Source organism: Lygodium microphyllum, chromosome 28 (assembly GCF_053477565.2).
Source record: "Lygodium microphyllum isolate KBCC chromosome 28, Lygodium_microphyllum_v1.1.10, whole genome shotgun sequence".
NCBI classification, from domain to species: Eukaryota; Viridiplantae; Streptophyta; class Polypodiopsida; order Schizaeales; family Lygodiaceae; genus Lygodium; species Lygodium microphyllum.
In genome coordinates, this window is record NC_141162.1 from 16,092,087 (window position 1) to 16,164,175 (window position 72,089).

Consider the following 72,089-nt stretch of genomic DNA (forward strand, 5'->3'; position numbering starts at 1 on the left):
GCCACATGTCGTTCAAACTAGTTTATGGTGAGGAGTGTGTTTTACCCTTAGAAATTGAGTTACCGACCATTAGATTCGCAATAAACCATTCTTTGGGTAGTGAAGACGTCCTATTGGAGCGATTTACAACCTTAGCACACCTAGATGAAATTTAGTTGCAAAGCCTATTACACCAAGAGGTGGCTAAACATCGCATGAAACAGTTGCATGACCTAAAAGCGAAGAAGTATACCTTTAAGAAAGGACACCTGGTTTTGTATTATGATATGCATAGGGAGCTTTTCCCAGGAAAATTGGAGCCTAAATGGGATGGCCCCTACAAGATTGTGAGGTTAGGGAAAAATAGGTCTATGGCCCTATTAGCTAATCTACAGGGAGTATAGTTTAAAAATAAGGTTAATCTTAATAAGATTAAACCTTATTACTTCTAAGCCTGCTAATACAAAGAAATGCATTGCAGGTCCATGATAGGAATGATTGAGCACCCATATCTGGAGCAAAGATACCATCAAGGGAAACTCCCTTATTTGGAGCACCCATATCTGGAGCACCCATATCCCTTATTTGGAGCACCCATATCCCTTATTTGGAGCACCCATATCCCTTATCTGGAGCATCCATATCCCTTATCTGGAGCACCCATATCCCTTATCTGGAGCACCCATATCCCTTATTTGGAGCACCCATATCTGGAGCAAAGATACCATCAGGGGAAACTCATCTGGTGGAGCAAAGGATACAAAGTGATTGAGCAAGAGGAAGGAACCTTTGCGTGGGAGATCAAAGTCTTCTACCATCACTGTTTACGATTGTTGACGAGTATCCCTGTTGAGTTCAATGAAGAAGGTGGGATGGAGCCGTCAGTTCATCCTCTCAACATGCTAAACTTTGATTACAATAATTACGAATAGAGGAGTTTGTGATGGCCAGCTGTGTAAACCCATTGTGGATGTATACATTATATTTTGACGGAGCATCCAGGGGCCCTAATAAAAAAGGGAGTGTTGGAGTAGTAATCCGAGATCCCCCGACGTAGAGTTACGATGAAGTTAGCTGCTTATCTCGGGGTAGGATTCACTAATAACATGGCAGAGTATAAAGCCTTGATTATGGGACTATATATTGCCAAACAAGGTGGTATTCGTCGGTTTTAGTAAAAGGGGATTCCCAGTTGATCCTGAATCAGCTAGATGGGACATACACAGTGCGGAATCCCATTCTTTGTATGTATCATCGGACTGCGATGACCCTACTTGAGGAGTTTGAGAAAGTGTCTTTTCAGCTAATTCCACGTTACTGGAATTAGTTTGCAGATTCACTGGCAAATCTCGCTTATGAAGAAGACCTCTTCTTTAATTGTGGTCCTAGTCTGGATATTGTGATCAATGATGAAACAGGACCCGGTCGCTTGTGGGGTATGTTATCAGAACATGCAATATATGGCAGACGATGGTTGATATGGGTGATGCAAAGAGTAGCCGAGACCAATCTACCGTTATTATCTGGGACCCATAGGTTAATTAGACAACATGTTATGCGTACGCCTCTTGCTATTTATGCAGGAGGGATGGGTCGTAACCTCATGCATTTAGTTTAGGGCTACGAGCCTGTTTTTCCTCCTTGGGAGGGAGCCTATTATTGTATATCTGTGCTCTTCCGGGGAGAGAAGTGTAGATGCTATTTGGTTTTATTTCGTTAGGCCAAGAGGGCCAGTTTTGCGAGGTTTTGAATGTTTTATTTCATTAGGCCAAGAGGGCCGATCAAGTTTTGTAGTGAAGTGCTTTATTTCATTAGGCCAAGAGGGCCAGTTGTCTGTTTAGTGCAGGTGCGGTTAATGGTTTCTTGTTTGAGTTCTGTGCTAGACAGGTTCGGAAGAAGAGCTTGGAAGGAGCCTTTTGTTACATGGAAGCTTCTTGTAGCCCTATCCAGGTGATATCTATCATTTATGAGTACTGTGGTTTTTATGTTATATGTGGTTGTGTACTTGTTAAGGGGAGTTTGTTGTTTCTTGTTGGGGACCGGTGTCCAAGGCATGAAGTCTCGAGGTTTCGGTTTAGTATGTTTGAGGGAAGTCTAAGTAGTTGTTGCCTCCTGTAAAGCCATTGTCAAGCATCAGAAGACCTGTTTTAGTAGGGAGTCCTAGTGACCCTGTTCTGCTAGCCTGCTAGGCAGCCGTTCTAGGAGTTCTTGTTAGTTGTGAGGCAGCTAGAGAAGCCTACCAGAAGGAAAATAATGATGATGAAAAGAAACCCTGAATATCTTAAAGCTAATAAATAAAGATACTAAGGTGTGTAAAAAGGGCTTCCAACCCCTATAAAAATCGAAAAGAAAAGAAATGAAAATGACTAAGCAGTTGATCATTGCCTTGTGAGGGTTTGGTAGGTTCCTGGGGATGAGTCAGACCTAGGGCCGATGCCTTGTCTTCCTAGGGGTGGCATCATGCTGGAAAAAGAAGAATTAAGGAAGGTTGGAGCGAAAATAAAAGTGAGAGTTAGAAAAAGACTAAGTGTCGCCTTGCGAGGGCTTGGTAGGTCCTTGGGTACCGAGACAGGACCTGAGGCCAATGCCTTGTTCTCCTTGGGTCAGTACGCTCAGCTCCCTCCTTTTTACATACCCGAGTATGAAACATAAAATCCCTAAAAGAAGAAATGTGCTGAAAGAAAATACTTCTTGATTAGGCTATAGGAGTCCTCACCTAGTAGGAGCTCCTAGTCGTGTTGTCCTTAGTTAGGTAGGCAGTTCAGACCACCACTTAGGGCAACCTCTTTAATGGGTCTTTTTAGTTTGGCTGTGTTGGAGTACTTGGATAGTGACTAGCTTCGGACCTTTTATCAGATTATGCTAGGCCTACTCCTTGTGGATGTCATGCCTTGGTTCTGTCAAGGGGTAGGGTGAGCATTGTGCTGCGTTTTATTGCATATTTGTTTTGTATCAGCTTGATGCTTTCTTTGGCTGTTTATGTACAGATCTATTGTGGGATTCGACGGGCTGAGTCGCCCTATCCTGTGGTCCCCAATGAGAGCAGAATTTTGGTGCCGAGAAGTGCTTAAAAATAGCTAAAATTTATGAATATCAAGGGAAAAATATTCAACGTCGAAGGCGACGGCTCGATCTAGGACGATTTTAAGCGCCAAAGTGCTTTAAAGGTGCCCGAGCGACACTTATTGATTTTTCATAATTTTTCAGACTGTTGTGCGGGTTGACAAGAGTTACTAGCCAATGCGGGATGCCAAGCCGAACGCCCAAGTTTTTTCAGAGCTCAATTCAGAATCCGGACGGGGAAATGGCCAAGAAACCGGTCAAGATGCGAAGAGGTGGACATTAGAGTGGTCAAATGGGTGATGCCTTTTGGGAGCCCAACATTTTATGCCACTTAACAAGAAGAGCATGAAAAAAAAACGTGATTGAGAAGGAGGAGGGCGTGAGCAGAAAGGCGCCGAAAAATGCGCTATGTTGATGGAGGAGGCATCATGGCTGCTGCAAACAACCTATGCAAATGATCATTGGCCTTGTCTACCTTCTCCCTACTGATATATCGCCGCCTCTCGCCCGAGAAATGGTGGTTTTTGTGAAGAATTCTGATTTCAGTATTTCTCTCTCCTCCCTCTCTCTCTGTAAGGGCAGATTCATGTGGTGAAGAAGAAGAAGAAGAATGGATGACGGAGGCTTGTCCAATGAAGATCGGATTGCTCCGTGGTTCAAAAGGAAGGAAGATTGCTGATTGTGGACTATCATGAGCATTAATGGTGGCTGGAAATCAGTCCCGAGATATAGCAAATAAAAACCCGCAACTCACAAAGAACGGTAATCTCATTTTTACAAAGGAAATTGATGTTTTATGCAAGTTGCTTCATGAATACTTGTTCCCATGGGATAATTATGCATTATAATGTTGTTTGCAATGTCTTCCAACTGTTTGAAATCAAAAAATCAGAAAATCATAAGTGTTGTGGATGAAATTAATAGTGTAAAACCCGTAAAACACATGAAATATAAGGAAATTGGGTGTTTTTGATATATCAATGGAAAATATAATAAGACACACCAACTAAATTTGTGTTTTTTCTGCAAATGAACCTAAGGGCCATAGCCCACAACTCATTTTGTATTTTTAGCCATTTAATATTGTAAAAAATACAAGAAAAATAGGGAAAATGGAAAAAATTAGGGAAAAAATAGATTTTGAGTGTTGAAAATTAAAGAAAAATAAGAACCATGTTTGTGGATGTATGGGGGGTCTGAAGTATGAGGTTTAGCCTCAGTTCAGCCCTACCTTTATGTTTTAGTGAGTTTCTATTGCTTTTCATACAATAAAAATGTGGAAAATGAACCCTAAACCAATCAACGATGCACAACCTAAATGGGTGAGGGGGTAGAGTGTCTGAAAGGTGTTTAAATGCTGAATGAAATGATGAAAAGCTTGCTGGTTTTTATGCATATCATATAGATCGGTCGATAATTAAAAATTAAGGACCTAGAAGCACGAGGGTTTCTCGGTGCTAGGTTCATGCAACGCCGCATACGAGCAATAGTCGAAATCATTGAAAGAAATGTTTTCCACATGTGCACAAATGCTGATTTTCTTAACTGTTTGAGCACGTGGACATTGACAATTTGCATGAAGCATGAAATGATAAAAGGTATCAGACAATACCTCCTGGATGCATGGCAATTGCTTTGTAGAGGAACATGACCAACGCTGAGTGAGTAAGGTTGTCCAAGCTGCAGGCTAGGCGTTGGGTCTAAGGGAAAGTAAAGTGAGGAAGCATGGTATATCTCCTAGAAATACGTGAATGGGGTTTAGCTTTTATAGCTCGTGAAGGCGATTAGGTCAGCATGATCGACCTACCATATGAGCCTCTACTAGTCAGCCAAGGAATATTCCCTTTACCATCGGGCTGGGGGGCACTGCCCTCGGACCCCCGCCACCAGGGGGGCGCTGGCCCCCCTAGGACCCCCCAGCTAGGGGCTGCTTTCGCAGCCCCCAGACCCCAAAATAGGGGCCCCTTTTAACTCCCTTACCCCGGAACTCGATGCAATGTGCCTTGAGTTGCTACCAGCTTAACTACTCAGTCCAACCCAAAGATTAGACGCACAATGGTCACCTTTTTTCCATCCAGTCACATAGACCTCATCTGATATACAAGTCATGACTCAACCAATATCCGGGCTCACATTTGGCTTCTCCTCATAATGGGGGCCTTTACAACTTTGAGCACCATGGATCATTGGTGGCACCTTATGAGGGTGGGGCATTGAGCATATCTAACAATCCATTCAGTAAGATTCTGGTTCATCCAAATCCAAGATTTTTCTTCCATCTCTTCAATTATATTCATAAGAAAATGATTAAAAGAGACTCATAATATTGACACAAACTAGTAGGGATAAGAATATTGAGGATGAACCTCAAGCTAATAGAATAGGAAGTGAAAAGTTTCACCTTGATCTTGGCACTTGAAAATAGAATATATTTGTTATACTTTGTTGTAATGCCAACTTTTTATCAAACACTATTGGATAAGACAAGTGTAACATATTATGATTAGAAGAAACACAATACTTTGATTTCTGGTAGATAGAAATATTGATTCGAACAATCCCACTACTATTGGTAAACCTTCTCCATTTTTAATTGTTCATTGTTCAATTTTAGACAATTAGAATATAAAAAAAGATCAACCTAGCAATAGATAAAAGTGTTAGTGACATTATGCATCATATCCACTTTAGAATTGAGAAGATCTCATGTGTGCAGAGGATGCTTCAGAGAATATTTAAGATACAACATTTTACTTGATATTAGTATAGATTGGGGACATGTGGATATTATTTTGGTGGTATGAGTTACTCTCTCTAGTTATAAAAGTTTTAGGATTGAAAGCATCACTATACTATTGATGCCTTATCCTTGTATATCTTTCTTGAAATGTAGCATATCCCATATTTCACAAAAAAATATATATCAAAATAATCCTTGAGGTGATAAATATTATTTACTTTATAACATTCATAATCTTATTTACTTTTTGAAAGTAGTCTAAAAAGTATTGTAGGATGTCATACAAAATTTTCTATATGAAATAGCATAAAGCTTTGGCAAGTCAATGGAGTCGAATAAATGAGTTGTTAGTAGTCAAATTCTTACCATAATATAAGAAACCCATGATAATAGATAAATTATTCAACATCTCTTTAATCTTTCTCTAGTTAAAAGGATATAGTATATTATCTAGCAAATATACATTATATTCAATAACTTTTCAAAAAGATGGTCTCTCTTAAATAAAAATTATGTAACAAACCTATAGAATAATTAACAAAGAAATAGAGAAAATAATATATTATCGCAAAAATATATAAGTATTCAACGCCTCTTTTATTTTGCAACTAAAGAAGATAACTAATGCAATACCTCTTGAAAAAGATAGTTTCTTTTGGATCCAAATTGTGTAATGATATGTAAAATAAATAGCAAAGGACTAGGCACAAAATTTCCAAGCCTTATTATGCTTAAGATACTCCAAACTACCTATAATGGTATTTCCATTTATAAGTGACACTTCAAAGTAGATGTAATTTTTTAATATCAAACCATATTAATCAAGAGTATGTGAAAAAACAATGAAGAATGAGAAATATCTATTACAATGTAAATATAGGATTCTAGCCATCGCTAGAACCCCCTATTCGCATCCCTATTCGCATAGTATCAAATACAAAGCACAATATATTTATGGATATATAATTTTTAAAATTTGGACAAGTGTAAGGGCTCCTTTTTTTAAAAAAATTATAGAATTATCACATTATTACATCTAATCATGACCATTATTCTCAAGCTAAAAAATATTAGAAAAATTAAAAATATTTATAAATAAAAATTTTTGAGAAAACTATGAAAAAGAAAAAAAATATTCAATATTGTGCGAAGAGGGGGTTTAAGCATGTCTAGAACTCCCTATTTGCATGATTGCATTAGATATGATAAGAAGGTTAAAGAAGAACTTGAAATAGAGCAAGAGATTTACAAAAACAAGATCAAGGCACTTGCCATTTCTTGTGCATGTATTCAACCCTTCTATAGATCTTATATTTGATGAATATTGAATGGATGTAGAAACACCATCAGAGATTATAAAGTTTTTCAAGTGATATGATAGCCTAGCAAACTACCATATATTTTGTCTTTATGATAGCCTTCTTTATATTCGTATTTGCCCTTGAGAAGTTACTTAAGTTTATGAAAACTTTAATTTGAATGCATGGCCATGCTAAAATATATTGCATGCATCCTTTTGTTGCAGTTTTTATCTTGTAAATATTCATTTACTACTTTTGCTAATATCCAAGAAATACATTCCAATGATAGATTATTATTTTATATATTTATATGTGTACACTCACATCTTGTAAATCATGATATAATAAAATACTTTGGCTATATAAATCAATCATATTTTTGTTTGTAGAATCATTTTGAAGTATACAAAGTTTTTTCCAAATGTTTTTTCATTAGAAGTGCTAATGAGCAAGACCGAATTCTCAATTTTTTATATATTTTTTGTTCAAAAAATACAATAGTGAGAGATATATAACTTATACAAGGCAAATGATATTCCACTTTTTTTAAAATGGTCTACATCATTGAGCTCGAATGTATCTCCAAAAGTGATATTGTCATATCAAAAACTTATAATGTTTTTACACTAGAGCATCTATTGTATCATTTTGTATATTTATCCCAACAATTCACCTATGAAGTGTAAATTATTATTTGGTACTTCTATATATATATACCAACATTTTTGTAAGTCAAATACTGGAATGAAGTTATTTTGAGTATGTCATTTGAATACTTTGTTGTTTATGAAATCACATTGGAAAGTGAAAATTTCTAAAAAAATGTTTTTCCACAACAATGCTAATGAGAAAGAACAAATTTTCACTTGTTTCTATGCTTGGTTCAAAAATTACAACACTGAGTTATATACAAATTCCATAAGGCGAAGTGCATTTAGCTCTTTTTTTTAGTGGTCTACATTATTGAACTTGAACCTATATCTTTGTTTTGTTTCATTTTGTGAGTTGCGTGTTCACAACCAAGTTTTTCAAGTGTTATCACAAACCAAGTTATACAAGCACTATTCTCTAAACTTGATTTGTTTTAACATCTCTCAAGTAGTTTTGGTTATGTCTAATGGCTATAGTCCAAGCTAGTGCTAGGGAGATAGGCCTAAGAAAGGCTTGGTCCCAAATATATTGGACTGAATTTCTAACATGTAGGTTTATAAATAGCCTTGGATTAGTATGGAACCACCATCCAGCTTAACTACCTGTGAGATCGATTAGAAGAAATCAATTTTATATAGGAAAATGACCTAATAATACAATATTCTTAATTAACTTACACTTATCATTAACAAAGGTTGCTAACGTCCCTATTGAAAGGTAAAATCTATCTAATCTAGTTTTCCTAAGGAAGCAATAAAATTTATGATTAGATTAGGTGAACCCAATTTCATCACTAATGTCCACAACCATCCCATGGAAAGATTTGGCATTAAACCACCTGTCTTTTTGAACTTTTATTTTTAAAGTCAGAATCTCCCTAAGGCTTGAGTTTTGGATAGTCCCTCTAATGAAGTGCCATGTTTTAAAGCATTTAAAGCATGCATCTAGGAGATCTTTGTAAATGATAGGTTTGTCGCTTATAAAATCTCCCATTGTATCAAAGATTGCCAAGGTTTCTGTTAGCATTCGGCCTTTTCCTAATTCTAGTGCCTTCAAGAAAAACTCTCGACTCACCAAGTCCACCCATCTGACTGATATCCAGGAGTTGCATTACTGTCAGCCCCATAGTTTCTTAGATTCCCTCCCTGTGGTTGATGGAGCTTCCACCACCACCTTTGCCAGTTGTTTTCCAGGGCTTCCCATGTTGATTACCCATTGTTCTCCTCCTCCTCGAGCTCATGGATGCCTTTCCCTCCTCCCCAAATACTAGGGGGTCCATAGCTAACATATCGAGCAGAAAACCAAATGTTCAATGGCGGGTTACCAACGCTATTACCATAGGCTCTATTCGGAGAGCCAATCATCCCCAAGTCATGATGGTAGGATGTAGAGGGAGTTGTCTGCATGATGGGGGTTGATACACTTCCAAACTGGGGGAGGATAGGAGGAAGTTTCTGAGGCAAACTTCTTCGATGGGAAGGGATGACCGACATGCTTGAGTGGTTTTCCATTCGTGCAGGTAGCAGCGCTTCCCCTTCCATCCTAAGGGTGATGCTTAAGTCTCTTTCAAAATGGCAACATTCAAGGGCAATAGGTCCCCCAAGCCTCAAGGGGTTGCATTGAGGAGGGTGCATAGGGAACGGGATGGAACTAAAAGGTTCCCATTGGAACTCTCAATTCCTCCCATTACACACTCTACTCTTATTGTTTTAATAGATCACACTCGCCCTTAGTAGTAGTCCCTTAATAATTTTTGGGAGGAATACCACCTCTTGGTTGTTTCTTGAAAAACTAGTGGTTTCTTGGCAAAACTAAGAACCTCCCCATCCCAAAAAGGTTCCTTGTTTTCCCATCCACCAAAAAAAAAGCCCAACAACAAAAACACCATGTGCTCTACTACATGAACACCATGTTGTGCCACCTCCTCCATTAGTTTGGTAGAATCTACTTTAGGGAAGCCAAGCTCCATCTCTTGAACTATCTAGATTGGAGGTTAGCAAGGCTTTTCCCTCCAACCCATAACCTTGTGCAGTCCCAATACTTGGTTCACACAAACATTCACTAGTTGGTGTCATTCTCTCAACATGTTGCATCTAGTTTGGCCTTAATTTATAATGCTATAGTAGTAGCCCTATCATTGTCATACGTACTTTTTAAACTTCCATTTGCTATGACTTTCCACTTGCAGGTGTAGCTTTGACCTAGAAACTTGATAATGCACCTTTAACCTTGGTACTTTTGCAAATATGTTTCAACCTAAACACTTAAAAGTGTAGCTTCAAATTGTAACCCAAACTTCACAATATTTTGTCCTCTTCCTAGCCTTTGCTTTGGTCCGATATCTCACCCTGTCAAACTCACAACCAACAAAGCAGAGAGCATGGCTTAAGCACTCTTTAGCATTCCCTCAATACACGAAGGATGGACACACTACATATCCAACCTATACTGGATTGTAGGCATAACCATGTGTCAAGATATACATACCAATTATGTCATACCTAGCAACTAGATATCCACATGCAACACAAGCATCCGGTATATCTACTATAAGGCCGCACATATGAGGCCTAGTTCATTACCATGGTAGAGAATATCATGAAGTGCAAAGTGAATATTCGAGAATCTTTGTTTGACCATGGCTTCCTTGATAACCATGGGGAAATCTTGTGTTCATGGTTCTTCAACTCATTTCACCATTGCTTTTGCCACATGTTAATCATTCAATGGTTACAAGTTGTGAACAATATTTAAGTAGGAACAATAGTAGAATTTAGGAAAGGAGAAGAAAAGGCTAGGGATGGAGTCAAACCAAGTACTTGTCAATGCACATATTCAGATACTCTTTAAAAAAATGAATCCTAGAAGATAGGTTCACAAATATTTCTCATTAAAGTTGGTCATTTGCCTTGGTAGTCGCTTCTTAGCATACTATCACATTTTTCATGACTCTCTCACTTTGTGCTAAGCACCATACCAAACTCCTCACAATTAGCTTTTGGTTTTGTAGCAGCTATGTAGGTGTTTTTTAGAAATCATTTTGGGGTAGGGTAGAGGAGCCACTCAAAAAACGGGTACCAATCGGGTGACATTTTCCAGGATCTTGCCAAGACCCATAACGCGACAAATGTGTTTGGCAAGTGGTTTACATGGTTGAAATATAGCCATGTTATTGATTGGTGCAAGTTTAAAGTGATTTTATATTCCATCATTATCTTCACATGCAAAAACATCGTGGTGCAAATTTCTTTTCCCTCAGGAGGGGCAATACATCAGCGATTATTATGAGCCAAATAAGGTCTATTTTTTTGTTTAGTTCCCTGCTCAATTTGCAATTCAAAATATCTTTTTTTATAATTCATTGTGTGTAATAGAAAGCTAGAGATTGCAGCATGTCCCATTGCTGTCACTATCTAGTGGTGAATGGTTGATTGTTGGTAGCTTGGAGTTGTCAGAACATGTAAGTCCAATATAAAATCTGACATCAATAGTGCTATGAAACCCACCACAGGCTCCAAAGATGTGCATATAAGTTTGTTTATTCCATTCTCATTGTTTGCACATTTATTTGGTTCATGTGATGTTCTGAAGAAAATAAAGATTACTTATCAATGCAAGTGTCCATCCGAGGAATGGATGAGTTAGCTATTAGGTGAGTCTTGGCAAGTCAAAAGAACACATTTTGATGAGACGATTGAGTGCACAGTCAACCAATCTGATCTCACATTCAGGTAAATCTTTTTTACTACTTTGCATGCTTGATTTAATTGACATAAGTCTTGCTTGGATGAATTATTGCATTAGTAACATTTACTTACCATTATTTTTTTTTTTATTACAAGTATTTCATCGCTAGAAAAACTATGTGCATTCACTTTCAATATAGAAGATGGTGACTTTTGCGAGGGGAGTGGATCAGCTTGGATCAAGATACCTGAGATGAGACATGTATAGCCTCTCATAGATGTTATCTTGTGGAATGGTCATACTCCTTTTGTGGTCAGCGTAGAGAGCCATTGGCCCATTTCTTTTCTGAGACAAGAAATCCAATTAATGTCCAATGAGCCCCTCTGCAACTTCTATTTCAAGTTAGATAATAGAAAAGTCAAGATTCGTCGTAAGCAATCCATGACATGTAAACAATGTGCTTCTCCACATATCCTTGAGATAGTGAAATCCTTGTAACTTTTTTAAATAAAGAATGAATACAAACTTTTTTTAAAATTTTGAGTACTTTTAATTTTGATAATCTTAGTTTACTATGATCCAAGCATGCGATAATACATACTATAATTAGTCGATTGTACTGGTTAAAATCATTTGCATAATGATATATTGTAGCTAATCTCTTCTACTCATTTCTTAAATTTAAATATTAAATTAGATCCAAAGAGATTTTGAAGGTCTTTTAGATTTTTTTTCTGGCCTGGTAATAGTCATATAAATCAAACTTCCTACTATGCGTCTGTACATAGTAGGGTCTTCCAGAAGCTCACCTAAAAAATTTATATATTTTCTCTAGTTGGTCTTGAATATACTCAACGATCCAAGTATATTCGATAATATAATAATGTAAAATGAAGTGTTTATCTGTATGAGTAATTTTAATAGTGACTTTAAAGTGTTTAAATAAAGAAACTAAGGTAAGAGTTTTAATTTGAAACTTTAGGGTTAAAAAAGAACATTTATTTAAAACCCTAGATACATAAAAGCTATAACTCCAAACTCATTTTCACTTTCATTCTCTACTTCCCTACACTTGTACTCTCCTTCCTTCTCTCTTTGTGTGCCATGGCTACCACTCCCACCTTCACTGCATGGATTAGCTCCACATGCTATGCATACATAGGAAACCAGATATACCCTAGGTTTTGCGTGACCTTGAGTCTAAAGAGCTCGCTTTCTACCATAGACCCTAGCTCTAGTATAGTGGCATTGTTTGGTGATGCGGGAAACCCTCTTACTTTCTCTATTCCAATCTCTGCTCTCATATGGGTCCCCATAGATTTCTTATATACTTTAAGTGCCGAATTCGAGCCATAAAAAGGTGATAAATCGAGCCCTGGTGAATGTGGGACAACATCTCCACAACCAGAGCAGTGCCCACCTCGTCCAAGGACCATGCCACGATGGATCTCATCAAGCAATGTGCAGTATTTGCCATATATGTTTTGTGCAGTGACGTGCAAGAGGACAGTGAGACGAAGACATTGACGCACCCTCTCGGCCCATAACTAGAGTATTTTGAGAGGAAGCCTGAGAAGATCACACTTGATCCGAGCGTAGAGGTAGCATAGAGCTTAGCCATTGTGCACCCACTTCTCTACCCTGATGAGACACCGACAAGCAATGAGCCACCCCTCACTTCTCTCCATGCTATCACCATCGAGGGGGTGGAATATCTACTCATGCATGATATATTAGAAATTTTGGAGCTAAAAGAAGAAGAACTATACTCTATTATGGTGTGTGATGCACCTGATGATTTTATAGATTTTGATATGTAGGTTTCCCAGCACATGTTGATGAGGTGGCTCAATATGATGGCACAAGTGTTGATAACATCTCTACAATTGTGAATATCCAAGAGCAGATTGAGGATGCAGCACCATAGTATGAGATCTCAGATGAGGAGTTCGAGCGGTTGCAAGAAAGCCTTTTTGGTCCTTGACTTGACTACACAATACCTTCCTAGGAGAGAGATGAGGGTGGCCCAGTTGCAGGATCAGACCTGGATGCTCCATTACAGTAGCAAATAGATTATGCAGAGAAGGTAATGTTATCGGATTTCGCATAAATTCACCAGTAGGGTCTCTGGGTCATTGGGACCCTTGGGATAAATTTTTATCAGGATCGGGTCCCCCAGAGCAGCCCTAGCTAATCTAGACCCCTAGATGTGAGCCTATGGCTAGGGCTGCTCTGGGGGCCCGATCCCGACAAAAATTTACCCCCTATGTATATTCAAGCCCCCAGACGTAAGCCTCCAGCTAGAGCGTCCGGGCAAGGTTGCTCTGGGGGCCCAATCATCCGGGTAAAAATTTACCCCCAGGGTCCCGATACCCTAGAGGCCCTACTGGTGAATTTGCATGCAAATCTGATGTATATATCTTTAGCACACTCCATGCATAGTGAGTCTCACACATTGAGTCTAACACTGAACTTGTGTGATGCAAGGCATTGTCTATATAGATGAATTTTCATGTAGGCAAGGTGACCGATCTAGTAGCCAAGGAAGGATACCGGACTCGGCATTAAAGGAGTACATCGGTCAGCTTGTTTACATGGTGGCCCATGGCATGGTTGCTGGTGTTCAAGACCTCAATGTCATTAGGCAATAACTACTAGGGCAAAATGTGTTATTGCCTATGATCTGACCATGGGGAGTGTAGCTCAAAGAAGCCTAGGAGAGAGTAGATGTACTTATTGCCAAATGATATCTCATCACCAATGTAATGCACTTTGTAGTATTCTCTTTGTAGTATTCTCTTGAAGTAATGAAAACCGATATTCAAAAAATGCAGGATACTGCAGTTGGGGCTAAAGTTCTAGTCACTTCCAAGCTAGGTTATAACTCATCTCATGATGCTCCTGCATCCAACGAGGCTAGCCCTTGGCCCAAACCAATACAAAGGAGAACACTGATCTTCAACAGTCTCAAGAGTCTGCTTCTACTGCAAAAGATAGAAGGTCAACAAAACCAGGCAACGATAGTCTGTCCAACAAAGAAGCACAAAGTGATGAAAGCGTTAATTAGCAAAAATCCCATTTTTGAAAAGTGTAGGAGACTACTATTGGGGCTAAAGATTCAGTTGTATCCAAGCTGATTACTATAACAGCACCACTGGTAGAGACTTACCTCGATGTACATATACTAATTTGAGCCAACAAGAGTCTTCTGTCATTGGTCCTACTAGATTCCATCCAGATGAAGAGGATACAACATTGTCTCAGTTGATAGTTGAGAAGATGAGCAATAGTGCTGCAACTGTGAAAGACACCATACGGAGGCCTTTCAGCTTTAAGTCCCCAACCATCATCACCCACAACAACACCACAAACCTCTGATTTTGCATCTACAGGTGGTCTTGAAGGTCATACTGGTGACGAGGGGAAGCCACTTGACATTATTAGTCAAATGATTGGAAATTTCAACTCTTTACTAGGCTCTTCAAAAGAAGTCGTCTAATCCTAGTGGTGTAGCATGTTTAGTTGTAACAAATAGTGGCAGTGAAAGTGGAGCCACAACTATTTTCTTTGGGACTCTTGGAGTATTTTCCAAAACCTTGTTCGATGCTCTCAATGAGCGACCTAGAGGGGTTCAAGCTGGGGTAGCCAGAGTGATATAAAATTTCAGGGATTTTTCTGCTAGCATGTTGGTGATGCTCGGAATGAAGGTAAGCACAGTCGATGAGGGTTTTGCCCCAACTGCTCCGACCTTGGCATTTCCTTTCCATTCCTTGCCTTCATCTTCTATTTCTATGATTTGTACTGTGGACTTGGGCACCTCTGTCTCCGCTTGGGATAAGCGAATCTAGATCCACTTGTTTGACCACTGTACAAGGACAAAGAAACTTTTCTAATATATGAAAACCGATGTTTGTTGGATTTGTGTGCAATGTAGTTTGTCATACGTGGCGTTTATTATTGTTTTTTACTTGAATGTTACATTTATTTGTCGGGTTTATACGCAACACGATTCGTATCCTAAATTTAATATGCAGTGCTTCATCGAGTTCGTGCGCAACATGTATTCATTCGAACGCATGTAATGATAACTCAAAGACATAAATAAAACAAATAACAAGCAAATAAACAAAAATAATATGTGCTAAAAATTTGTATTCATATTCATAACATTTTACATGGGATCCATTACAACCAAGGTTTTACAAAATCTCTTTGGAAGCTACATTCTGTATATGCTCTAGTAGTACACCCCTATCGTTTGTTGATCTCCATGAGGACTATCCTTCCATCGCCGAGGAAGAACCTCACTATCTGCCGCTTGGTGACGGTGACTCTCCTTGAATACAAGCACTACTGCATAGACTGAGTCTTCAAACCCGTCGATGAGGTAAGCTTTTTGTAGTGCAAAGAGGGCTTGGGCAGTCCAGCGATCGGGTTGTTGCAAGCATGATCCATCTAGGAAGTGCATCCTGTTGTTCTTAATCAGTATGCCATCAATAATCTCCCACGCCAACTTCTAGAATGGAGCCTTTGATATCAAGAGGTGTGTGGTCTTCTAGTAATGGCAAATCTCGCAAAGAGCCAATGTGCCTAACCTCCATCAACTCTTGCGATGCTGGTGTGGTGGTGGTGGTGGTGGTGAATCTGGGAGAGGTGGCCTATGCATGGGATTTTTAGGGGGGTATCTCCGGGCCACTTTCTTGGTGCATGCCATGTCTTCTAGGAGAGAAAACTCAAAACTCAAAAGTGAAATGTGTAAAATGAGATGAAACTTTAAACTTATAGCCAAACTTTTTAAAAACCCTTAAACTTAAATTAATGTATCCAGGCTTTCGAAAAATATGACCAATGATTCGATTGACGTGAAATTTTACCTTGAACTCCTATAGGACACATCAACTATCCAAAAAAAAAGACCCCATCAGAAGCCTTTGGGACACCTATCTGGAGGCTCATGTCTAGGGCCCTAAATCCCCAAGACAAGTGTCCCTAGGGCTTTTGATGGGGATAATTTTTAAATATCGATGAGTTTTTATGATGCCCGGTATGTCGATGAAGTTTTACCAAATTTTGATTTATAAAATTGACGATTCAATCATTTTTTGAAAAATGCGTTAACTAAATTATACTTCACTGATAACAGAAAAACTCACCACTGAGTGTGGGTAACTGCATATTAAATGTGTTGTCAACCAAACTACATGAAACATTGGAAACTTAAAAATTCACAAAAAATAAGTTATGGGTCAAATGGAATATCGCATATCGGATATAGTGTTACCAAACCGCTAAATACAATAAAGATATAGTGCATTGGCTCATGTACAACTGAGCACTAACATGTACATGATTATGCATTGAATTTATCCTCAACAAAACTACTTTCAAAATTGAAAACTTGAAAATATGCACAATGCAAATCATGGTCAAAATAGAATATCACATATCTGATTTGGCATTACGAAACCATGAAATACACGGTCGATGGTGCATCGTACCAAGTACAACTAGAGCTAGGCAAAATTTAGCTCTATTTTGCAGGCCACTGCTATCAAATACTTAAAGGTCTATTGGAAAGATAACCCAAAACTAGGCTCCTTACAATCTACAAGCAAACTTGGGCTAAAAACATAGTTCCAATTACAAGGTAGCTTCTCAAAGCATATCGTTGACATTGAGATTAAATACATCCTTGTTGTTATACAGATCCTACAAACAAGAACCATATCTATGGGCTTAATAGTGATATGTCGAGCATGAATGGCTAAAAGTTGACAATCACTCATTAGATCAATCAACTTTTAGTTGCTTCTTGGAGAAGAGCAGCTGCTTGGGGCATGAATGGCTAAAAGTTGACAATCACTCATTAGATCAATCAAGTAACTTTCAGCTGCTTCTTGGGGGAGAGCAAGCAAGGCTTGGCTTGACCATTGCCCCACATTCCTTGCATGGTTCCTTGAAAAGAACTTGTAGTGATGCCCTAAATGTAGATCTTGCAGTATTTCTCGCACCAACCTAGAGAATGGTACCTTAGGAATAATCAAGTTTGCACTCTTTTGGAATTTCCTTATCTCACGTAGCGCAAATATGCATGGTCTCCATCTTCGCTTCATGTGTATTACTAGCTGGAGCACTAGAGGGAAGTAGAGGAATTGGAGTATGTGGACCACCATTTCAGAACAATGGCGATGCATCATTATTGACCACACTAGAGCCACCATTTTTGGCCATAGTAGCGCCACCATTGTTGGCCACATTAGCGCCACCATTATTAGCTGCAGTAGGGCCACCGTTGTCGGCCACCAAGGAACCTTTGTCACTCACAATATGCTCACTAGATTCAGAAGAGTGTTGAGCTCTTGCTCTTGCAGGTGCCTTCTTGATACGAAGCTTGGAACGTGCCATGGTTGTGGTGATGAAGGATAGAAAGGTGGAGGGTAGAGTGAAGAGTAATGGGAAAAAATGAAAGGAGAGACTTGACTTAAATACGAAACCTTTAAACTTATTGTGGTGTAAATGAACTTTAAATTTATCATTTCATTTCATTTCTCTATCCCATCCCTGCCTCTCTCTGTCCCGTACTACCCTTCTCATGCCCCTCTCTCTCTAGGCCAGTAAATGTTCCAAGGTTTGGAATTTTCATATCTTTGTCTTAGGATTTCAAAATTGACTTTTTATAATTAAAAAACGTAGTTCGAAATCAACTTTGAAAAACATAGTGACAAACCTTCAAAATGTTAAACAAAATTTGCAAGACATCTCATGTTAAAGATAGGAGTATTGATGTGTCATATCCTTAATACTTGTGCTCTCTCGTGGACTCTAAATGCATCAAAATTATTATATTTATCTAGGTCTCCATTTATTGCCATCTCTCTCTTGGGTTGCCAACCATTCTACATGGCATTGTCTAGTTGTGCTATTTTCATATCTTGCTTTCTCACTTCATATATTGCCCTACTTATAAATTTTGCTTGAGAGGTTTTGAACTTCTTTTCTTTTTTCTCGTATCGTATCGCTAATTTCCTATACCACCATTGTAATAATTGCCTCATAGAATCAGAATCATTGATGCCACCTCCATGATCAATTGCCTTTTGAAAAGCATAGCGAGCTTGCCAGTGAGATTTTTCCATGCCTTGAGTTAACCATACTGTCAAAATTCCTTGATCTGCAAAGTATGGACCATGTGCTTCAAGTATATGATGCACAAGAAGAGAGATTAGAAACACAAACTAATTCAAAATGATGATTTTTTTTGTAGTGTTGACAATATTGACCATATAGTGTGTTATGCTATTTGTAGTCCATGCCTCCACCATGGACTTATGAAATTTAGCAGCTCTCTCTTTAAATGTATTAGCATTACCATTCCTAACCTTAACTTTTATAAGAGAGCTGCTAATCTATCTAGGTGTATCCATACTTCTGCCTTCACAATCCTCGTTCATCCTCCATTGCTCCAATCTAGAATAGCAAGGAGCAACTTTTTCCATGCTAAATACTTCTCTGGTTGTTTTAGAAGTATATTGCCTTCCTCATCTCGAGGTGGAGATATAAACTTCCTAGCCTTGGGTCCGCCAAAGCATGGTTTACAAGGGATATTTTCACTCTTGCTCGATTTTTTCTCGTCTTTTTTTTATTTCTACTTGGCCCTCGTGCAATCCAACTTCAAAGAGGACTTGTTCCACCTTCTTGCATGTAGCATTAGCTTTTGACACAGGCTGCATCTTTTATACAAAGCATATATATTCATATATTAGCTTCTCAATTATTGCAACCAAACAATGTAATGTACAAAAGTGAACCCTTATTAGTGGTATTTCCAATATAGGGTGCTAATTTGGATCCACTAGAACTAGCATTCAATTTCTCATGACTTTTTGATCACATGTTGGAGTACCTTGTTGTCCTGCCGTGGCAAGCCATTCTTTCTTTCCATCTTTTTCTTTCTTCCTAGTTTGAATGCAATATATGCACGAAAATTTTGCATTCGTTGCATTTGATAAACCAAACATACACTTCAATGTTTTTAAATCACCTGCAAGATATCATTCAACTTGATAGTCCCCAAACCCCTCGATGTGTAAAATTACTCCATTATTTTTCTATTGAATAACACTGGGTATATTAGTAAGGTTTAAAAAAACTTTAAGTACTTCATGGTCCTTCTTTGTGGTACTTCAAATGCTGCAAGCCATCATATTTCATTCTCTAATTGTACATTGAAGTATAAAGTATGGTTATCATCGATATTGGGATCCAATGCTCGATTCATGAATGTTATACTCACACGGTTGAGTTTTTGTCCCTTAATAATCTCACTCTCATCAAGTTTGACTACAAACTTAAGCTTGCCTCTACATTCTTCCATAGACATATTGTAGAACTTGACCATAGCAATCTGAATTCTACATATATCCAATACAAAGTTGTTGGATGTATTCAATACAAATGCAACTTCTTTGAAACCATACTTCAATATGTGTATGTTTTCCAGATGCAATGGCTCACCAATTAGTTCTAAAACTTTCTCATTTAGTTGTTTTCTAGCCTTCTTCATGTGAAATGATTTTGGCAAAGGTATTATTCGCTTAGTTTTGAAGACTTGCTTAAAACTTGTATCCAACTGTTTATAGAGCATATTGTATGACTCAGAACTCATTCCCACCTTGTCACAAAATCCTTGAGCATCTATAGTAGTAAACAAGTTGCTCACATCCGTAAGATTTTCACTTGCGACATCATCTACAATGTCCCTAGATTTACGATGAGAGCAGAATTTTGGTGCCGAGAAGTACTTAAAAATAGCTAAAACTTATGAATATCAAGGGAAAAATATTCAACGTCGAAGGCGGCGGCTCGATCTAGGACGATTTTAAGCGCCAAAGTGCTTTAAAGGCGCCCGAGTGACACTTGTTGATTTTTCAGACTGTTGTGCAGGTTGACAAGAGTTACCGGCCAATGCGGGATGCTGAGCCGGACGCCCAAGATTTTTCAGAGCTCAATTCGGAGTCCGGACGGAAAAATGGCCACAAAATGGTCAAGATATGAAAAGGTGGACACTTGGGAGGCCAAAATTGAGCATGCCTTTTGAGTTTGGACCCCCTTCCTCTCCCCTCCCCCCCCCCAAAATTTTATACAACTTATGAAGCAAAAAACGTGGAGAGAGAATGAGGGATGAAAAAAGTGGAGGAAGATGGCGCCCGAAATTTGCACTTCATGGCATGGAGAGGGTGATGGCTGGCTGTGAATAACCCCCCCAATCGATTATGGGGCTTGAATCCCTCCTGGATGCTGACTCTATCGCCGTGCTTCGCTCCTCCAATGGCGGTCTCTATGAAGAATTCTGATTTCAGTCTTTCTCTCTCCTCCCTCTCTCTCCCCTAAAGGCAGATTCAAGTGGTGAAGAAGAAGAAGAAGAATGGATGATGGATGCTTGTCCAATGAAGACCGGATTGCTCCGTGGTGTAAGAGGAAGGAAGATTGCTGATTGTGAACTGTCATGAGCATTAATGGCTGCTGGAAATCAGTCCCGAGATATGGCAAATAAAAACCTGCAACCCGCAAAGAACGGTAATCTCATTTTTACAAAGGAAAATGGTGTTTTTATGCAAGTTGCTTCATGAACATTTGTTCCCATGGGATGATTATGCAGTATAATGTTGTTTGCAATGTCTTCCAACTGTTTAAAATCAGAAAATCAAAAAATCATAAGTGTTGTGGATGAAATTAGTAGTGTAAAATCCGTAAAACATGCAAAATAGGAAAAAATTGGGTGTTTTTGAGATATTAATGGAAAATATAATAAGACACACCAACTGAATTTGTCTTTTTACTGCAAATGAACCTAAGGGCCACAGCCCATAACTCACTTTGTATTTTCAGTCATTAAATATTGCAAAAAATACAAGAAAAATAGAAAAAATGGAGAAAAATAGGGAAAAAAATGGTCTTTGAGTGCCGAAAATTAAGGAAAAATAAGACTCATGTTTGTGGATGTATGGGGGGTCTAAAGTATGAGTTTTAGCCTCAGTTGAGCCCTACCTTTATGTTCCAGTGAGTTTTTATGGTTTTTTATACAATAAAAATGTGAAAAATAAACCCTAAACCGATCAACCTAAACGGGTGAGGGGGTAGAGTGTATGAAAGGTGATTAAATGCTGAATGAAATGATGAAAAGTTTGTTGGTTTTTATGCATACCATTTAGGTTAGTCTATAATTAAATATTAAGGATCTAGTAGCACGAGGGTTTCTCGATGCTAGGTTCATGCAACGCCGCATACGAGCAATAGTCAAAATCATTGAAAAAATGTTTTCCACATGTGCACCAATGCTGATTTTCTTTTTTGATTGAGCATATGGACATTCACAATTTGCATGAATCATAAAGAAATTTAAAAAGTATCAGACAATACCTACTGGATGCATGGCAATTGCTTTTTAGAGACATGACCAACGTTGAGTGAGTAAGGTTATCCAAGCTGTAGGCCAGGAGTTGGGTCCTAAGGGAAAGAAAGTGAGGAAAATGGTACATTCCTAGATACGAAATAATTGGTACCTTGAGTGAAAATATGTGCGATATAGTGTTATATATGTTTAGCGACGCATCGAGGGGCCAATCCCCAAGGTGTAGGAGAGTCGCAGTGAGGTAGTGGCAGTCAGCCGTGGGAGGACCTCCTATGTTTGTACTTCGTGCTATTTGGCAATGTGTTGGAACTCCTTCTGAGGAGTGTTAATTGGGTTAGGTTTGAACTACGAAACGTAATACAAACGCAAGATGTTTAGGAAGATGATGTATGTGTCATCCACGCTCCTGGCCGTGAGGCCGTGGGGTTGTTGAGCGCATGATAGAGGTCCGGCTAGTGCATGAGCCAATGCCGGCCCGGTTTAGGTCCCATCATACGATTTTCCAATACATTATTTATCATATCCTTGCTTAGGACTTTGGCAATAGTATCATTCTCTACATGAGAGAATATATTTCTCATTGTAGCAGATTGGGCATATATCAGTCTATGATATTATCAACTTCCTTTGGTTAATTGGTGAATTTGTTTAACTAATCAGATGCACCGACGTGCTTCTTTGGTTTTTTAAGTGGGCCTAATCTCCAAAGTTTTTGTGAGCTTCCTCTTTATGTTTCGATTCTCCTTCTCCAAGTCCATAACTTTAGACTGTAACTCTATATTATGCACGTGTGTAGCATGCATAGCATCTTGAATGACAAACATTGCTTGTTGTAGGCTCTGGTTCTCCCTATCCTTCACAACCAATAATCTATCATTTTCCATCAAAGATTACACATTCCCTTGTAATCTTGTCTACATATTTTTCAAGGCTTGATGAACCCCCACTAATCCTTATGTGACAAGTCTGCATGTGTATCCATATAATCCTTCATTGTCTTCACGAGCAAACTTTACAAATGATGTAAGTCCTTCAAATTGTAGTGGCCTTTGAGTGATTGGATCAAGTAGATGAATACACCCATCAACCCAAAGGTCCACATTTTTTTTCCTTACATTTTTTTATTGTTGCATCTTGTATCTTATTGCATCATTCATTTCCACAGTTCTTTTGAAAATTGGTGCATATTCATCCTCCAATTGAAAGTGAATATCTGTGTCTCTTGGCACGTTCTACACCTGCATTTTGCAAAGAAAAATATATGCTAATTTTAACTTGGATTAACATTTAAATCACACAATTACACCCTTTTGATTCACTATATCTATGTTCTTTTTTATCCAATTGAATCTTGTCTCTTTATCTTGATTTCAGTCATGATAGACCCTAATCAATCCCTAATAAGCTTGTAATCTTAGCTTTTAATCTACCTCTAATTAGTATAAAATATTATCTTCTATTCTATCCAAAATATTCACACACACATGCACACACACACACTCTCTCTCTCTCTCTCTCTCTCTCTCTCTCTCTCTCTCTCTCTCTCTCACAACAAGAATTGATCAAAGATATTTGAACACATTTATACAGAAGCTTGGCTACTAGTGGAGAACAATAACATCATCTTATCTTCTACTCTAATTTACTCACTGTCACTCTATCACTTATTTTCTTAGTTCATCTCACACAGTCCTCTCTCTGTCTATCTATCTATATATATATATATATATATATGAATTGATGCTTAAGGACTAAACAACTATGAAGAATAACATCACAAAGATTTGAAAAATAAAGATACCTCCATTATCACTTGATTGCTTGTAGTATAGACTGTTGAAAAGGAAGATATCTTATAGCATAGTACTAAAGAGAGAGATTGCTTATAGTCAGGTAGAGAGTCTTATAGATGGAGATTATTTATTTTCAGCAAATGATATTAAAACCACTCTGAGATTGCTTGTAGCAGGGTAAAGAGTGTTGTAGATAGTACTGAGTGCTGCTTCAAAAGAATTCATATACAAAAAAACCATATTCTTAAGGGAAGAAGAATAGTACATAAAATTTAGGACAAAACTAGAGTTTTGAAAAGGAATGAAAAAATGCCCAAAAATAGATATATACTTGTCTAAAAAAGATAAAAATTAACAAGAAAACTCTCGAGTCAAAAAGATGTCTCTGGATAAAAAATAATCTTAAAATATGATGTGTACATCATTTTATATCGTTTTTAAACTTTCGTCCTTTTAAGAAACGAGAATGAGAATGATTCTAATACATTTTAATGTCGAAAAGTCATGAGGACATTAAAGAGTCTTATATTAATGATTGGCTCCGTTTTTAGAGAAAATAGCATTGTATTTTTTTAATTATGAGGATTTTGAGAAAAAGTGACATTATCATGCAGTTTGGGAATAAAATAATAGGTGAAATCTATTGAAAATATAAATACGAGATTTGCTTGATTGTAGAAGATATCTTATTATAATATTATTTTGGAATCTCTTTTTAGAGAGACAAAGGTGAGAGAAACCCCTTAAGGGGCAAAAAAGAGAGTCCATATATCTCCTAATGTTTTACTGGCTCCTCTATCCTAATGCGATTGGTTTATTAAAATACCAAGACTCCCATGCGGGTGAGGTAAATTACGACTGAGCCATGGCTAGGAATGAAACTCGGCTTAAAAATGCACACTTGGTTGGCCCAAAGCACCTGGCCCTTCATGTCATTGGCAGCAGCCATGTAGTTGTCGGTAGCTTGGTAATAACCCAACTCGTGGCACTTTAAACACAATACTTGGGTTGTGTAGTGACTAGATGTGGTAGATCTTGTACCTATCTCTATGGTCCTACTTGGACTGCCCAGTGACTAGACTTGGCAGATCTTGTACCTATCTCGATGGCAAGGTGATGCAAGGGGGAGGTGACCATGCAGGAGAGTAGCAGCAGGCAGCAGGGCGATGCCAGGGAAGGTGCAGGCCGAGGAGGAATTTATGCTACTTCATGTTGATTCTTTACATCATAGATCGTGCATGTAATCTAAAGACCTTTGTCAACCTCTGGTAGATAGATGCAGGTCATATATACAGACACACAAAATGGTAACCCTACATAAGAATCTACGGTTCTGCTCTTTGAGTTGCTTAAAAGCACAACATCTAGTTTGATGCTACCACCAATCAGCTCCAAATAATTTGGTTCCAACATTTTCACAAAGTTAGACACCTGAATAGTGTTACAAGATAGCTGTAGTTACAATCAGGTATAAATGGGTGGTAAAGAGCTGGAACCATTATTTTGCATCCAGTAACATGTCATATTTTGTCAGTGTTTTAGTTTGAGCTCTCTCTCTCTCTCTCTCTCTCTTAATCACTTGCTTCTAAGCCTGAATTCCAGTAATCTGCTGTCTTGATATCATCTTGCTGCATTCGTTTGCTGTTTTCAATATGATTGTAGGGCAAGTTATTCTTCCCTCCAAAAGCTGGATCCAGTTTATCTGTGTCAAAGAGCTCTTCCATAAGTTCTAAACTTGCAGAGTTTTTTGGATACACAAACTTCACTTTCTGGTAAGTCTTTGGATCTAGGAAATGTTTCACAACCTGCTTCCAAATCAAACAAGAGTAAGATGCTGTTTTGTGTTTGCAGATGTTCACCTGACATCAACTGACAAGAAGATATTTAGTACCTTCCAGAAAGCTTCAAAGATCCAAGGTGGGTTGTACAGGATTGCAAGTGCAAGCCTCTCTGGATAATGACTTTGCAATACATGCACAGTTTCCCGTGTTGTTTTCACTGGTACTGCAGTGGCAAATGACCACCCTGTGAAATCTATCAGCCATACCATTTGCTCTTGATCAGTTGGTAGATTCAGCAGGGCGTTTTCCATCAAGTAGACCAGGTGCCGTATTTGACCATCGCAAGATGCTGTATTCTGCAAGCACAAGAACAACATATACAGAGCATATCTCGTTCTCCAAATCAAGCAGAAAATGTTACGCTATCACTTTCAGCCAAACTTGAATTGCATGCACAATTATAAATATTAAAATCAGCCTGATTTGCATGGACAAATGACTAGAGATGACCTGATTTGCAGGCACAAGTACAAGAACAGTCCTCCCTCCCTTGTCAGAAAAATCAGCTCGATAAACTTTCCCCGTTTCACCTTCTTTTTCAACATCTGCCTGCACTCATGCGGAGGGATATAGAAGCTTTTCAAACTGACAAAGGCGCACCAGATAAAGAAAAGAACATTTGAATGGAACCTTTTGGATTTGGGTCGGGGCCTGCAATAGCCCCCAATTCAACTTCCCTCTACTCTTCTTCTAAAGGCAAAATGTGCAAAGGCCACCATTGATTGCCTTTTTCCTCTTGAGCACGGCACAACACCATCTTCCAGAACTTACCCATCGTATATCTTCTGGCTTGAAGGATGCTCTCCACTTCAGTGTCTCTTCTAGCAATTTCTTGGACTTCTGTACATCCCAACTTCTAGCTTCAAGGTAACGTCTCAAACATGCCTCTGAACAGAACTTTTTGGCTCGACCAGACAAGGGGCTCAAAGACTTCCTCAGTTCCTCGACCTACAATGTACATAGGGATGACAATGACAAAATATTAGATGCATGAATGTATGGAAGCAAACACTTATGCAACTTTGGCAGTCATACCTTTAATCTTTCTTCATCAAGTTTATCAGTTTCATGAACGCCATCAACTCCTAAGGTTCCCTGTACCATCTTATCTACCTGCCAACCCCAAGGACGGAGGCCTTTATATTCAGAGGAAGTTACCCTGCTTGACTGATCAAGATGTGTACAATCTTTTCAGCTGCTAGCCTTGTCACTGCAATAAGAATGACAAGCATTATACCTTAATTGCTGATTTGAAGAGAACCACCTCATTGTAGATAACAAAGATAACTTTTACCCACCTTAGTCTGTTATTAGGAGACACTGACAACTTAATGATCTTTCCCGACTCATTTCTGCATTATGTTTGAATGGTAATACAAAACCCAAAGCTAAAATCTATCAAGCACAATAGTTTGTGAGCTACTGAAGCCAAGCCTCTCCGTGTAGCTTGCTGCTGCCACCAACCTTACCTGCGCTTTCTGGCACCAGCACTGTGGCCCTGCCCAAACCTGGCCTCACCTTCTCTCTATCCCTGCACGTGCCTCTGCAATTCTGCCAGCCTCACCCCTCTTCTTGCCTTAGCCCACCAGCCGCCAACAACTCCACTCTGCTAGTCCCCACCCAGCTGACACTATTGCTGCCACAACCAAAAACCCCATTTCAGTCCCCCCTCCCAGTGGCTGCTGTAGCTCAGCACCTGCTGTATTAGTCTGCCCTGTTCCTTTGTAAAATATTACACGGCGCAGCGAACAGAATCTGAGAAAGAGATAGAGAGTACACAACAGATAAGAGGAGAATCAGTAAAATTCTTTAACTCCAAACAACTGATACAAAGATGGCTCTGTCCACCCGTGCGCTTCCAATGAATGAAGCTTAGATGGCGATCTAGACAGAAGATAGGTGAAGAGCTTAAGGCTAGCTGGAACAACAACTCTGACTGGGTGAAAGATGAGTGTAAGATGGCTGCGAAGGGGTTTAGCTTTTATAGCCCGCGAAGGTCGTTAGGTCGGCCTGCTGACCGACCTACCATATGAGCCTCCACTAGTCGGCCAGGGAATATTCCAGGGAATATTCCCTTTACCATCGGGCCGGGGGCGCTGCCCCCGGACCCCCGCCAGGGGGGCCGCTGGCCCCCCTGGGACCCCCCAGCCAGGGGCCGCTTCCGCGGCCCCCGGACCCCACAATAGGGGCCCCTTTTAACTCCCTTACCACGCAACTCAATGCAATGTGCCTCGAGTTGCTACCAGCTTAACCACTCCGTCTAACCCAAAGATTAGACCCACAACAGTCACCTTTTTGCCATCCGGTCACATAGACCTCATCTGATATACAAGTCAGGACTCAACCAATGTCCGGGCTCACATTTGGCTTCTCCTCATAATGGGGGCCTTACAACTTTGAGCACCATGGATCATTGGTAGCACCTAATGAGGGTGGGGCATTGATCATATCTAACACCCCCCCTCAATGTCCACCCATAGGTGAACTATCTCCTCGGCCCAATGCCGAGTCTCTGAAGATGAACTTGAAGCAGATCCTTCGTAAGTGCTTTGGTGAAGATATCTGCTCCATTCTCCTCTGTTGGACAGTAGACCAATTCCACTATCCCATCCTCCATCAAATCACGCACATAGTGATACTGGATCTCTATATGTTTGGTGCGTGCATGAAACACTGGATTTTTGGCAATGGCGATGCAACTCTGATTGTCACATCTCAGCACAGTTGGTTCTTCATCCTGCACTCCCATATGCCATAGAATCCTTCTCAACCATACGGCCTCACATGCAGCAAAACAAGCTGCCTTGTACTCTGCTTCGGTAGAAGACAATGCCACTGTTGGTTGCTTCTTACTAATCCAAGAGAAAATTCCTGAACCCAAAGAGAAACAATAACCAGAAACTGACTTCCTGGAATCAATGTCTCCTGCCCAATCTGAGTCACAGTTCCCCACAAGAGAAGTTCCGAAACTGTATGTGATACCATAGTCAAGAGTTTTCTTCAAGTATCTGAGCACCCGCATCCCAGCATTCCAATGACTCTCATGAGGTTTGTTTGAGAACCTGCTCAAAACACCAACAGCAAAACTGATATCTGGTCTGGTGTTACACAAGTAGATTAGACTGCCGACCAACCTCCTATACCTCCCAATGTCTGCTAGTGCTGATGTATCCTCAACGGATAACTTTACATTCACCTCCATAGGTGTAGCTATCTCCTTGCACTCGGTCATGCCAAATGCCTTCAAGATCTCCCATGCATACTTCTTCTGAGAGATGAAGATCTTTCCTGGCTCTTGCCAGACTTCAATCCCCAAACAATAGTGCAGCAAGCCCAAGTCTGTCATTTCAAACTCAAAACTCAAAGCCTTTCGAGTTTGGTTGATCATATCTTCATAGTCACCTGTAATAAGAAGGTCGTCCACATATAGGACAATCACTACAGACTTTTTACCATCCCTGTAAACATACAAGTTAGCATCTGAGGCACATCTTTTGAAGTTTAGGTTTAAAAAGAACCTATCTATCCGCTGGTACCATGCTCTGGGGGCTTGTTTCAGCCCATACAATGCCTTCTTTAGTTTACACACTTTGTTCTCAGAATGGGGGGCCTCAAACCCTGGTGGCTGAGCCACGTACACCTCCTCCTTGAGGTCACCATTTAAGAACGCTGACTTAACATCCATTTGGTACACTGGCCACTTCTTGTAGGCAGCCACTGCAAGTACCGTGCGAATAGTGGTCATTCTGGCAGTTGGGGCAAATGACTCTTGAAAATCAAACCCTTCAACTTGTGAAAATCCTTGGGCAACCAGTCTAGCTTTGTACTTTTCTAAGGTACCATCAGCCTTGTACTTTACCTTCCAGATCCACTTGGTGCCAATAATCTTCCGCTTTGCTGGCCGATCCACTAGCTCCCAAGTGTCATTCTTCATTATGCTGTCATACTCCGCCTGCATAGCAGCCTTCCATGATGGATCTGCAAGTGCTTCTTCTAAGTCAGTTGGCTCCTTTACTTCTCTCATAATCTCAACCATCAAGGCCATGTTGACTATGTGAGCAGAAGCCCTCCTTTGCTCCTCTATTCTCTGAGACCTCCTTGGTCCGTCTGCCTTCTCCTCAACAGATGCAGGCATAGGATTATTGTGGTCATAGAGCTGCTTCACCCAGCGCGGCAATGGCTTTTCCGGTGGGGTGATGTCAGGTTGGTGAACTTTTTCCTCATCATCTGAAGATGATGCTTCCTCCTCCTTAAGGATAGGGATAGCTCTCGGGACAGGTTCATAGTGGACTACTTCTTCGCTTGATGATAAAGTGGAAGACCTTGCCTTCTCCTCCTCCACTGTATGCGGCTCCTCCTTGAACACCACATCACGGCTCGCGATGATCTTCTTTGCCTCTTGGTCATATAACTTGTAAGCCTTCTGCTCATCACTATAACCCAAGAAGATACATTTTCTGCTTTTTGGTTGTAACTTGTTTCTCTTCTCATCTGGAACATGTGCATAACATTCACATCCAAAAATTCTGAAATGTGAAACAGATGGTTTCTTACCAGTGTAAGCCTCATGAGGTGTTTTTCCCTTGAGAGCCTTTGTGTAGCTCCGATTTAGAATGTAGACTGCAGTATTAACAGCTTCAGCCCAAAAATGGTTAGGCAATCCCTTGCCCTTTAGCATGCATCTTGCCATCTCCACAATGGTACGATTCCTGCGTTCCACAACACCATTCTGCTGAGGTGTGTGAGGCGTCGTCAATTGACGCTTGATCCCTTTGCTCTTGCAAAAGCCTTCAAACTCCTTTGAGTTGAACTCACCACCACCATCTGTTCTAAATTTCTTCACACTTTTCCCTGTTTCATTCTCAACAAGTATTAGCCATTCTTTAAACTTACCAAAAGCTTGAGCCTTATCACGAAGGAAGTACACCCACATCTTCCTACTGTAGTCGTCGACAATCAACATAAAATAAGAAGATCCCCCCAAGGCCTGTGTAGGCATCTTACCACACAAGTCAGCATGCACCAACTCTAGAGGAGCATGTGCTCTATTCTTGCTTTCTTGTGGAAATGCCTTTCTCTGTTGCTTGCCCATCATACAAGCTTCACATGGTTCCTTCAATTCAGTTATTGTAGGTAGGTGAGCAACCATACCTTGCTTTTGCATCTCCTTCAATACTGCAAATCCGATGTGTCCAAACCTTTCATGCCAAAGCTTACTTGTGCCCACTCCAGCGGTGGCTGTAAGAGCACTTAGCTCATACAGGTTGTTCCTTCTTTCTCCTTTGCCAACAATTGTGCCAGCACTATCAATAATTTCTGCACCTGTCTTCTTGAACCTCACTTCATGACCAAGATCAGTTATGGCAGCAACTGATAAGAGATTTCTCCTGATTTCGGGAACATACAACACATTTGAAAGCTTTTTGACTTCACCATTTGCAGCAACAAAAGAAATAGTACCTGTGCCCGCAGCAGGGCATTTAGCATCATTTCCAACCGTCACAGTGATGGATTCTTGTAGAGGCTGCATAGAACTGTATAGACCTTTCTTGTTGGTCATGTGACGGGAGGCCCCACTATCCAACACCCAAGAGTCAGTGGTAGATTCTTCTTGCGCCGAGGAGCACACTTCCTCAATGGTCGCCATGAATAATTCCAACTCTGCTTCAGCCGTATTGGCTGTCTCTTTCCCTTTAGTTTTAAGGGTACCATTCTTTTCATCTGCCTTCTTGACACGACAATCTGCAATTGCATGTCCTTTCTTCTTACAGTAGAAGCACTCTCCTTGAAACTTCTTCTTGCCGCCCTTTTTCTTTTTGTCACCATCATTTTTGGTGGAGGAAACACCTTTGCCTTTTGCATTGGCAGAGAATGCAGCATCTCCATTGTTGCTTCCTTCTCGGGCTTTCAGCCTCAACTCCTCCTCCATTAATAATGCACAAAACTCCTCAAAAGTCAAAGCTTGAGGTCTCACCTGAGTATTAAGGGCAGTTACTAGTCCATCAAACTTTTGTGGACAAATCCGAAGACACCTCCGAGCTAGCTCTTCGCTAGTCTTTTGTATCCCAGCGCCAGCCATCTGGTCGCGCAGATTCTTAATCCGAGTGATGAATGCTTCAACCGTCTCTCCTTCAGCAAACTTCTCCGCTGCTAGTTGATTCTCCAAGTTTTGAATCCTTGTTTGGTTTCGTGTTTCATACTGACTCCTTAGTACATTCCAAGCCTCTGACGCTTTGGTTGTATGCTGAATCAGAGTCAAAACACTGTCAGAACAGCTTGTAACTAAGGCACACAATGCATCTGCATTCCTTCGTTTCCAAGCTCGTAGAAGATCTGCATTCGGAGGAATCATCACACTAGGATTTGATGGGTCGGGGGTAGGCTGTGGTTCTGCGTCAGTCCCCAGCACAGTCTCCAGAAGCTCATAAGAATCAAGGATAGTAGTAATTTTGAACTTCCACAAGGTGTAGTTTGTACCATCTAACTTGCCTTCGCTGAAGGTTGGTGGACGAATCCTCAGTGTTTGAATAGCCGGTACAGCAGCACCACCTCCTGCACCGCTTCCTGATGCGCCAGAACTGCTTCCCGGAGTCGACATCGTTTCTCTTTGCTGTTGAAGCCTTTGCCTCTTGCACGCTCTCCGATCTCTAGAGCCCCCTGGGCTCTGATACCATGTAAAATATTACACGGCGCAGCGAACAGAATCTGAGAAAGAGATAGAGAGTACACAACAGATAAGAGGAGAATCAGTAAAATTCTTTAACTCCAAACAACTGATACAAAGATGGCTCTGTCCACCCGTGCGCTTCCAATGAATGAAGCTTAGATGGCGATCTAGACAGAAGATAGGTGAAGAGCTTAAGGCTAGCTGGAACAACAACTCTGACTGGGTGAAAGATGAGTGTAAGATGGCTGCGAAGGGGTTTAGCTTTTATAGCCCGCGAAGGTCGTTAGGTCGGCCTGCTGACCGACCTACCATATGAGCCTCCACTAGTCGGCCAGGGAATATTCCAGGGAATATTCCCTTTACCATCGGGCCGGGGGCGCTGCCCCCGGACCCCCGCCAGGGGGGCCGCTGGCCCCCCTGGGACCCCCCAGCCAGGGGCCGCTTCCGCGGCCCCCGGACCCCACAATAGGGGCCCCTTTTAACTCCCTTACCACGCAACTCAATGCAATGTGCCTCGAGTTGCTACCAGCTTAACCACTCCGTCTAACCCAAAGATTAGACCCACAACAGTCACCTTTTTGCCATCCGGTCACATAGACCTCATCTGATATACAAGTCAGGACTCAACCAATGTCCGGGCTCACATTTGGCTTCTCCTCATAATGGGGGCCTTACAACTTTGAGCACCATGGATCATTGGTAGCACCTAATGAGGGTGGGGCATTGATCATATCTAACACCTTTGCACCCCCAGAAGTTCTGCTGCTCTCTCCATCGCAGCTTTCCCCTTGTTTCGGTCAGTTGGCCAGCAGCTCACTCAGGAGGTCCTTGGAAAAACATATGCAATAGCAACCTCTGGTCATCCTCCTTGCATGTGGTTCTCTTCAAGGAACAGCACCAAATGGTCTATGCCACAAAGGAGTTGGAGGAGAGCGCGGTCTCTGGACACCAGGCCACGGGTCACTCCCCTTCCTAGGCACAGCTCCAATATTGGCCCCATTCTACCTTGTGCATTGGCACATTGCACATCACAGAGGCAATGATGATGGGATAAGGTATCTTTATGGTTCATCTCACCTCAATGAATGCACACAGGAGCTCATCAACAACTCTACTATGGTGTCCATGAAGGGGATACATGGTATCACAGCCGGTGCTCTTCTAAAGAGTTTCTCCTTCATTAGAGGCCTTGAGGAGGCATTATGGCCTCAACAGGGAGGACAACACATCTTCTTCCACAGACATAGAGCAGATGTTGGATGCAGAATTCACAAAGTACTTGCAGAAATATTGGCCTAACTACACTCCTCTTTCAGATCTCGACACTCCAATGAGCATTGCGCATCAGTCAAGATCAAGTGATGAGGCTGGTCACCTCTCCACTAAACAGAGGACATACCACTTTCAGCCCTGGATTCAGCCCTTCTTTGTTACTCCTGGTGGTGTGTGAGATCCGGATCTAAGTCACCATGGAGTTCATGACAAGTATGCGTATGTTAATGCCCATTCAGGAGGATCTGGGGTCAAACATACATCTACAGATATTTCTGTCAACTTATCTTATGTTTCATATGGGCATCCTGTCAGTGTTAACCAATCACAATCCCCTCCTATCCATCCATAAGGCCCCAACCAAGGGATTTTCATCCTCTCCCTATAGTGTGCTATCATTCTCATTCAGCTACTCATACAGTCCTATGCCTAGTCAGCCCACACACACATGGATCCACTCTATGCACGTCTCAAATGCATGGTGGGCACTTTGGGGCCAATCCCTATGTGTATTCCAATGCCCCACCCTACACACCACTTGGTATAAACACTCCAATTGCTGTCATCAAGAATCCCTTGATGACAATCATTTTAATGGGTCAAATTTTGCAACTTGGTCTAACCTTATGCAACAAGTGCTGGAGTCTTAGGGTCTTTGGGGCCTAGTAGTTAGTCTCGAGGCTATGCTGATTGGCCCACCCTGATCATATCCATCAATAAAGAGCTTGCAATACTACCACAAAGATCAAGTTGATGTAGGGATTGCTCCTCAAGTTTCACTCACAGTTACAACACTTTCCCCTAGTATCTAGTTGTTGAAGTCATCTCATTGACCACTATGTGGCAAGAGATTGAACTTGACATATCAACCTCGATCATAAGCTGCAAGAGTTGGGGATTATCTGAAAGTCAAGATGGCTGAGTATAGGCAGTTATGTGAGGGTGTGCAATAGAAGAGGAATACAAACACAGGGAGAGAAGGGAAGAAAAGGACTACAATAAAAGAAGAGAATGGAAGTAACAAATCTGCATTGAACTCGAAAGCTGAACACAATGTGGAAAGGATTGACAAGTCCCTGCGTGCAGCCCAATGTGTCGATGAGGGTACAAATCAGGCTAATGACAAATGCCAGAACCAAATGATGGAGGAGAGTCTCAAATCTTGGAGTGTGTTCAAGATCTACACAAGAATGATGACCAGCCAAGTGATTGATGGCTATATATAGCCAAATCTGAAAAAACTGGCCAACTGCTAATCAAACATGTAGTCAATTGGCCAACTGCATTAATGCAGTCACCATCAGAAACACTGGTTGCCTCATCAATGTGGTATAAATACACCCTTCATCACCCACTAAAAAGGAAATGCAAGGCTGGAAATAAACCTCAGCCAATGTGAGCACACTAAAAACTGATCGAAAAAGAAACACTATAATGCAAGCTCTAGAAAGAGTTGCCTCCTCCTTCAAAACACATGAAATGACAAATAGACGGAATGTTAGAGCTCCTAGATTTGACTTAGACTAAGGCTCATAGAGTGCAAGACACATATGACTACTAAGTTATAATAGGTTATTCACAGAGTTCACCACCATTGGCTCCCCAAAGTCAAATGACAATCAAGTCACATTATCATTTAATAAGCTACCTCCTAAATACTTTCCACTTTATGCAAGTCATTTCTTTACCCCTACTACCAACCTTCAATGATTTCAAATTTTAACTTTTGCATTATGAATGGCTCCATGATCAGGTCCACAAAAAGATCTTTCTTGAGCTAAAAATGCATTACAATCTGATTAGCTCTTTAAAACAGCCCCAAAACATGTAAATTGCCAAAAGTGTCACTAAACAGGGAGCGGTTTCTAGAGAGTTTCTATATCCCACATGCAAAACCCTAATTTGGGAGGATCCTTTTGCATCTATAAATAGACAAGCTGCCCACCATTCAGAATCCTTGTGTGCAGGTTTCTTATCTCACATGCAGATTTCAGCCATCAGCTCCAATCGACCGCCGGCTGTCCAACCCCTGCCGATTGCAGCCCTTCGATCTTCAGGACTTGGTGACCTATCTTTAGCTACCACCTTGCTATTTGGACTCCTCAGCTTGTTGTGTTTGCTGTCTACCTACCATCCCAGCCGCCAACAGTCCATGTCATCATTAGCACCTTCCTTGCTTGCGTTTAAACCTCCAGGAGCTAGGCGACAAGCTGCCATCATCAAGCAACTACTATAACATTTGTGTTTTTCTGTCCAACAAGCCACCTTCATCATTTCACACCTTCTTTGTTAAAATCTAACAGCTTTCAACTTTGGGTGATTTCACACCTTTGTTAAAGAGTATCCTGTGGTATGGTGGAGGCTTGGTTTTGTGCGAGATACACAGACGACACATAACCATTTCACAATGTCTCAGAATCCTTGGGATCCCATGGTGTCGTTTCAGGCTTCTCCATCATTGGAGGTCCTAAGGAGGTATTATGGACCTGACGAGGAAGATAACACTTCACCTTTATATTCATTTTCTTCTCCTTTTCCTAGCTTCATGATAGATGAGGAGTTTGAAGAATTCATGCGCAATGAGTATGGTCCAACTTCACTCCCTCCTACCAGCTTTTCTACTACATCCAAACCGGTTGGTGAGGTTGGCCACGTTTTCAATTAGGGAGGACATACAGCATTTGGAACAACTAGCAAACCACTTTTATATCTTAGCCAGGCCTAGTGTTAGGTTTATATGACCCTTTCGAGTCATATAAATCAAAATCCACCCCTATTTCTCCTTTTGATATGCAAGATACGTATAATTTTTAGTATGTTAATTTTAATCGAGGAGGCTCCAAACGCAAATATATATCTACAGGTATACTTGGGACAGTATCTTCTATCTCTTCTGAGCATGGAGTTGGCACTTTTCTTTCACACTTCCCTCCTGTCCCACCCACATCTCCTAAATCTCTTTCTTTTGCATTCAATAATTTAGGATTGCACTTTGCTTCTAAATCCAGTATACTCTGAGTTGGGTCTTCCATCTCTACTCCTATTTCCTTCTCTTGCTCTACACCCACTGTCACCTATCCTCAGCTAAATGCCACTTTGTACCCTAGTACATCATTAGGGGGAATGGCACCCTTTAATACTATGCCTTACCCACACCCACAAGTGAGCACATCAGTTTACCTTGGGACACGGGTGATAGGTATATCCCCCTCACTTCCCTTCAACACTCAGCTCCTCATCTCTCGGCCTCTTAAACATAGGGATTTCTATTCTTTGCTTATGGTGCGCCATCACACACTCCATGGGTCACTCCCACAAAGATTTCCATCCTTTGCCCCATGTGTCTCTATCCCTCCTACATGGGCTACTCATGCAGTCACCATGCCCCATCTGAGCATTGGAGTTACCTATTGACTGCTATGCAGCAAGAGATCACACTCGACATATCAATCTCAATTTTAAGCTTCAGGAGCTTTCCATTAAGGCAAGGGATGATCTAAAAGTCAAGTTGGCAGAATATAGGCAACTATACACTGAGCACTACTGGCTCACCGAAGTCTAATGACGATCAAGTTACATTCTTTCTAAACAGGCTTCTTGAAAAGTATTTCCACTTCATCCAGCACATCATCTCGTTGCCCCGATTGCCAACCTTCTATAAGTTCGAATGTCAATTCTTGTGTTATGCAAGGTTGCATGATCAAGTCCACAAGAAGTCCTACCCCCATTCTTATTTAGAGAGGGGTTTAGTTGCCTCTTCTTCACAAGGGAAAACTAGCAGTGGCAAGAACTCACAAGATGCAAAGGCAACTCAAAACAAGGGTGACACCCCTTCCTCAAATGGAACCAAAGAAACTAAATCCATCTGGCAACAACTTCCTAAAAAGAATAGGTTCTGCATGCATTGCCAAAGATCGGGCCATGTGGATGAGTGATGTCACCAATGAAATCAAAAGAATCACCCACTGTGTCGCAACCTTGTGGAGTTGACAATGGATGCCACTCCTACTCGGTTCTTGGCAAATGTTCTTTTGGGGACTGAGTTGGTGTAGACATATTCGGAGTCATCTGGCCTACTATGGTTCTTGGCTTTTGCAAAGAGCTTTCAAATCAAGATCTAGATTTCTTCAGAGAGAACCTAGCTCTGATACCATGTAGAGAAATACCCTAACACAAAAATACAAACACAATCATATAATAAAGCACAAACTGATAAAAGAACACAGTTGGAGTTAGGGTAACTCACTGACAATGAACATTGTGAATAGATATCCTTGGAAGTTCAACCCTCAAGAGATCCTTTAACCCCCTTTGACCTCTCTTCCCTAAACATTAAGCTCTAGCATGCGAAGGAATCTTGTGGGCACTCATGAAAGCTTCCTTTGAAGCTTTTCATTCTTGAAGATTAAGCTAGGGCAGAAGCATAGGAGTCTCTACCATCAGTGGAAGCATCCAATTCTTCAAGGCTTCATCCATTGGAATGCTCTAATCAACCGGGCTTGCTAAATGGAGAATTTGGCACCATGGTGGATCATGTTTCATCTATCTCCCCCAAATAGTGAAGAGATATGTTAATCCAATCTTAATCTCTCATTTTAATCCACTTGTTGAGCTTAATTCCTTTTGTTGGAGAGATGACGGTTGCATATGCTCTCTTAATTGAATCTTTCATTGTATGCATGTTACCCACTCGAAAGCAGTAACCCATTTGTCTTCCAATGCATCATGATTAACTCTCCATCTTATTTTTTTAACATTAACTCTTACTTGATCATGTATGCCTTGGATTAATCCCAAGTGGATATTAAGCCATTGTAAAAAAGGTAAGTAGCAGCCAGTGAGTCATTGGACTACCAAGGTAAGTCCCACCCAAGCTCTTGTTTAATCCTTGCATTTCATAAAAAGACCTAATGCTTACTTTCCAATGTACCTCATCTTGGTTGTTTAATAAAAATATATGCCATGTATACTCCGGCTAAGGAAAAAGGCTGATACCAAGTGAGGTGGTAAGCCAAAAAAAAGGTATCCCTCCATTAGCACTTAAGACCCTGAAGGGGTACACAACCCTGCTTGGGGAGAACTTTGCCCACCTCTCGCTAATCCGGAGCCCGATACTTGTATACAGGTGCAGGGATACTCCATGGTCACCTCATTCTCAATGAAATACCCCCATTTGGACACACCTTCAGTAATCATGGTACCCATATATGACACTTGACATGTATATGGTCAAAGAGATGTATGGCACTAAGATCCACTTATGCAATTAAAACAGAGCAAATGGATATGTAAATGTTATTGGGATTATGCTCAATATGCTCAAGATGTTTCTTATGATGATACTCAAGTCCCTTAGCCCATGAGCTATTCATACAGTGCAATTGGGAAATGGGACAGATAGTCACACTCACTCAGGGACAGTCTCAAAGATCCAATTATAGAAAATTTTGTATTACACCTAGAGTGAACCCTATAGCTCCTCTCGAAGAGGGCTTCGTCCCCTCTAATTTGAATCAAAAATCTCCCCAATCGGAGCTATGGTCTAAAAGTTATGGCCATTTTTGTGCACTGAGGTCACTGTGGATAGGGTGTAGACCACTCCAAGATAGGCACAAAAATCCAATTGCAGAATTCTCTGATCATTATCTGTCACAAAGCTTAATAGATTATCTTGAAGAGGGCTTCTTTTCCTTCGATTTGAATAAAAAATCTCACCGATCAAAGTTTCTTGCTGAAAGTTATGCCCCATTTACTGACAGTGGGTCCTGTGGATTGCATCTAAATGGCAGGTCAAAAAGACAAAAGTAAGACCCATGAAGAGGCCCAAAGGGAGATTAGGGACTCCGAGACCTCAATGAATGATGAACCTAAATCAGCACAAGATTATCATGGTGATATGCATGAGGAAGTCCTATAGCCTGCTCAACCATACTCTATGTTGGCATGAGCTTCATCACATGGAGAGGCATAATGACATGGTTGCCAACCATCACCATATGTTGTCTAAATTGATGTAGCAATTGAGCAAATGGCCCTCTCGAACTCTCAGACTCAACAAACCCTAGAGCAGCTCACCACTCTTGTAGCTCAGATAGCTACCACTCCGGCCCAAGAAAAGGTGAACGAGTCCAAGCACGAGTCTCAATGGTCACAAAGCATTCTTGGATCCATGGGTATTTCTCCTTCCACCTATGAAGTCTGTGATCCCTCTCAAACTAATGACGAGTCTCTTTTGAGCTCCTCTATCATATATACAGCCAACCCTCTAGTAGACCATCATCCACCATTGATAGAAGCTCCCCCACTCTTCCTAGGAGCCCCAATGAAACTTATATGGATCACTCCCATCATGGACAGTATGGTATCAATGACCAACATGGTAATACTAGCCAGCATAGCTATAATAGGCAGCATGGGATATCTAGACAACATGGTATGTACAGCCATCATGGTATATATGGAGAGCAAGGTTTCCATGGGCAGCAAGGCCCTAATGATCTCTGTAACAAGATCCTTCTCACCAAGTATAATGGGCAGTCCCCATCACCATTAGATTTGGAAAATGGACCTCCAAATTAGAGTCCTACTTTAATACTTACCCTTGCACGGATTATCAGAAAATTATCTTTCATCTCTCCACTTGTGTAATGTCCCCATTGCTTAGTTTATTTTAATATAACTTGTACGTATACATTCCAAAAATTGATTTATGTTAAAAACAAAATGGTAAAGATTGCACATTTTTAAAACTAGCTCTAACTATGAAGATAATTGAAGGAAGCCTTGGGAAACCCTCCCAAGACAAGCTTATTAAAACTATCTTTGTAATATAGAACAATAAAAAGAACTAGCCTAATGGATAGTCACTTGACAGTTAAGTGCACTTGGGTGACGATACTACCGAGATGAGTAACCTCCTAAGAAGCTTTTCCTATGAGCTAGTGGGAGCTTCTCGTGCGTAGCCAATGGCGCCAACAAAGCCTTCATAGCCATTGCCAAGTATGCCAAGACCAAGATGCCAAAGTCTATGCCTTGGTCACCGCCTTAGTTGCCGCCTTAGTCGTGAGCCTTGGAGTGACGCCCGCCCAACGACACAATTCGTGGTACTACGTTCCAAAAATGGAGCCCCCTCTCTGACATCATCGATGATGTCATCGAAAATTCTAAAAGCAACTGTTCTCTCTTTTACCCCCCCTCCTTGATTACTATATAAACAGGGATAAAGCGTCACGTCAAAACAACCCATGCACAAGTCTCTCTACTGTTGACATGACGAAGCTCTGCGCTGCAATCAGCCGAACCTCTCTCTCTCCACACCTACGCGAAAGCGCTGCTCAAATCCATCAAGCTTCTTCCATGGCTCCCAAGAGACGTCAAGATGCTGAGCGAGGTCATGCTCAGAGAGCTTCCCAACACAAGGAAGTAGCCGCTGCTGAGGGAACTCAACACGAAGCTGAAGCGCAAGTGAAAGTTACCCCCGAATCCATTCAACCCGAAGGACCGGTTATTTCAGAACAAACCGAGGTTGCAGTCATACACGGGGTTCACGATGGATGACCGAACGGAGATAATCACGTTTAGTACATAAAAAAAGAATCACTTTTAAGCTATTAACTCTACAACTTCCTAATTTTTCTATTTTATGTTATTGCTTTTTTTTTCATCTTACGATAAAATGAGGGATAAGTTAGTAATGTTAGAAAAGCCCATAGGATAAGTCTGTTACATAGATTACGATTAGTTAAAACGTACTTAAACTTACAAAGACATGTTAGTATTATCAATTGCTTTTTAGGAAAGAACACGAGAATTGATGAGGGGGATAGATTCTATGCATCACATACATTGACAAGTGTGTTAAAAATGTTTTATGGTTATGACTGCTTTTGGATTTGTGAATGATGAATTATGTCTCTTATGATTCCGAGCTTGTAACAGCCGGACGAGTTGTGAATTGTGGTGGTTCGGGACGTTGGGGTCCCCAGCCCAATGCTCCCTAACACTCTACGGAGTGCGGAAAAACTCGCCTGCAGGTGGGGGACCTATGCTCCCAAGGGAGGTAGGTATTTTTGATTTTTTATCACTCTAGCACCTAAGAGGACAAAGGGTCGAGTAATAAGTGCCCTGCTATGTAGGAGGGCTCCTAAGGCTTAGGGAAGCTTAGAGGAGATCTGAGCTAGTAAGTTCCCTGTTGATCGCAGACGAAGTGCAATCACATACAGCCCAATCCTATGAGATTGGAAGGTCCTATCCTAGCTAGACAATGTCTTTTTGCAAAAAGACGGTTTTGTACCACTCTGCGGAGTGATGATCCTGCTTATTATTATGAAATAAAGTATTTGATTTCCGAATTGTTTGTTATGTGCTCAAGATTGAGTTTAACAAACCCAGTTTAACTGAGTAATAAAAGAAAGCTGTTTTTTTTAATATGTCCAAACAGCCTGATAGTATACTTTGCTAATTAGAAAACTAAAGCAAACGCAATTGAGGAAAGTGAGAGACTTCGATCCTGACGATCGAACGCCTATGGTTGGGTGGACCCAATAAGTCGGGTAACTTTCCAACACTAGATAGAGCTGATTAAATCGTGACCCTCCCAATATCGGTAGGATTAGTTACCGAGTTTAACACCGTTTTAGGAGGCCGGAGTTCAAATTTTACCTTATGGATAGGGGAATCGAGTTACACTCTCCCCCGTCTCTCACTCTCTTTAAACCAAGTGCGGTGTTAACCTCACTCCTGCCTTTGATTGATTACAAAGTGGTCTTTCTTAGGTGGGCGTTAAATTACTGTTAGGGGTGACTTGTCCACGCTTCCCCTGTGAAGTAGACCTGAGATTCCCATGTTCAACTAAGTCCTAGGTTTCCCATAGGAAGACTAGATGGTAATGTGTATAGGTATGAATTTCGGTCGACTACTAAGAGGACTCCTCCAGGTCTGTTGGAGGAGGCACCTCACAACTTGAAAGGATTTGCCTACATATAGTGGCATTATATCAATCAAGAGAATCATCAATTTATTGATTGGAAAGACTTTAAAATGCATATGGTTCAAGTATTTGTATCCCCCGTGAAAAAAGAGCCGTTGGCAAGACGATGGTACAATCTTGACCAATGCAATCTTACTGCACGAGAGTACACAAATTAGTTTATGAACTTGACTATGTATATGGAGAGCGTTAGTGATAATGCCAAATTTCACAAGTACATTTATGGGTTGGAATTAAGCCTATCGGCAAATATCAAGGCTCAAAAGCCTACCCTATTTAATACTATTGAATTGGCTGAAAGATATGTAAGAAATACCATAAAAATAAGAGTTTTCAACAAGGTTATAGACAGCCCCGCACCAGTTATAGACAGCCCTACATCCCATTGAAGCCAACCCCATATGGGGGTGTATTTAGAGGCAATCCCATGCCTAATAGTAGTCCTAAAATACCCACTTATCCCCCCTTCCATGCTAACAGAAAACATGGCACTTTTAGGACAGCAATTGGCTCTAATGGTGAGAGCAAACATGCTAAAAATAGATACCACACTGCATCACCTTTGAATGGTTCAAGTGATCAATGGTTCATTCCCTCAAATGTTATAAAGGAGCGGAAAGAAAAAGGCCTATGCTTTAAATGTGGAGATAAGTACATAGCCGACCATGCCTCAAAATGCCCTTACAAGACAGCCAAGGTCAAAGTTTATAGCATATATGTAATGGAAGGTTGGAACAATGATGAGAAAGAATTACCTATTGAAAATGAAGAGTATACTGAGGATGTGAACCAAGAGCAGTTCTATGATCTGGAGGATGGATTCCCCTTTGACCCAGGCAGTTACCCCACCCATGCTCTTGATTTGACACCCCATCCAACTATCACCTCCCTTTGCTCCGTCTCTTTGGATGCTTGGATTGGTTCTAGGAGCCCCAACACCCTATGCATTCAAGGCAGTATTAATGGGAAGCATGTGTTTATTCTTGTGGATAGTGGTAATACACACAGTTTTGTCAATAAATCAGTCATTGATAAGCTAAAATACACCCCTATGAAATTATAGCACCCCTTGAAAGTTCAAGCAGCAAATGGCAATGAAATCAACACACATGTATGTTCCAAAGTTCCCCTATGCTTGGCTGAGAATTAAATGGCATTGGTTGATCTAATCACATTAGACATGGGCCCCCATTGATGTTGTCTTGGATTGTGACTAGTTGAAACAATTGGGAAATTTTACTATGGACTTCTTTCAGCTCTATGTGGAGTTTATGATGCATGGACAACTCATTCGCTTAGAGAGAGTTCATGATAATGCTGATTTTTAGCTAATTACAGCAAAGCAACTCAAATGGGAGTTTAAGAAATGCTAACAAATCTTTGTCTTGCACTTGAACAAGGAAAATTCAGATCAGCCCTCCAAAGTATCTAAGGATTTAGCCTTGCAAGCTTTACTTCAGGAGTATAGTAATCTATTTCAGATGCCTATAGCCCTTTTCCCTAAGAGACAAGTGGATCACCCACTTGATTTAGAGACCCATTCCAAGCCAGTGAACAAGCCACCTTATAGGCTCTCCAGGTGTGAATGTGAAAAAGTTGCCAAGCAAGTCAAGGAGTTAATTGAGATGGGCTTTAATCAACCAAGTTCTTTCCCTTATGCATCTCCCATCCTATTAGTCAAGAAGAAAGATGGCTCTTTCCACATGTGCATTGACTACAGGGACTTGAACAAAATCATTGTTAAGAACCGATACCCCATCCCACGGATTGATGACTTGTTGGATGAGTTGAAAGGGGCACGCTTCTTTATTAAAATTGATCTACGCTCGAGCTATGATCAGAGATACACATGTGAGAGGGTGATGAGATCAAAATAGCTTTCACAACTGATCGTGGGCTTTACCATTTTCTCGTGATGCCTTTCGGGTTAACTAATGCCTCACCACATTTTAGAGCCTCATGAATAAAATCCTCCATCCCTTCCTATTCAAGTTTGTGCTCATTTTCTTTGATGACATTCTCTTTTACAACAAGTCACAAGAGGAGCACTTGGCACATGTCAGAAGGGTGCTTGATATCTTGAGAGAGCATCGACTCTTTGCTAAGGAAAGTAAGTGTATCTTCATGCAAATATCAGTGGAGTACTTGGGACACATTGTTAGCAAAAATGACATACAAACTGATCCCAAGAAGGTGCAATGTGTAAAAAACTGGCCCACGCCATCCAACACTACTTCATTATGTGGTTTCCTTGGTCTCTCTTCATTTTATAGACACTTCATTAAGCATTATATCACCATTGCAGTACCTTTGACTGATCGGTTGAAGAAAGAATCATTCTTTTGGGATGCTACAACTGATCACAGCTTTACACAGTTGAAGGAAATGCTTACTTCAGCCCCCATCCTCGCATGCCCTAATTTCTCCAATGAGTTTACCATTCGGTGTGATGCCAGTGGCAAAGGTATTAGTGTTATATTGCGGTGTGATTTCTTTTGAGAACCGTAAGCTTGATGACAAGATGCAAATGAATATTTATGACCAAGAGATGTTGGCCATCTTCCACGCTATTAAGAAATGGCACTGCTACCTATATGGCAGTCGTTTTATAGTAAAGAGCAACCATAGAGTGCTCCAGTACTTCCTAACTTAGTATACCACATGATAGCTATGTAGCTCATCACTGTGCATACGTGGCTAAGCTTATGCGAGATGTGAAATCCACCTATTTTGAGGATGCAGTGGATAATGAGTATCGGGATTATGCTATGGATGAAAAAATGGCTACACTGATGGATAATGATACATGGGAGTTAGTGCCCTTACTTGAAGGCAAGAAAGCTATTGGCTACAAATGGATTTACAAGGTCAAGCATAAGTCAAATGGATCTATTGAGCGCTATAAAGGTATGGCTAGCTGCCAAAGGATATGTGCAAACTCATGGTATTGATTATGAGAAGACCTTTGCTCCAGTGGCTAAGATAGCCACTATAAGGACTGTCATAGCAGTAGCTATATTAAAAGGTCAAATCATACATCAAATGGATGTTACGAATGGCTTCTAGCAAGGGGAGTTGCAAGAGGAAGTTTATGTGGAGCAACCACCTAGTTATGTGAATAAGAATCATCCAGATTATGTATGCAAGCTTCGCAAGGCCTTGTATGGGCTAAAGCAAGCACCTAGTGTGAGAGTACAGCGATGCAGAAGCATGGGACCAAGACTGAGTGAGTAGAGTGAACACACATTCACACACAGAAAGAGACAGAAGAACAAGATCTGTTGTATAAAGTATGCTGAATACAAAGGAATACACATATGTACACGGGCGCAGTCCGTATGTTTGCGTATCTCGACCTTGACAACGTCACCCTGCTGGACACCTCGAAGTTTGTTGCAATCTGCCCAATCTCTGCCCTGAAATCTGCAACTGCAAGTGTGAGTGGGCTGGTGGCAGGCTATTTATAGCCTGAAGAAGAAGCAAAAAAAACTATCAGGTCCGCTACAGCCGACTGTACTGAAAACTGGCCGAGTGTACTGCACAGTCCAACTGGACTGCCACGTGGCAGTCCAACTGCAACCTGCATGTCTGGCTGCTGATGTGGCACTGACAAATAATAAATCTGCTCCACACACGGAAAACACTCTCAAATGACTGCCCGGCTAGAAAAATGCATATGTACACAACCTAACTGAGGAAAATGCCTGTCCAAGGGATGACAATCTCTAACGCTCCCTCTCAAATCCTAGACGAGGCATAAGGCTGAGGGATTTGGAATGTAGTCGAAGTTGAGCCTAGAGAAGCGCCTTCGTAAATAGATCTGCAAGATTGTGCTTCGTCTTGCAGTACTCCACATCTATGGTCTCATCGAGAAGCTTCTCCTTGATGAAGTGGTACTGGATCTCTACGTGCTTCATCTAGGCATGGAATACGAGATTCCGTGCCAAAGCAATGCAACTCTCATTGTCGCACTGCAAAATAGTAGGACAAGTCTAGGGGCAACCAAGCTCCTCCAACAATCTCCGAAGCCACACAGTCTCACATGTGGTAGAAGACACGGCCCGATACTCCACCTTATTCGAAGATAGGGCTACCGTGGGCTGCTTCTTGCTACTCCAAGAGATAACACTTGCACCCAAGGTAAAATAGTAACCTATAGTAGATCGCTTGTGGTCCACATCGCTAGCCTAATCCGAATCACTCCAACCTTCAAGGACAAGATCGAAAGCACCTGTTATCATGAGGACATGTATTTTTGAATCCTCACTTAACACGTGGATTAATTTTTAATCACATGGTTAAGTAAACGTTGCACATGTGAGGCGTAACTGGGGTTAGAGTAAATTTACGAGCTCAGGACCCGAGGAAATCACGGGATGTCAGAGACAAAAGTTGCTATAAGTTATGCCGCACATGTACTTGGTGGTATCTGGTGCCAGTTGTTGGCCTAGGTCATTCATTTGGCCATAAGTGTCGGTTGGTGACACTAGAGAACTGGCATTTAATGATACCTAACACCAATCTAATGGTCAAAGATGGCACAGAGACACTTATGAATGGAAGTTTCCTAGCCAATTTAATTATTGGCCAATCAGATTATTTTTTAGGGCACCGAAATAATTATTAGATTAATTTTCAGTATTTAAAGACTGAAATTTAATATTTAATTATGGATAATTCTAGAAAAACCATTTGGGAAGGTTGCCACTTGTCAAAAATGTCCATGTAAGACTGAAAAACTTCTTTAGAGGCTAGAGAGATGCATTTTTAGTGTATTCAACTTGCAAGAGAGAGGGAGGAGATGCTGTTGGTCATTTGATTTGCAGCTATTGGAGGACCTTCTGAGTAGGCAGCTAGGGGCAAGAGAAGACCAATCAACAGCAGGTGACAGCATCCACACGCTGTTGAGACAAGGCAACAGCAGTAAATGATTGATTTTATTCAGTTCTTTGCATCTACAAGCTGTTGAGACAAGGCAAGAGCAATAAATGACAGATTTTCTTCAGTTCTTCACGAAGAAAGTCTGAATTTTCTCTCCTCAGCATTCTCTCTCATCTCCTAGACTTTCTACAGCCTTGCTCCAAAGATTGCAGCATTGAGATCACCAGAGGCTGAGAAATTTCAGATTTCTTTACTGTAAACCCTAATTTGCAGCAAAAATTAGGGTTGAGCAGCAGCCTCGGGAAGCGTGCCAGAAATTGGAAACTCCAAGACTAGGATTCAACAGGGCTGAAGCTATTTTTAGCCTATTCAAGTGGAGGGGCCAGAAAATAATTGAGTTTGGGGCATTTTCCATCTCCATCAAAGCAGGTGAAGGCCAATTGATTGCCCAAATCAAAGGACAGATCAGATTAAAGACTTGCTGGTCATTTTGAATAGCAAGGGGCGTTGAAATACCGAAAGGGTTTGGGAGAATCCCATTGCACATCAACTTCTTCCTCAATTAAGTTAAATAAATACCGAAAGGGGCGCCAATTTTGGGGCCAACAGGGTGTCCAATGTCCAAGATTATATGGTAAAGTGTACTTTTCAGTTTTGCGAATTTGTTAATTGCTGTAAATAGTGCTTAATCTAGTTATTTACCACCCTATCCGAGGAGGAAGGTTGGTTTCACATATACCTGCAAGATAGTAAATCCCTAAGTCGGAGTTCCCCCTTAGAAATCGTAGTATGCTCTGAGCAGCCTGCCCATACACCTGTTGAGGTTCACTCATGAACCCAACCAAGAGACCTACAGCCAAACACAAATCAACCCGTGTGTTAAGGAGCCAAATCAACGATCCAATCAGCTAACGGTAGCAAGTAGCATCTGCCAAAAGAGAATTTGAGTGTGAAGTGGCCTTCTAGTTCGGATCCATAGAAGTAGAAATGGACTTGCAATCCTCCATCTCAAAAGTCACCAACAGCTTTTGTACATATCTTTGCTAAGAGATGAAAATCCCCCTCTTAAGTCGTTTGATAAATCTCGTGGCTCAAGAAATGGAGAAGTCCCAAATCCGTCATCTCGAAATTCTAATGTAAAGCTTCCTTCATCTCTGCGACCTTCTGTGCATGGTCACCTCTAACAATCAAGTCATCAACATACAAAACAAACAGCACACGACCATGTAAACCTTCCCATATGAGGATCCAAAGCCAAGAGGCTGCTCTACATAAATCTCCTCCTTCAAATCATCGTTCAAGAAGGCCGACTTCACATCCAACTGAAAGACGGGCCATCTCCTATGGCTAGCCAAGGCAAGAACAGCACAAATCGTTGCCATACGAGCAATGGGGGCAAAAGTATCATGGAAATTAATACCTAGATGCTGAGTAAAACCTTTAGCAACAAGGCGGGTCTTGCGCTTGTCCAAAGAGCCATCACTACAGTACTTGGTCTTGAAAATCCATTTGACACCAATCACCTTCTTATGAGAAGGAGGAGGCACAAGGTACCAAGCGTCATTCCTCTCAATAGCCTCTAAATCAGCTTCCAATGCTTTCCACCAATGATCAAACTATAAAGCCTCCTTCACGGAGGTAGGCTCTCTATCCTGCATAACACGGGACGTCAAACAATAGTTAGAGCAAACAAGCTCCATAGAATGTGCCTCGTGCCACCGTGACCTGTATGGTGACCTCTACGATCCATCCTGCAGTTGCCACTCCTCAGGGACCCCCTCGATCCTTGAATCTTGGAGCATGTCACGAGTCCAACAAGGAGGCTAAATCTTGCCTTGTCGCTCAACATCTGCTGAATTTTTTGAAAGGTCCACCGACAGCGGAGGAGCAATCGGTGAACCCGGTGTTTAGGAACTAAGCTCCTCATCCGAAGAAGAGCCCTCAAGAGGCATAGGCTCCAGAGAAACAGTCGCAGGGGCCTAGCTATCACCGGGATCTCCAAGAATAGGGTGATCCTCACCCCCGTCTGGGGTTGGAATCTCCACGAACCGAACGTCATGGCTCATGTAGACATCCTGCTTAACAGGATCATATAATCAATAGCCTTGGGACTACGAGCTATAGCCTGCAAACACCTATCTTTTGGAAGCCGCTTCAAATTTCTCACGTTGTGTTTTCGGGATGTGAACATAGGCATTACACCCAAAAACCCTAAGATAAGAAACATCTAGCTTGGACCCAAAGGTACGCCTCATATGGAGACATACCAACAACAACGGAAGAAGGCGAACGATTAAGGATGTAAACTGCAATAGCCATAGCCTCAGCCCATAGACACTAAGGTGTCTGATGATACTCCAAGGCCATCTTGATCACACTACGATTCTTCCGCTCCAAGATGCCATTCTCCTGAGGGGTGTTTGTATTGGAAAACTCCTGGTGAATACTACGATTTGCACAAAAACGAGCAAACTCATTAGAAAAAAATTTTGCGTCCTTATCCGATCGTAAGGTCTTCAGCTTCTGGTTCGATTAGTTCTCCTCAAAGAGCAACCAATCCTTAAAGTTGGAGAAAGACTTCGACTTCAGCTTTAAGAAATAGGCCCATGTCATCTTGTTGTAATCATCCATAATTAGCATGAAATACAAGCTCTCTAAGGGACTCCGTCCTCATCGGTCCACAAAGATTGGTAGAAACAAGCTCCAAGGGTGCTGAAGACCACCTCGAAGCCTTGCTGGGAACAACATCACGAGTTTTCTTCCCACGGATGCAAGATACACAAGGCTACTAGCTCACCACAATATCTGGCAAACCTCGAACAAGCTATCCCTAAGATGCCTTCCAAAGATAATCATAATTGAGGTGGCCAAACTGAGTATGCCAAAGCTCGGACTGAGTTTGGGAGGTAAGAAGAAGAGAAGTCAAGGCAAAAGAAGAGCGCAACTTGTAGACACCATTCTCCTTATAACTTGAAGAAAGAACCTATCTCGATCCTCGATCAAGATCCGAAAAAAATCCACATTGAATTCGACCAAAAGGCCAAGGGCACAAATCTTGTGCATCGAGAGAAGATGATAACCCAAAGCCGGCACATAAAGCACCTCAGATGTATGGGCACCACCACGTCCATCTGGAATAAGATGCATATTGCCATGTCCCTGCATAGGAATAGACAACCTGTCACCAATGAGAATCTGGCCATGCGAAGGCCACAAATGAGCAACACCTGCTGAAAAAGGAGTCCATGTGCCGAGAGGCACCACTGTCAACAATCCACTCCCGAGTAAATGGGGCCGTCAACGCAACATCAGAAGCTGTCAGGGGAAAATCCTTAACCACCTCGAAATGGAGGAAAGCAACTAATGAGGGAGTAGCCATCACTCCGAAATCCTTTGAAAAATTCTCCTTCTTCTCCTTCTCCTTCTTCTCCTTGTCTGGGCCATCCTTCATCCAGTGACCTATTTTGCCACAAATGTGACAAGTAGACTCCTTATCTTTGTCCTTCTTAGATTTGTCCTCCTTCTTTTGGTCCTTCCTCTTCTTCTAAGCGGACTGACCAACCAAGGCCTCAGATTTCGAAGCATTGGTTCGTTTCAGTTGCTCCTCTTGGTCCAAGACCATAGAAACCAACTCTTCCCACTGAAGAGTCTTAGACCGCCTTGAAGCAATCAAGGTGAAATAAAAACCACTGAAGCAGGGTGGTAACTGTGAAAGAGAGTTATCGCCAAATCTTCAAAAGTGATCACCTTCCCTGCATTTTGAACCTACATTTGAAGCTGCCTCAGCTTGTTGATATGCACTGCATGGAAGATGACTTGTTGACACTCATGGTCTGCATCTGCATTTCCAAAGAAACTCGCTTCATGACGGTTATTCGATTATACATCTAACCCAACTCCAGCCATATCTCCCAGGCCACCGTCAAATGCTCAATATGAGAGATAACACTCTCAAATGACTGCCCAGCTGGAAAAATGCATATGTACACATCCTAACTGAGGAAAATGCCCGTCCAAGGAATGACAATCTCTAACACCTAGGGTATGGCATGACATGATTGCAAAATACCTTATCAGTATTGGATTTCGTAGGGCACAGGCTGATCACTCACTCTATGTATGTGAGAATTATGCAAGTATTGTGGTCATTACTATATATGTGGATGATTTGATTATTGTGGGTGATATAGAGACACGGATTGACAATGTGAAGGGTCTTCTCAAGGCTGAATTTGAGATATAGAATTAAGGAGAGCTGCGCTATTTTCTAGACATAGAGATCATCAAGACTCCAAAGTGTATATGGTTGTCACACAAACAGTACGCATTGGATATGTTGAAGAAGTATGGTATAACTAATTGTAAGTCTATTTCTATACCTGTAGATGTTAATGCTAAGCTTAGTGCATATGAGGGTAACTTAATTGAGGATGTCACTATGTATCGCAAGATTGTGGACAGCCTTATATTTTATGATCACTAGGCCAGACCTAAACTACATAGTTGGTTTGGAGAGTTAGTTTATGCAATTTCCACAGAAGCCACATTTGGATGCAGTGTGGTGCACATTGTGCTATGTCAAGTCCACATTACACTATGCTTTATTCTACGGTGTAGGTGTGCCATTAGATTTACATGACACAGATGCAGATTGGACTGGTAGTATGTCAGATAGGAGATCTACTAGTGGTTTTTCTTCCCTTTGGAAGTGTTGTTGTTTTATTGTGTCAGCTCTTCTTTCCTAGTGTGTTTACACTCAGTGACCGTGTGTACATATGTTGTGGTACTTTCATATTACTTTTATCATGTTATAGACTTTGTTCTTTTATGTGGAAGAAAAAGAAGAAGAAGAAGAAGAAGAAGAAGAAGAAAATTTCAGCCCTCTCTTTGTGTTTTCAAGTCTCCATTCCTTTTGTGTGTATGTGCTCTTGGCTACTTCACCTCTCTCCCCTCTTGTCTGTTTTCAGTCCAAAATAGCTTGAAAGGAGAAAAGTTTTCTATTTTGGTACAAGTTTGAGTTAGGAATACTTTGCCAGGATTCAAAGAGAGAGAAAATGGCTTTCAGCCTCAAGCTTGATCTGATTGACCAGTCTCAAGAAAGCATGCATTTTAGTCATTTGAATGGTTCTTGAGTAGTCCAGCAAGTTAGACTGCCTGAAATTGTGGACAGCAGCCCTGACAATGTCGTAGGCTTGATCTGGTTCACTCGGTCTCAAGAAAGGATGAGTGAAGTACTCTGAAATCATAAATGCTACACGTGCGAGTTATGGAGATAAAACCATAGTATTACGGATAGCGGCTAGGGGCCCAGCTCTAAGGTCGTTTATCATGAGCAGTAAAACAGTCTGATGGGAGATTGCCAAAGTTTGATGTCTGTACTGCATGATGAAGACTGCACAAGTCAATGCCTGGTGGACTTAATTGTCCGGCAGGTTCCCCCTCCAAGGCATAGGGCCATTTATTGTGCTGCCTGGCTCATTTTGAAGTGAAGCATTGTTTGGACATTTGATGACTTGTTATGCACATGCTATTCAATCTAGATTTCCAACTGTGCCCTATTTCCAACTGTGCAAGAGAAAGATCTTATTATGCAGCAAACCAGAGTACTTCACTTGGAAAATTGTATGGACTGATATAGCAAATACATATACGGCTATATTTCAACATAACTGTAAGTGTTCGTTTTCGACATTGCAGTGAACCAACAAATCAGCTCCTCAAAGACTGTCACGCAAAGCCCTCCGAACTTGCAATGGTCTCTGACAGTGATGCGATTAAGAACCTATACACACAAACTCCTCTAATTGACAAATTCTGTCTCGTGGTTCTCCAGAATTGGGGGGACTATATGCACAAAATCCCCCAATTTTGCGATTACACCCTATGGCTATGCACAATTAGGGACATGTACACTTAAATCCCTCCAAATTGTCAAGTGCTTCTAATGGCTATGAGGAATTAAGGACCTGTACACACAAACTCCTCGAAATTTGCATGTTACCTCTCATGGCTATGCAGAATTAAGGGCCTGTACATCCAACTTGACATCTGCCTCTCACGGCAATGCAGAATCACAATTGCTTCTCGCCATTCATGGCTATGCAGAAATACACACAAACTCCTCCAAATTGGCAATTGCAATGCAGATTCAAAACCTGTACAAACAAACACCTCCCAACTTGCAAATTGCCTCTAATGGCTACGCAATTAAGGACCTGTACAGCAAAATCAGGCAGGAGCAAACATACAAAGGCTGTACCTGCTTGATTGACCTCCTCTTGATCGAGTTGTTATCTGCTGAGGAAACCAATGGCTCTCAGAGATGGTCCCCCCCCCCGGAGGTAAATACGGAGAGGAAGGTGGTCTCATGTGAAAAATTCCACACCTACCTTACATGTTTTCAAAAGGCTGCAAGCGCTTTCCTAGATTCCTATGGTCTTTATGCGGACAATGCGAAAGACTGATGTAATATTAATATATACGTGTATGTATATATAACAAAGACACGTGTGTGTATATATATGTATGTGTTTTTTATATATTATTTAAAGGTTTGGTTTAGACGTCAATGCACATACCATACACATTCTCTCTCTCTCTCTCTCTCTCTCTCTCTCTCTCTCTCTCTCAATTGAATATAAGATATGATCATCAAAAGGAAAAAGAGGAGTCTTCGAAAATTTTATTTGGCTTGATAGAGAGATGAATCTTTTCTTTACCATTTATTATTTAAAAGTTTGCTTGGATGACTCCCAAATTTACGTGGCACAAGGAGAAGAGGTTTGGTATTTAAGAAATAAAGTGAGGTTTTTTAAATATTAAATTAATTAAAAAAGAGAATTGGAATCTTTGAAAATTTGAGGTATGGAGCTCTCTCTCTTAAGAAAAAAGAGATTTGAAATCTTTGAAAATTTGAGATATGGCACTCTCTCTCCTAAGCAAAAAGGGTTTAGCAGTGTTCATCATTGTGAAGCAATCGAGGCATAGCATTTCGTCCATCAAAAGTTTTTTCTTAACGAACTTAGTTTTCAAAGGTGCATTGTGCAGAAAAACAAATGAGCATTCACCTCCAATATTTACAAAATTGCAAGAATTAGGAACAAGACACCTTTTAACAAAATCATTTTCAATGCTCTCCCAAAACACAGTGCAAATAGTACCTTGGAGTCTAATGAAAGAGAAGAACCCCAACCAATATAACATGCCCAAAAAAAACAAAAAGCTATTCGTACAGCTTTTTTCTGCTTAAGGGCAGTGCTAGTAAGAATAGGAGCATTAGCGATATTGTTGCTTGCATGTTTTCTTTACATAGATGGTTGCAATTGCCAATTTTTCTAAACTTCATTTGCCCTGAAACCAACATGCAAAGCAATTGTTAACAAGGGAGTTTTGTAAAAGAGAAACCAAATGGAATAGACATAATTTCAATCACCAAAATTAGAAGAAGGTTTGTGAATTGCTATTTCATTGGACACAATATCTCCAAGGCATAATTGATGCATTCTAACCAAACATGAAAGTTCCATGAACTCATGATGCTCCCAACGATGCAGGATGTGTGAAGAATGTATTTTTTGAATCAAGAATGCTTCCAATGGGGCCAAGACATAAAAACACTAGACATAAGAGCTATATTGAATCTCTATAAATGCTAGTTTGGAGGATTCCATGTATGGGAGAGTTGCCAGCTACTCAACAACGTAAGCAAGGCTCCTGTACATAATGGGATTCGACAACAAAGATGTGAATTTCTCTTGGAGATGTAGCTGAGTTTTTGACATAGGGTAATATTTGTAAAAATAGGGGTAGACATCTGAAGAAGGTAAGTAAAAAATGATTTTTTAATACATCAATGAGTGAAAAACTAAGCAAGAGAGGTCAAATTTCAAAAAGCACATCCTATTCACATATACATATGAAAATGCCAGTCTTCTCACAAGCAAAGCAAGATGAACGATCACATCATAAAATGCAGCAAGATGAGCCACGAATTAATGAACCTTCATGAACTTCAAACAATGAAGCAAGTAGAACATACCCGATAGAATGACACCAAGAAGGCAAGCAACGTTGAGATGTTTTTCTCATAGCATCTTTGACATTGCATACTTCCATTGAATCTGGAGATGTAACAAGCACTAGTTTAGTACTTGCAACATGCACAATAGGGATGGACGATTGGCCATGCTCCATCACAACACAAAAGACTAATCAACATAGTAAAATTTGATAGTTATACTTACCATTCCAAGGAGGGGGATGAATTTTGCATAGCTTGCTATCAGAAAGTATTTTTAAACATCATAATTTTACATACATCACAATTTTCACACATACAGTTTTTCACATGGCATCCCATGCAAAATGTTTGAATAGAAACACCAAAGAAAAAGGCAAATTTATCTAGTGCAACACCTTGATGTACACAATGTTGGTAGTGGTAAGGGAGTTTTCACTTTTGTCTTCCAACAAAACCGTTATGGAATCTGGAGATTTCACACAATTGAAAGCAACATAGAGTTGCCCATGGGAAAACACTGGCGCCTTTAGACAGAGACCCAAGAAGGCCAATGTCCGAATTTGGGACTTATTCATAGTCATTGCAAAAGCTAGCTTAACGGGGAATTGTCTTCTCGTCATGACTAAAGGCAACCCTCTAAACATTGGAATAAAGATGATCCTTGGTATGAAGATAACAACGCCAATATTAGTACTAGTGGTAATTTCAATCTCAAGGACTTTTCTATGAAATTGTCTACAAATCAATCTTGTACCATTGTGGAGGCCCATAGCAGGATTCAAATTTCTTAATAGTATCACTAGTGCATTTTCTTTTCAACACCAAACAATGTAGGGGAAATTTTCCTCCTAGATCAATAGTATTCAAGTACTTGCTTGAATAAAGGAATGGATTTGCATCTATCTCAGTAATAGAATCGGCACTGTAATACATGTGAGCATTTTACTCAAGGCATCCATGTTCAACATATCAATATCTTTGTTGTTTGAGGCAAAAATAGACTATCCTTCGAAAAAATATGCATAAACTTGCTCGCAATGGATGTCCATGTAAATATGTGAGATGAGATCATCCATGATTACGTCCTACAAAACCATGTGCTAGAATAGCAATGTGGGTAACATCATCCAAACAATTGCAACCATCCCCAAGAGAGAGAAGCCATTCAACAAAATCATGATTCCCACTACCAATGGCTTGCACCAAAATACACATATTTTGTGACAACTATAAAACATGAATATGACGCCATAGAGGAGAAAGACAAAGGGTTGCATCCACTATATCATCACATGACCACCCTTTGGTACTATAAGTAGGATTTGACAAAAATCTCCTCCGATAAGAATCACCTTCCCTCCAAGTGCCATATAACATTCCATTATATCCTTCAATGTTCTATCAAGTGCCTCAAAAGCATATCAATGCGTCATTTGTGCCTCATCTAAAATAATAAGATTGGCCATCCTCAATAGTTCTACAAGCTGGTGTTGCATTGGAATGTTGTAGGATGAAGTACTCTTCAACTCAAGTGGAATCTTAAACCTTGAGTGTGCAGCATGCCCCTTCGACAACAACAATACAGCAATACTTAATGATGTTGTTGCCAACACAACTTTCCCCTCCCCTCTTATCTTTGCTAGTAAGCAATTGTACAAATAATTTTTTCTCAATCCACCTAGTTTGTCCAAAAAGAACACACCTTTACAATGGGAGGCAATAGCATCAAGTACAACCAAATATGCCCTTCTTTGACATTCATTTAAACTTGACTCCATTGAATAGGTCTCATGTTTTTAGTGCACAATATCAATATCCAGCTCCTCATAGATCAAAGGATTATTGAAAGCCGACACCATAGATTTATCAATTTTTGGCATCCCTTCAATTTGGGATAAACTTCAGCTATGTTGGCACAAGATGTCCCTTAAGTACAACAAACCCAAATTAAACACCAAGGCCTTAGCAGATTGTTTATGCCCATGTGAAGCAATCAAACCATACATTATATCATCCATGCACATTCACCATTCTTGATCGTTTTCTAGCAAGCCCTTCTCTATGAAAGCTACTTTGAAAGCAGGATACAGAATTGTATCGATTGTAGACATCTCCTTTTTTTCACTTTGTCCAAATTTTCCTTGTTGGATTCCAAACCTAGTGCTACAGGAACTCCTGATACAACAATACATTGGCCTTAAGATGACTTTTATTGCATATAAACCATTCAATCAAAGTTGTTCGCTACATGCTAGCATTAGAAACTACCTGCCTTTTATAGTGACTATCATGGAAAGTGACCACATTTTCTCTCAGAAGGTGTACATGCAAATGTATGACATCTAGCTTCTCATTGTGCAATTGGTACTAAAAAATCCTCCAACATGCCTCAAATGCCGAAGCATATCTTGCATCAAGGTACATATATATCTCATCAATAACTTCAACTATTGTAGAACCATTTCTTGCATCAGATGTGTTTCTCCGAGCAGATTGTACACATACTTGTAAAGGCATTTAACAACATTAATGGTTGAGCACACCTCCACATTTATGGGTGCTTTGTATTTTTTTCTCAAGTAGGGATTGTAAGGCACAACCCAACAATTGTCGAGGTACACTCCTCTAACAAAAACACGTCTTCCATCATTACTTCTCATGTAAATAGGGTAACCATGATCGTCTTCCATTGTGGAGTTTGTATAGCTACGTGGATAATGCCACAAACATTTACCATTCACCATGCAAGGACTTTTAGATCCAAGATGGCCACACATGTCATGCAAACAACAATACTTTCAAATAAGTTGGGGAATTTTTATTGGTCTAGAAGCTCTACACAAACCATTCTATCATTATGATCAACATCCTTTGGCTTAAAAGCATGACACAATATTAGAAGTGCATGCAAGTGTGGTAAGTCTCATTTTTGGAACTCCACTGTAGGCACAAAGGTTGCAACTTTGCCAGATAATATTTTCTTCACAAATGTTGCCATCATGCCCTTATGTTTTTGAAAGAAAACTCTAGTAGTCAAGTTCTATCATGAACTATTTGGCTAGGCAACAACACATCCCTAATCTCCACCCACCTTGGATTACATGTGAAGGTAATGAAGTGATCAGGTTTACCCCTACTACAAACAACGGCCATAGCATCTTGATATAGCTGATACATGTGCCAAGGGCCACCTATAAATGCGAATGGGAGTAGAATGCAATTACCAATAGATCTTCCTGAAACAACATCTTGTTTATCATTTGAAGCAATCATGTCAGCAAGTCCCGAATAAACCTTAGCATGCAAAGTTAATTGATTAAGATGATACCATGTCAACCTACAATGTTCATAACTACAATATGTGTCCACCATAAATTGCTACAATACTCTCCCACCTTGCAACATGCATGTAATGGTATCATTTCTCACTTGAAGATGATATGCATAATACTCCATTTGTGTAACACAATCTTTGCTAGGCACACGTTGCAAAGGTACAATGAAATCCATTGTAGAGTAAGGGATTTTCAAGTGCCATCCAACTTCACCATTTGGAAACAATAGAATGTACAACAACAGCATGTATCTTCGATGCAAGTTTTCGACATAGTGACACACAACTTGCTCCTTGTAAAAGCATCTATGTCACGGTGCTACAAGCTATCATCATTACCTTGACCCAACACAATAGCAGTAACCTCATTGCCAATTGGCACTAAGTATTGTCGTGATGTAGCATGCCCCTTTGCAATAGTCATCCTTATTTCCAGGACTAGGTTTTCTAGAAGCATTTCTCCAACTATTTGAAAGGCTCTTGCGTAGATGTTAGTGGCATGTATCATTACTTGCAACAACGAAGGCAATATGCTAGAATCAAGGCCATGAATTGATAGACATTCTATTTTGAATTTCATGCTTAGTATTGTGTGATTTCTAATATTAGGCACCATTCATCCAATATTGTGATATACATAGCCAAGCACTTGAAAGGTGTATCCATTACCACCACCAAGCAATGTCTCATCTATCTTAGCATCCAACGATACAAAAGCAAGTGTAGCATTATGCACATGTATGTTTTTCTTGAACTCCCTAATCTCATGGTTGTTTCCAACCAACAAACCATGCAAGGGCTCAGGTGGTGCTTGAAGGGGAGGCAATGAAACCTTCCCACTCTTGTAATAGTGCTAACCCACAATCAGTTCCCCAACATTTCTATACTTCGAAGTCCAAATCTTTTGTAGGACCACTTCACCTATGTGTCAGATCTAAACAGAATGACACATATCAATCATGCACTTTCTCAAGTTTAGTCATGGTCTCTCACCCCACATCAAGCAATAAGACAACTCAAGAATATTATTTGATGCAAGAGAACTCACCTCATGTAGTCTAGAAATCCACGTGAGCTCCCAAGTTCGGACAACTCCACCAATGCACATTGTGACAAGCTTTGCACTTCTCACATTTCATCCTTTGTATACAAGGATACGGCCTCCATTTCTTGTTCGTCCAAGCTCCTGCAAGTTCTCTCTCTCTCTCTCTCTCTCTCTCTCTCTCTCTCTCTCTCTCTCTCTCTCTCTCTCTCTCTCTCTCTCTCCAGTTTGCTCTTTCTCCATCGCCGATGTACCACATCCTGCATCTAGGAGGGATCATCTGCTATTAGCGACTTCGACGATTGCTACTACATCCCAAGATAGTATATCTCCCTACATCTGCTACATATACACATCGCACCACTTTATCACAGCCGACAGTTGTTCCCCTATCACAGCCGACATTTGTTTCCCTTTTGTAGCCATTATCTGGAGTACCAGAGCTACATACGCACATACACATACACGACACTTATCACACTCACAGCACCGTATTTTCAGTTTCCAATTTTTAGCTTTTCATTCAGCACTTTTATTTTGGATAGCTGGACCTCATCAGTTGTATCACAGTTTGTCTCATAGGCCAGTTTTGGTCTTTAGAAGACGTTAATATAACTTTCTTTCTTTCTCCCCCCCCCCCCCCCAAACCCCCTCTAGTTCTTTGTCTCATAACACAATCTCTACCTTTCCACCCTGCAACTGGGAAGATCCCAAAAAGGTGAGGGGAAGCGATGGAGTAATGCAACAAAGATTGAGAGCAAGCTCACAAGCTCTCCTATCTCTTAGAACTTCTACGAGCGTGAGTTGGCTACAAAAATCTCTGCAACACAAGCTCTATGTTTCCACCCTGCAATTTGGGAAGATCCCAAAAAGGTGAGGGGAAGCGATGGAGTAATGTAGTAAAGATTGAGAGCAAGCCCACAAGCTCTCCTGTCTCTTAGAACTTCTACGAGTGTGAGCTGGCTACAAAAAGATGGAAGCAATGATAGTGGAGAAGAAAGAGATAAGCCTACTTTGCATTAGTCATAGGAATGATTTACAATAAGGTTTCTCACCATATATATGTGGCCTTTGAATTTAAACTTGTCTTGGACCTCTTATCTCAAGGTGCCCACCACTCGTAATCTCTTAATGCCCACTCTTCGAGCCCAATATCTTGTCTAATTGTCCAAACACACTCACTCATGCTCCATGAAATGCAGATGAATTACAATTTGCACAAGATTGAGCCCGGCCCGAAGTTCGCCCAAAGTTCGATTTACAAAATCTATTTGGTCCTCTTTCTTAATTCCTATTTTTCCTAGAGCGCTTGATGCTTTTATGTTATTTTTACCCTTTTTTTCTAACTTGATGAGCTTTCTTCTTCTAGGCTTTGAAGTTTTGCCAAATGGATGCAGTCATTATTCCTTCAAGCCGTCACTCTTGAATGCTTTTTGACTTTTGTGCCTCTTTCTTTTTTAATCTTTGGTGATAGTCCCTTGGCACTGGTGAAGATGCTTGGGACCTGCATGGGGAGGTAGAGGTTACTTGTTGTTGAAGGAAAGGGTTGTTGATTGTGCTTCTAGGTCTTCAAGTTACCTATAGGGAAAAGTTGTGTAGTGGTAGGGTGTTAATGGGTGGATGTTGATTGGGAATTGGGTTTGCACCGCTAGGAGAACCGAGATTCCATAGGTTCGTCCCACACTTCAAGACCCAATCAACGAGAAATTTTGGTGCAATGAGGTGATATTCAAGGAGACACGTCTACCAATTTCTTGGGATGTCCTGCCCTTGAGGACCCTGAATGAATGTGAGGGAAAGTGGGGGGAAGTGAAGGTTCTCTTTTCTTTCCTTTTCTCCCTTTTTTTTTTGGGGGGGGGGGGGGGGAGGGTAATGATACATAACTATTCATTGCCCCTCCTTTGATCTTGGGCTAATAGGAGTAGGGGTCTCATGGATTTTTCCAGGAAAGCTTTACTCATCGTGTATCCCTTAATAGATCAGTAGGTATGCATTGCGGTTGAAGGCAAGAAGGGGTGGTTACAATTGGTGAACTAGCTCTTGCTCATATCCTCTAAAAGATTTAGGTGTAATGCAGGTAGCATAGTAGTTCTAAGTATGAGCCTAGCCATGGCATCCCATCTATGCCTGCATTTACATCCCAAAAAAGGGGATGTAAACCCTCTTCCTCTAGTGGGCTGACCAACTAGGAGAGGGGAAGTACTAGAGTTTCCTCCTCCTCCTAGAGAATTGCTCGTAGAACTAGGGTTTCTAAGACCCCTTCCTTGTAGAAATATTAGGATGTTCCACTAAGGAAAATATCTCCTAATAATCTCGGCATGCCATCTAGCCCTTTCATCTCTTTCTTGCTTGTAAGACTCGGCTTGATGATCTTTTGGATCTGTTTCACTGCCTTTTGGCATACACTAATCAATTGGTCCCTATCGACTAATATTCAGATACCACTGCTTATTAGCAGCTCCTGGAAAATGCATCATCTATCGAGACCAAAATGGGTCCCGACACTGGCTCTAAGACTCTAGCCGAGCCTCTATACTCAACCAAAACACCCCACAACCTCGCGACCAGGAGCGTCTGGAGGTTACACACACTGATCTGACTAAGATATGTATTTGTATTGTTTATGGTCCAATGAATCCCTTCCCACTTCCTCACAAGGAGTACCCAAACAAATCGCTGTCTAGCACCACATAGCACATACACAAGGAACACCCCTTGCATGACTGCTACGTCCCACTTCAGTCCTCCTACACCTCAAGGCTTAGCCCCCAGATGCACCGTTCAAACATACAATACATATGATACATAGTTGTCTCTTTTAATCGATCATTCCCAGAGATAAAGTATAATCCTCACTGAATAAGTCCCCCAAAGGAAATGGATCACTAGCCCTACAGCTTGGAACTCCTCACCCTCTCAACGTAAGTCAACATTCATAAAAGCAAGTGATATGCATTAGGGATATATATTTTCAATATCATGTAATGAATGCAAGTCAAGAGTAGATGATTTGTCGTGCTCAACCATTTTATTTATTAAAAACAACATTGTGACAGTGCACAAACAGTTCTCTTCATGCTTTTCATACTAACACATTTGCTTCGTTGCATAGGGAACAACATCGAGTATATTCGTGTTGTTGAACCCTTTAGCTTTCAAAATAAACCTCTCCTATGTGTAAAATGCATCATAAAAATCAGGTTTCAGCCTATATTTAGCACTCACAAATCCCCCTCTCTCTATCGTTTAATGTTATGCTTGCGGTTGTAGGTGTAGAGAATGGTTTTCATGTGTTTTTTTCTATTCGAAAAGCAATAAATCATGCACTATAACATGAAAATGGGACTAAGTGGAGGCTAAACCTCATGCCTTTGACCCATTATACATCACAAACACATTTATAAATTTTTGGTGCAAAAAACTATTTTTTTCATTTAACATTTTATTTTTCTTAATTTTTATTTATTTATTTATTAATAATTTTCTATAATTTTCTAATTTTTTGGTCCAACCCAATTAGGATTACTGAGTTTCATCATTATCTTTCATTCCATTCTATAAGAACATGATTTTCTCACCTGAAATGATAAAAATCCCTATGTTTTCACTTTCATACTGCATTTTGTGCTTTTAATTATTAATAACTATTGCATTTAAATACAAGTTGTGCATATTATCCCTCTCGTAGCCCTCAACGACATGTCAAATAAGGTTCATACAAATTTTCATACCATATGTGCTTCGTTTGGATCATAAGCAGTCAAAAACAAGCAAATTTTCATCATAAAATAGAGATACTGTTAAATTGCATGTTTCGGGGTATGGAAATTGAAGGCGTGGATAGCCACTGGACCCACCCTTGATCTCTACACATCATGGAACATCAATTCTTAGCATCTTATAACAATTTGGTATATGCCAAACAAGCATCCTTCATCCCGTTCTTCTCTTTCTTGCACCCGCATGAATTGCCTCTTAGAGGAGAGAGAAAGATTGATTTCTAATCTACGCAACTGGACAACCATTTTTCAAGCGAATGGTGGCAATAGGAAGCGAAAAAATGGAGAAACCTTCTAGTATGATCAGAGCCATGGCTTCTTCTCTACGTCTAGCCCCCCCTTCTCTCCAAATCGTCATGATCATGCAAGTGCCCTCTCCTCTTTTTTTCACCAAAACCACACCCCGCCCCCCCCCCCCCCCACACACACACACAACAAAAATTGACAAATCAGGGGGGGGGGGGGGGGGGGGGGTGGGGGGTAAACCTAAGGGTCAAAGGCCATACCCTTACGAATCTTCCAAACTATTTGACCCGCCACCACCCTCCAACTTTTGCATTTAGCACCCGATTTCACATTTGAAAAATCCTATACGTTTGTCTTGAAGTCCCAAACAGCGAGGAACTTGTCATGCTTTGATCTAGTACTTGAAAAAATTGTGAAAAAATTGCAACTACTTCAAAGGTTGGTCTTTTGAAGAAAGTTTAATTCTCATCTTCCATGGCCACTTAAAATTGTTGGATCCGCGTATTATGCTTCCATCGGGCTTTAAATTTTACTTTAAATTTGCATCAGTCAGCACTTATTTGGAATTTCCTGAGTGTTTAAATCCCTCTCTCACCAAAATTATTAATTAAGTGGCTGAGATGCAATTATCTCTTTGGTCGCACTTAGATGGCTACCTCCATAGCCAAGTGAACTATTAAAAATATTTCTTTTTGCTCATTGCATACTCACCTTCATTTAAATCCTTTAAAAATCTATATCTTCCTCTTTCAATTCTCACTTGAGACATGCTTGTTTCTTACCTTAAGGTTCCTTTGGAAGCCCTCTTCTTTTCCTCTTAAAATTCCACTCAAGTGAACAACTCCCTTTTCACTTCCTTCTTCTCTTACTTCAGTACACTCGAGTGCTTCCCACATGGTGTTTATCTAGAGACTTATTCGGCACCTCCTCTCACAAAATTGTTTGAATTATTTCTCTAAAACACACAACAACATCTAAATCCTTGATTAATGTGAAGTGCAATTAATATATTTCAACAATCATCAATTAGCACCATCATAAAATCTACTATAGAAGATTAGTGTGCTATATTTTTTTGTGTTCTTTTAAGTTTTCCTTGACTATTTAATTTCTACCTAATGTAATCTACTCCAAACAATCACATCAACTTTGAATTTATTCTTCATCAATCATACCTCCTACTCTAGTCACTTTCAAGTAAGTAAGGTGTGAAATGGAAGATCAATTCCTCACCTCTCTATCCTGTTGGTGCCACCCTCCTATTCATTGCGTGGTAGGAATACGAGCATCTTTGAGAGGTTGATTCTTTCATGGTCTTAGCAATGGAATAAAAAATGTCAGGGTATACACATGATAGTTGGGATATTGGGTGGACTATTATTGTTTCAAGAGTTAAATATTCTTTGATCCAACCACCTCTCACATGGTTGGCTCACAATCCAATCTCATAGCTACTCACTCTCATTCACTATTCCAAGCAAGCAAGAAAGCAAACAACCAAGAGTTCACAGAAGGCTTACCTTCTCAACTTTGCATGCTGTAGTTCAAATGCCTTAGAAGATTTGTTAGTGGCTTCATGATTCAAGTAATTCTCCTTTGCTTTACTCTTGCTACTCCATTGCGATTGATTGAATCCATAAGTACTTCCATGAAAAGATGAAATGTAGAGGAGAAGGAGATATGGGAACCTCAAACTCACACACTACCTATCACCCTCCAAGCTATGGAAGAGTGATGAATGGAAGAACCTAATACAAGAGAGAAGCTTCACTCTCCAAGTCCTTTGTTTGCACTCTCACTCTCATAATCTCAATCTCCCTCACTCTCAATAAGGTGCATAAGAAGGTAAGATGAAATCAAGAAGAGGGGTATTCTCAAAGTTATTGGCTTTTATACAGAGGTTTCTAATTTAGGGTTCCCTCCATAAGTTGGATACCATACTCACTTTTTAGGTTCCTAACAATTCCCTTTTGACTTATGCATGATGAGGAAATTTCCAAATGTATTTTGCTCATGAATATGTACACATCTTCATATTATTACGAAGAGGAAGATACAAAGTAGAGAAGTCACTAGAAGAGAGTACCTCTCCTCTACATGAGCATGGCCATATAGAATAAAGAAGATCACTCGCCAAGAATAAAAATTGCATGGACGTCAACGTTTTCCATAAATAGAGTTACACTCACTGTGCACACGTGTAGGGCCTATTTACACTCAAGGATGCCTAACATTTTAAAAAGTAGAGATAATTTTTTTAAAATTCTAAGCTACAATTAATTTTCTAAATCATACCTATCCTAATTTGTGTGTGTGTGTGTGTGTCTCTCTCTCTCAAAATATTCTAAAATAATGCATCCTCGCAACAATGCATAGACTTTATGTTAATTGGACAATCCTTACCTAAAGTGAATAGAAGGTTTGTGTCCACTACCTCACAAGTATTGCGGTTCTTAGCATCCATCTAGGATATCTTAAAATTTGCATGTGAGCAAGTCTGACTCTCAATAATATCACAAAAGTACTAATCTAACCATAAGAAAGAATTCAAATACACCATGGTCTCACATTGTAGGTAGCAATGTCTAGACTATATATAAATGTAATTTGATAAATATAATCCTTTCCAAAGTAATTTTGGCATCTCACATTTGCATGCTTCCACTTTGGACTTGCATCCTTCTTTAGTTGTGAGGTTAACACCTCCTTGGATCTTCTCTTGAACTTTTCCCATAAACTTCTCCTTTTATCTTTTCTCAGACTTGACTGCTCCTCCAACTCTCTCTCAAACTTTTCCTCTAGATCTTCTCTTGGACTTTTTCTCTTTGAACCTTTTCTCCAAACCTTCTCTCGGAATTTTCTTCTAGCCTTCTCTCTAGACCTTTTCTATAGACTTCTATATCTCTTTTAGAATTCTCTCTAGATTTCTTTAGGTTTCTAAACATTTATTGTAATATTTTTTGACTTCCCTACATATTTTTTAAGGCAATTCTAAGGCATAAAAATTTACAATATTTTAAATATAATATAAAAATCACCAAGCACATTTTGGATGAGCATACAAGGAGACTACTTTGAGAACCCACTTGCACCATGCACCTGTATCCTCCATGTACCCTACAATTTTTTTATCATTGTGGAGCTAGGCTGCTTTGTGAGGTTCTTGATGTGACTAGAAATCCATTAATTGTATATCTACTAGTCACTTTGGAAAATCCTGAAAGTTAGCTCCTATTTCCACTCATAATACTACTTTCTAGGTTTTTAATAAACATCAAGTTCTAGAAAAATATCCTTCTTACTTAACAATAAGGAAACCATGGGTAGCACTAGCTTGGGACCTGATAGTGGCTTTCGTATAGGTAGTAGGGCCTTGAGCATCTCCACAAAGACATTGAAATAACAAAAATTACTCTACCTACCTTTAAGGCACGAGCTATGACATGGCAATGTTACAAATATGCTTGATTAGATTAGAAAGGAAACTTTGGGTATCATCATGTGGAAGTCCTTTTATACCTTTTTTATTGTCCTTAGGATATTCAATTGTTGATATACCTTCCTCCCAGCAAACTTTTGGGCCTTCAAATATCCATTGCTAGAAGTAGGCACCTTGGTAGACCTTTTGATTTTTCCCTTGTATGTGCAAAGTTTCCCTTTTTTTGTTGAGAATAGCAAATGATGCCTGATATGTATGCCCATAGAGGCTTGCCTATAAGTGGCTTTGTATGGAAGATAGATATATGATGTATGCTCTAGGAAGAGATGACAGAATCCCATATGCACAGTGAGGTACAGTGGTACTATCTGAAAGCTATATAAGCATGTGCTTGACACTCTTTTCAATGCAATGGTACTTTCACTTTGAGTCACTCAAGATTGTGTTTATGAGTCCAACCTAATCTATCTTGGAACCTAATTCACTTGAGTTACAATCTCTTCTATCTATCATGTATCGATTCTATGATTTGCATCCACCATAGCCAACTAGCTTTAGATCCATGTTTTTTGACATGGTATTAGAGCCATGGCAAGCTAGTTCTGGTGTCATTAGTTAGCCACATTCTAATGTAAATGGATAGTAGGAGTTGAACCTACCTTAAGGCCCTCTACCATATCCATATCTTAGGCCCATTTTCTCTACTTTTTATCTCAGGATCTATTGGAGCATCCACTTCCATCTTGAACTTAGCAATGACAATTGATGTAACCAGCTTCAACTATTCATCATTGTGCTTTATTCTCTTTTTCATATTGTATCTATAGATAGACGGAAGAACCGTGAAGGAGCAGTGAATCAAGGTTACTGCTACACGGCAAGAGAAGTGAAAGAGAGTGTTCTCAACAAAAGTGCAAACAGAAGCTTCAAGTATTTGACAAGAAGATGAATGAATGTTTCTATGAGGATAGATCCTCGAACTGTTGAAGTGGTAGATCTCAACGTCATAGTAGCTAGCATAGTTTGAGAAGGCTATAAAGGTTTTTCTTTTGAGAAGTGTGCTTTTGCTATCAAACAGAGAAAAGAGAGGACTCTTTTTTTGTGGAGTGGTAAAAGAAGAGCTCAAAGCTCCAAGCTCCAAAACTATTTGTCTGTCATAAGCTATCAGGGTGTCTGCCTATGGGTTGGGCTCACATTGTCATAGCCTCCCCCTGCCTGCTGCAGCAATGTATGTACATAGCCTCTACAAGCAAAACCTCATGCTCCAGCAAGGTCATATCAACTCCATTCCTGGTCAGTGCGGTGTCAACCTTTGCTACAACATCTCTACCTCCACCAACAACTGCTAGGCTATTCCATCAAGCTTGCCCCTCACGGAGGACATAATAGGTTGTGCTTACCACTATCAATACCTACAAAACCACGACCTCCAAGACAAGAACAACACCGCCTGTTGAAGCAACTCGCCAAATTCATCACTTGCCACATTATTCGTGTTTTGTTTGTTTCTAAAGTCTAAAATTTAGGTTGAAAAAAAAACCCTAACTCAATCTCTCCTTTCACACTCAAGCTAATTCTTTTAATGTGTTTTCACACTTCAAGCATTGATCAATCCGTTAAGTTCTCTAGTTGTGATTCATACTGCTTGTGTTGGACTATTGAACATCTACAACATATTGATCACTTGAAACTAGATACCATTCACACTTACCATCAAGTGTCCTTTGACACTAGCATTGTGTACCTTTTTAATATTTGTGAAGCACCTTGTACGAGGGATTAGGCACTACCCAAGTATACTCGCGATAAGACCTTCCTGTTTTAGAAGTCTAAAATAGAGACAGAGTGGGTTGGACTCAACAGTGTAGAGCAATGAGCTCTCACACATTTCTTCTATTCTTTCATTCCACACATCACTAAAGAGAATAGTTACAACTTAAGGTCTAGGACCATTCACACCAAACAGCTAAGTCCTAACCACCAACTTATTTAATATCCGCATCATGTAGTACAACTGGACAACTCAAGTGTCGGGTATGGTCATACCAAAGATAGTAGATCGAGCTTGAAGTCTTAACACTCCCCCTCAAGCTCAAGACAACATCTGCACACCAAGCAGCTGTCTAAAAACACTGAACTTATCTTTACCCAAGGACTTGGTAAAGATATCTGCAACCTGCTCATCAGTCTTTACATGCATGAGAACAACTCGTCCTACAAGAACCATCTCTTTGATGAAGTGGTAGTGTATCTCTATGTGTTTCGTTCTGGCATGATATACTGGATTCATGGCCAAGAGTACACTACTCAGATTATCGCATAGTAACTTCACTGGAGCATCTACCTGTATGTCCAAATCAGCCATAAGCTTGAGCAGCCATGAAATCTCGTATGCTGCCAATGCAGAACCCTTGTACTCTGCCTCACTACTCGACAAAGCAACCGTTGGTTGCTTCTTGGTGCTCTAGCTAATCACGCCACTACCAAATCCAAAAGCATATCCACTCGTAGATCTACGGTCATATTAGCATCCTGCCCAATCTGCATCCGTGTATCCAATGAGTTTCAAGGGCCTATCTCTGATATAAAACAACCCATACTCTACAGTGGACTTAACATATCTCATAATGCATCTAACTGCATCCAAGTGTGGCTTTCTGGGCTTCTGCATAAACTGGCTTATGAGCCCTACAACATAGCTCAAGTCAGGCCTAGTGATGGTCAAGTAAATTAGACTACCAACCATCTGCCTGTACATAGTCACATCCTCTACTTTAGCTCCAGTGCTCATGTCTAGCTTGACATTCTGATCAAGAGGTGTATCCAATGGTTTGCATTCGTCCATGCCATACTTCTTCAGCATTTCCATGGCATAATGTTTCTGCATCAGCCATAAACCATTTTCAGCCTTGATCACCTCAATACCCAAAAAGTACTTCAATTCACCTAGATCTTTCATGTCAAATTCAGATTTCAGCATTTACATAACATGCTCTATCTCCAAATCATCATCACCTGTGATTATCAGGTCATCAACATAGATGACTAGCACTACCAAGCCTTTGTCTGTCTTTTTTGTAAACAAACTATGATCAACCCTGCCAACAACAAATCCCAAACTCTGCAAGTAATTACTAATCCTAGCATGCCAAGCTCTCTGAGCCTACTTCATCCTGTACAATGCCTTTTTCAGCTTGCATACATAATGCTGAAAATTAGGGTGAATATACCCTTCCGGCTGAACCATATAGACATCCTCTGTTAAGTCACCATTAAGAAAGGCATTCTTCACGTCCATCTGCTGCAATTTCTAGCCTCTAGCAGCAACCAAAGAAATCACAGTGCGTATGGTTGCCATCTTGGCAACATGGCTGAATGTTTCCTCATAATCAAGTCCATACTATTGGGCATACCCCTTTGCGACCAGCCTGGCTTTGTACCTTTCCACACTGCCATCCGACATGCATTTGATTTTGTAGAACCATTTGTAGCCAATGGTCTTTTTCCCTTTAGGCAGTGGCACAAGATCCCATGTCTTATTTTCAGCCAAGGCATTCATTTCTTTATCCATAGCTGCACACCAGTTCTCATCTTTCACTGCTTCAACATATATACCTGGTTCTTTGATCTCCATCATTTTTGTCATGTAAGCATAATGCTTTGCACAGTAGCCACTGTACGTCAACCTGTCAACAGGGTATCTGACCCTCTGTGAGCATCTAGGCTGTGGTGCTGCTCAATTCCTCTATCTCATGAGGCAGAATATACCTGCTATGCCTTGTGCTAGGCATATAGACAGTCGGAATACCAAGTTCACTGTCTAAAGTGTCAGCAGACTCATATCCATAAGTCATTCTACCAGGTGTCATCATACCAGATGCATCCTCAGTAGCTTTCTCTTTTCCTTTGCTGTCCAAGACATTATATCTCCCCCTCATTGACATACTGGTGTTAGTGGACGGTGAGCTCCTCAATCTCCCTATCCATGGGGATACTGTCTGACTACTAGGTCCTATCATAGCAGTGCTCTGCTGAAAATCAACTGTAGATACATGAGTGGAAGGCATATCCGATGGCACTGTAGCCAGTGATACATACCAAGAACCCATCTCATAAAAAATAACGTCCCTACTCACCAAAGTCTCCCTGGTAGAGGGATCATAGCATTTGTATGCCTTCTTCTCCTGCGAATATCCAATGAAAACACACTTATGCGCTTTTGGATCCAGCTTCTTCCTTTTCTCATCTAGAATGTGCACATAAGCAAGACAGCCAAAGACTTTCGTGTGACTTACATCTGGCTTATAGCCATACAACCTCTCAAATGGTGTCATCTCATGAATACCTATAGTGGGAGTCCGATTCAAGATATACATAGCTGTCATAATAGCCTCAGCCCAATAATAGAGCAGCATCTTCTTCTCATTCATCATGGCATGAGCAGCTTCCATCAAGATCCTATTCTTTCTTTCAGCTACCCCATTCTGCTGAGAAGTGTAGCTGTAGGTAAGCTGCCTACGCATGCCATTCTCAGCCAAAAAAATGTCAAACTCATTTGACACATACTCCCCACCGCTATCTGATCTCAAGCAAGAGATATAGCAGTCAAATTTCTTTTCAACCTGCTTTTTAAACTGCTGAAAAACAGAAAACACCTCATCCTTTGTCTTCAGAATGTAAACCCAAGTATAGCGACTGTAATCATCAATGAATGTCACATAATACTTCGAGCCTCCAAACACCTCTAATTTACACATTATTAGATTGCTTGGTCTGCCATGAATGAGAGAGAGAGAGAGAGAGAGAGAGAGAGAGAGAGAGAGAGAGAGAGAGAGAGAGAGAGAGAGAGCTTGGTTGGCCTATATATTAATTTAAACTTTTTCATGAAAAAAAGACCTAACTTTTTGAGAGAATGATTATAGCAAATTTTTAATAGGCCAAGGGTCTACTAAAC

General features: G+C 40.5%; 1 protein-coding gene across 2 annotated transcripts; it reads right to left on the reverse strand.

The window, feature by feature from the left end:
- Nucleotides 1–25,012: 25,012 nt before the first annotated feature.
- Nucleotides 25,013–53,711, reverse strand: LOC148011198 (uncharacterized). Of its 2 annotated transcripts, XM_087670662.1 has the most exons (7): nt 53,535–53,711; nt 53,277–53,430; nt 26,502–26,676; nt 26,238–26,414; nt 25,917–26,015; nt 25,517–25,762; nt 25,013–25,430 (listed from the first exon to the last, which is right to left on the reverse strand). In XM_087670662.1, the coding sequence occupies exons 3-7, from the start codon at nt 26,568–26,570 to the stop codon at nt 25,197–25,199; spliced, it is 825 nt and encodes a 274-aa protein (XP_087526788.1). In that variant the 5' UTR covers nt 26,571–26,676; nt 53,277–53,430; nt 53,535–53,711; the 3' UTR covers nt 25,013–25,196. The 2 variants fall into 2 exon arrangements, with proteins under 2 accessions (XP_087526788.1, XP_087526786.1); XM_087670660.1 differs by lacking the exon at nt 53,277–53,430.
- Nucleotides 53,712–72,089: the final 18,378 nt, after the last annotated feature.

Coding starts and splice junctions, on each gene's coding strand:
- LOC148011198 (XM_087670660.1), bottom strand. CDS start 26,570: ATGGTACAGGGAACCTTAGGAGTTGATGGCGTTCATGAAACTGATAAA. Junction 26,016..26,237: donor AGCCAGAAGATATACGATGG/GTAAGTTCTGGA, acceptor GCATGAGTGCAG/GCAGATGTTGAAAAAGAAGG. Junction 25,431..25,516: donor TCTTTGAAGCTTTCTGGAAG/GTACTAAATATC, acceptor ATTTGGAAGCAG/GTTGTGAAACATTTCCTAGA.